A 72089-nucleotide genomic window follows, 5' to 3' on the forward strand; every position below is an offset into this window, starting at 1 on the left:
TTTTTGTAAGTGGTAAGAGAATAAGCCTTCCACCAAGATGCTCCGAGTTCGATTTCCGGCGGAATCACTCCCAGCTTTTCGCACGTGATAGTAATCGCGCTAGGGTGATGCCACAAGTAGGCGTGTTTTCTCGGGGTTCTCCTATCCCTCTCAAAAATTATTTATTTTAGTAGCAAAAACTGAATAGTTGTCAAAACTTAAAACTAAGATGAATCAGACTTCGTTGAAAATGGAAACAGTTTGATTTTTGTGCGTCGTTTTGTTATTACATAGTACATAACAATAGGTACAACATGACTTAAATTCCACCCCCCCCCCCCATAATTATTTTGTAATCACGTAAGGGACATTCCTAATAATATAGTTCTGTAAATCAGTGTTCGCTTGTAACCTATACCTGTTTATCTGTAACCGGCCCCCATAGAGTAATCGTTTAGGCGCTGGTCTGCGGTGTGAGGGGTCCGGGCTTCAAATCCTAGCTTGGACATAGTGTTCTTCACTTAAGTAATATCACACTTATCGGCTCTTAAGAATTTGCTATTAAAGGGCCGTAAAACACTCTCAACTAATACACAATACACAGTTAATTTAAAGGAGAAATGTACATCCTGGAATCTGTAATTCTTTATTTTGGCTTTCGTTACGTCTAATAAAACCCCACAGTCACATAATTATCTGATTTTCGATTTCCAAGATATTAGGCTAAGGGAAGGCTAGCCACAACTTTTCCTTGTGGCTGGGTGTAAACTTGAGGCGCGGTATGTATTATAACATCATACAAACGTTCGATATGACTGGACATAAATTTGATATTTTAATGCAGTCTGTAGTTACGTGCTGACTGTGTGTCCAATGACTGCGTATGCGCTATTTTTGTGCTAATTCAATTGTATGTCTGCGCCAGCCTGATCTACAAAGCAGATTAAAGATGATTAGGGGAGACTGTTGTACCTTGAGCATAGTGTACCTTGGAACATTGGTGGATTTGAGGAAGTGCTACCACCTAGCGGGCTCAATACATAACTTGGTTGTGAAGAATGATGCTAGGTGTCTCTGACGGCAGTTCTGTCTCGTTTTACTGGGAATTGTGCGATGTTGTAATAAAACAATTTTTGAAGTTTCGAAAGTAAATATTTCATGCGTAGTTCTTCTAATTTTTTAACGGAAACAAATATGTGTTTGAAATCATCATCACCTAGAATATTTTGCTGAACTTGTGGTGAGTAGATCCATACGTTGTAATCAAAGTTTTCATCTAACCACTGGTTTAGGGCGCCATGTTTGTTAATTTTCGCTACCTGTTGTACCTCGGCACACGCATCATCTTGTACCTTTGAACATGTTCCAAGGTACATTATGCTATCTTTATTTGTTACAGATCGCTATGCCAAGAAGTAAGTGTGGCATTAGGAGGGCCCCAGTTGATCCAGCTGCTATGAAAAAGGCTGTAGAAGCTGTTTTGGCACCTCCTGAAACGAAAATATCAGTTAGAGAAGCCTGCAAAGTATTCAATGTTAAATTGGCTACTTTGTCAAGACAAATTTCGCAATTTCGTAATTCTGAGAATGAAATTTTTCATTACAAAACTAACTTTGACATAAGAAAAATATTTTCTGATGCTGAAGAAAATGCCTTGCTAAATTACATTTAAAAAGTATCAAAAATTAACTATGGTTTATAAAAAAAAAAAAAAGTGTGCGAGAGTTAGCATACAAGTTTGCCTGTGCGAATGACATAAAATATCCTCAGAATTGGGATGAGCAGCAACTAACTGGAGAAGAATGGATGAGGGGATTCATGAAGCGTCACAGTGACCTATCTATTAGGACCCCGGGCTTCATCATTTGAAGAAGAAGACGAAGCTGTCACCTTCATTGAAACTGATAGCAGTGAAGAAGAGGCTTTCATTTTTTGTAATGGAACTTTTAAAGAGGATGCATCAGGTGAACAATGGATTCGATGCACATCTTGCAAACGATGGGCACATGAACTATGCGCTGATACCGGTACCTTTGGGTGGAAAACCTACCTTTGTGACTTTTGCAAAGGATAAAAAAAAATTTATTTTACACGAAAGAAATAAGTGACGATGGCATAACTTTACAAATTGAACCATGTAGTTTGTGTATGATATGCATGTACCTTACTACTATTGTAAATAATGCGTAATAGATATAAAATCACAACTGTATTTGTACAACTTAAAACTGTATTTTTCACTTATATTTTAAAACTATTTACCCTGTGTTTCAAGGTACAAGAGGGTGTGTTCCGTGGTACATGACCATGTTGTACCATGGAACACTTTGCATGACATTATATAGAATTTTTTTGTTCTTAAACAAAGGCGTGAAACATATAAACTCAAATAGAAAGTTGTTAAAGGATCTTCAATAGTTATAATACATATTTTTTCGGTTCAAAAAAGTGTAATAAAGAATTTAAAAAAAATAGAATCAAAAAAGTGTTCCATGGTACAACAGTCTCCCCTATATGTGCACATTTTCATGGTCATGAGAGGCCATGGCCATTGAATATCATATATATTCAATGCCATGGCTACTAGCTGTGTCCGAATTCTATGCGATGAGCCCTTGTTCAAATAACGGAAATTAATGATTAAGCCACTTTGCATGTAACATTAATGCATAACTTGTACGGTAGTATTTTACTTAAGGGCGCCGTCTGCCTCGCGCGCAAACGGTGTTGCAGAGTGTTTGTCGTACTTGTTTGTTACAAAATTTAATTCACGTGCGTCCACCTCGTACGAAAAGAAATCACACATCAGGCTATGCCGCGTTTTTTTGCAAACATTCTTCCAAAGGCCTTCAAAATGGCCAAAAATTGCTTTTTTCAGACTACTATATTTTGAAATATTATATGTAAAAACCAGTGAAACCACCAGAGCGACATGCGCACCACTTAAAAGTCCCATGGCAAGAGCGTGGGACGAAAACGCTGCACGCAAGTTCGGTGCCTTGTGTGTAGAGGTGCCGCCGGGGCACTTGAAGTGTGTGTGTTGACCCTTATCGCTCCCCGACCTATGTGGCTCAAACGAGCACAATCCTCCAGCCAGACGGCGCCCTTAACATTAAAATATAGATTAGAACATATATTGAGAATAAACATTTAGTATTTACTAACACAACATAGTAAAATTCATTTGATCTCTTGAACAAATCTCCTTAATGAGCGTAAATAGAAAAAAAAATTAACTGTCAGTGTTTGTAATCAATTGAATGCCCTACATACTCTCCATTTAATCTTAAACTCCCAACTTTCAGTAGTATTAATTTAAAGATATCAGAAATTTATTCTTGAGTTGAGTGTTGTCTGTGTCATCTAGAATTTTGATTTAATTTTTTTTTATGATTATGTATGTATTTCAAAGCAAAAAAAAATATTTTAAGAGGTTTGTTAAAGTTCTGTTGTCTGAATTTCTGTGTTTGCATTCACTAAAAAGTTCATTTCAAGGTAGATCTGGAACAAGTTATTGGAAAATTCGAGGGGGGAAAATGTGTAAGTACCCTTTGAACATTGTCTATGGAAAAAAAAAAACATATTTTCAAGATTGTTAAAATTATACGGATATAAATATTAACTAGTAAACATATCTCGTTGTTACTGCACAAAATATAAACAAGTCAATGAGTGAATGTATTTAGGCTATTTAACATTCTAAATTCAGCTTCTGATTTAAAATTTTAGCAGGGCCCCCCCTAATGGAATGTCTGGGCACGCCTATGGACTCGTAATCATACTGAAAGACTACTACTGCATTTGAAAAATCATTTCTGTGGATCGTTGCAAGAAAATGTCATTTTGAACTTAATTGCAAGTTTTTAGTGTGACGCACAAGGTTTGTGGCGATAAACATTTGATATGTTAATCAGAAATGTTGATTCTGCCACTGTACAAAATTTCAGATTTGGGATAATCTCGAGACCACAAATTTTGCTGAGGCATGTCAACGAAATTCGCTAGACAGGTGAGTGTCTAACCCCACATACATTTGTCTTCCCACTTACTTTTTTTTTTAGTGCAGTTTTTTTTTTCATGTGTAATGTTCTTAAACATGTTTTGCCAGCTTTACTAACACTATCTTAGGATCTTAGCTACGCCCATGCTTACAGAGGGTGGTTGTGATTATTCTGCAACCATCTAATATGTGTCTTAAGTATCGAATTTTCCAATTCAATCGAAAAAGCAGCAGTGTTTTGAAAACGTGTTAATACAAATAATATGAGTTATACACCACCATCTGTAATAGTAAATGTTATTTTGATGATAATGTTGCCTCGAGCTCGGTAAGTTGAACACACCGACCATCTCGAAACTATTTTTCTTGCTGAGAGTTGCAAACAAGCATTTATCAGTCTTCTTTTTAATAGACTAGCTTTTGAGCATTTAATATAAATAAGTAAATGTTAAATTAATGTTAACACTCAATCGTCGCACGAATAAAATTATTAATCTCATAACTGAGACTGTATTTATAAGTATAAAACTACTATAGCATCATGTTCCTGCTATGAATACATTGTTTGGGTCATTCCATGTTGCCAAGTATTTTTTAACACTTCAACAAACTACAAAACACTAATTTTAACAACGTAATAAATTCTGTTCTGAAAAGTAAAATATATTAAACATTCTTTGTTCTAAAAAAAAAAAAATATATATCACTGTGACAGCCTCTAACAATAAGACAGTTCGTATTGTATTAATAAAATACAAATTTTTTATACTTACATAATATTAAAGACTGTAATTGTTGACATGAATACTAAAAATATATTGTACATTGTGGTTCGAAACAGAACAATTTTTATTACCAAATTTGGGACTACTTAACATTTCAAACAAGCAATATTGCGATCTCGTGGCCTACAGCTGTAATGAAGTTTTGTTGAAAGAATTTTTAAAGATGAACAGTTTCGGCTGAACAAGATGCTACCAAAGCCAACACAATTCTACTTAAAATGCATTATACCTAAATAATAGATAGCCGCATAAAAAATGTAATGAAGAGACCCAAAATATATTTTAGAACATAAAAAATTGCATGTAAAATAACATTAAAAAGAATTAGGTTTTTATGTAAATACGTGAGCGCAAGGCCTTGCTACCAAAAGTTTATGCTATATTAGGCCAAGTACTTAAAGAAAAGAAAATAATTATTTACAGGAAAGTTTTTATAAACGGTTTTGTTACAAGTGCTATGAGCTATGGCAAAAATTGTTTTTTTTTTTTTTTTTTTTCATTTGCCGCCATGAACATTCCAGTTAAATATTTTGTCAAATAGTACATTTTAATTAGTGAAATTTATGTTTGCTTGTACATTTACATCTCCTTTTAATGAATTACGTTATTTAGAGAAAGGGTTTTCATTAATGAAAATTTTCGAAACTAGGTTTTATTTATTTTTTATTAAATAGCTTATGAATTGGCTTCCTGTTATAACATGTACGAGATGATTATCACAGGAAAGGTTTGACAAAGTGAGCATGATCTGTATCGGTATAACTATGACGACACTTGTCTCGTTTTAAGATTCATGCAGTAAACATGTAAATTAATTAAATTTTTGTGCTAAATTTACAGAAAACATTTTTGTGTCTTAGCAAAACTTAATCGACATTTATTTTATTTTGGGAACATGACTGTTTAAGCACTTATTTAAATTTCTTTCAAATATGTGCGAAGTTGTAAGGAAAGGTTACCGTTTGCTTACGAGAATATACAGATTAAGTTGAATAGTATTCCTAAGTGTTTATACTTTGTATGCGCATACACAGTAAAAATAATCGCGTGCTTTTACAAAAATGCATGTTAAATGTAGTTCATAAAAATTATTAAACATTTAATATTTTAGTACACACTTTCGTAGAATATATAAAATTCATGTTGTAAGTATACAAAATTAATATGATGTTAGAAAAAACTTTTGCTATCTCTAAATATGAAAATCCCATAAATAAGTTGAAAATGAATATAATTATGCTTGTTTATTCAAAAAATATATTTTTGACGTCTAGTTTCCAAAAAAAGTATAACGTATATAGCTAGCTGTATACATTGCAGTTTACCAAATGTATATATATGCAATGTAACAAACTGTTTTTTGTGTTATTTTAAAAAAATGGAATATACATAATTTTTTTGAAAAATATATCTATATGGCAATATTCTGAAGCAAAATTCATAATTTACACTGTTACAAGCAAACTTATGATTCTCTATCATTCTTTTGTCTAAATCATCTTTGCAGTTAATCAGTTTTCTGCGCCGGTATGTTAAAGTTAATCTGGGACTACGTTAAAAATTGTATATCTTTCTTCTTCATCGCTCTTCAGATAAATAAATCTTTTCTCAAATGAAGAACACCCAAGGAAGTTAAGATGGCACACTAACATACTTATTATTATTTTTAAAGTTTTCTTTACATTTGTTTGTCTTTGCTGTAACATAAAAACCAGGGTGACATAATTTTATTGTTTATTTACGTTACCTTTTTTCTTTAGGTACCTGCTCAATCATTTCATACTGATCGAGAATTTGTGAAAATTTGCCGCGAGTTTGTGAGTGAATAGTGATAAAGTATAGGTATGTACGCGTGGGACTGCCCAACTCAGAGTATCCAATTTTTCCCTTATCTCTTTTTCTTATGACCACGATCCTTTTCGATATATAGGAGTATTAATTCAAATTTTTAATTAATTGTCATTTAGGATTAGAAAATATATGCATTTTTAATGTTGTTCTTTTGAATTGCGGACATTGGTGATTTGATGGCCGATATAAGGTGGATGCCCTGCGCGGTGCTGTGATTCTCATGAATTTTGCAGTGGAATAGTCAATGCGAGGCTAAGGACTACTTGTCAAGTTGTCATGTGCCCTCAGTTCCTGGAAATTTTGCTGGTAGTACTCGTTTTAAAGAGGGTGTGTAACGGTCCTGTGAAGAAGAAGAAAAGTTTCAAAAGGGAGGGGGGGCGGAGGAAAGGCATTTGGAAAGAGAACATTGTAGCCGCACATATACCAGATTCACTGTCAGGTAATTTGACCCAAACGTTTCACACGACTGCAATACAGAAATAAATGAAATATTAAAGTGAAATATGTTGCAAATAAAATATCTCAACTGTAACAAGCACGGCGACAAAATCAGCAAACTATCTCAGGTTTACTCTAAAGTTTAATACATTTTTAGCTTCGGCATATCTATTCACAATAGAGCATTGTATTTGTTACACACAAAAGCTGTGGTTGGCAGATAAAAAAAAAACATATATTTGGTCTTGTGTGATTCTAAATAATTCATATTTTCTACTCAGATGTATTTTCAATTAAGTAAAACAAATTTATTTTGGTTTGTTAAAAACATTTTTTTTTTGGAAACACACAGATATTTGAGCACGTAGTGACTCGCTAAGGTTGGTTCAAGATCGTTAAAGTGGTACCGTACCTATTTTTGTTCAATAAATTCAAAACAAATTTAATAAAATGTTGAATTCATAGCATTTATCGCGTGGCCTAACACCAGTTTAAAATGCATGAAGTTGTTGCGAAAAGCATATACAGAAAATCTGTCGAACCATTTTAAAAAAGTGGACAGTACATTTTGTAGAGAAAGCTTGTAGCAATCGACTGATGTAGGTAGTATATGTGCACTTTACTTAGTTTGTGAGCTGCGAATTTTTTAAAAAATTAAAAATTTCGTGTTTCAAGGGTGATTATTAATGTAGTATTTTTATAGACCCATTCTCTAAAAAAGTAAAAAATTATAAATTTTGATAAACACAGACATTGTGTGAACAACGTTTATGCTTTCATTGGTCTAAATGAAACCAATAAAAGTTTATAAAATGTTGAATTCATAAGATTTTTCGCGTGGCCTAACTCCAGTTTTTCATGCACATAGTTGATGCGAAAAGTATATAGAGAAAATCTGTCGACCCATTTTGAAATAGTGGACACTACATTTTGTAGAGAAAGCTTGTAGCAGTTTACTGATGTAGCTGGTATATGTGCACATTACTTAGTTTGGCAGCTGCGAATTTTTAAAAATATAATAATATATGAGCTGCAAGGGTGATTATTAATGTAGTGTTTTTATAGACCTATGCTTTCAAAAATTAAATAAATATAAGTTTTGATAAGGACAGACATTGTGTGATGTGTGTTAATTCTTTCATTGGTCATAATGTAACCAATATGATATTATAAAATTTTAAATTCATAGCATTTTTCGCGCGACCCAACTCCAGTTTTTCATGCACGGAGTAATTGCGAAAAGCATATACAGAAAATCTGTCGACCCATTTTTAAAAAATTGAGAGTACATTTTGTAGAGAAAGCTTGTAAAAATCGACTGATGTAGCTGGTATATGTGCACATTACTTAGTTTGTCAGCTGCGAATTTTTTAACAAGTTATAAATTTTGAGTTTCAAGGGTGATTATTAATGTAGTATTTTTATAGACCTATGCTCTAAAAAAGTAAAAAAATATAAGATTAAAAAAGTACAGACATTGTGTGAACTACGTTTATGCTTCCATTGGTCTAAATGAAACCAACGAAATTTTATAAAGTTTTGAATTCATAGCATTTTTCGCGCGGCCTAACTCCAGTTATTCATGCACGGAGTTGTTGCGAAAAGCATATAAAGAAAATCTGTCGAACCAATTTGAAAAAGTGGAGAGTAAATTTTGTAGAGAAAGCTTGTAGCAATCGACTGATGTAGCTGTTATATCTGCACATTACTTAGTTTGTCAACTGCGAATTGTTTAAAAAGTTATAAATTTTGAGTTTCAAGGGTGATTATTAATGTAGTATTTTTAGAGACCTATGCTCTAAAAAAGTAAATAAATATAAGATTAAAAAAGTACAGACATTGTGTGAAATACGTTTATGCTTCCATTGGTCTAAATGAAACCAACGAAATTTTATAAAGTTTTGAATTCATAGCATTTTTCGCGCGGCCTAACTCCAGTTATTCATGCACGGAGTTGTTGCGAAAAGCATATAAAGAAAATCTGTCGAACCAATTTGAAAAAGTGGAGAGTACATTTTGTAGAGAAAGCTTGTAGCAATCGACTGATGTAGCTGTTATATCTGCACATTACTTAGTTTGTCAACTGCGAATTGTTTAAAAAGTTATAAATTTTGAGTTTCAAGGGTGATTATTAATGTAGTATTTTTAGAGACCTATGCTCTAAAAAAGTAAAAACATATAAGATTTGATAAGTACAGACATTGTGTGAAATACGTTTATGCTTCCTTTGGTCTAAATGAAACCAACAATATTTTATAAAGTTTTGAATTCATAGCATTTTTCGCGCGGCCTAACTTCAGTTTTTCATGCACGGAGTTGTTGCGAAAAGCATATACAGAAAATCTGTCGACCCATTTTGAAAACGTGGACAGTACATTTTGTAGAGAAAGCTTGTAGCAATCGACTGATGTAGCTGGCATATGTGCACATTACTTAGTTTGGGAGCTGCGAATTTTTTAAAATATAATAGTTATTGAGGTGCAAGGGTGATTATTAATGTAGTGCTTTTATAGACATATGCTCTCAAAAATTAAATAAATATAAATTTTTATAAGGACAGACATTGTGTGATGTGTGTTTATTCTTTCATTGGTAATAATTAAACCAATAAAATTTTATAAAATTTTATATTCGTAGCATTTTTCGCGCAGCCTAACTCCAGTTTTTCTTGCACGGAGTTGTTGCGAAAAGCATATACAGAAAATCTGACGACCCATTTTGATAAAGTGGACACTAAATTTTGTAGAGAAAGCTTGTATCAATTGACTGATGTAGCCGGTATAAGAGCACATTATTTAGTTTGTCAGCTGCGAAGTTTTTAAAATATAATAATGTTTGCGTTGCAAGGGTGATTACCAATTAATGTAGTATTTTTATAGACATATGCTCTAAAAAAGTAAATAAATATAAGTTTTGATAAGGACAGACATTGTGTGATGTGTGTCTATTCTTTCATTGGTCATAATGAAACCAATAAAATTTTATAAAATGTTGAATTCGTAGCATTTTTCGCGCGGCCTAACTCCAGTTTTTCATGCACGGTGTTGTTGCGAGAAGCATATACAGAAAATCTGTCGACCGATTTTGAAAAAGTGGACAGTAAATTTTGTACAGAAAGCTTGTAGCAATCGACTGATGTAGCTGGTATATGTGCACATTACTTAGTTTGGCAGCTGCGAATTTTTTAAAATATAATAATATATGAGTTGCAAGGGTGATTATTAATGTAATATTTTTATAGACCAATTCTCTAAAAATGTAAATAAATGTAAATTTTGATAAACACAGATATTGTGTGAACAACGTTTAGGCTTTCATTGGTCTAAATGAAACCAATAAAATATTATAAAATGTTGAATTCATAGGATTTTTCGCGTGGCCTAACTCCAGTTTTTCATGCACGTAGTTGATGCGAGAAGTATATAGAGAAAATCTGTCGACCCATTTTAAAAAAGTGGACACTACATTTTGTAGAGAAAGCTTGTAGCAATCGACCGATGTAGCTGGTATATGTGCACATTACTTAGTTTGGCAGCTGCGAATTTTTAAAAATATAATAATATATGAGTTGCAAGGGTGATTATTAATGTAGTGTTTTTATAGACCTATGCTCTCAAAAATTAAATAAATATAAGTTTTGATAAGGACTGACATTGTGTGATGTGTGTTAATTCTTTCATTGGTCATAATGATACCAATAAAATTTTATAAAGTTTTGAATTCATAGCATTTTTCGCGCGGCCGAACTCCAGTTTTTCATGCACGGAGTTGTTGCGAAAAGCATATACAGATAATTTGTCGATCCATTTTGAAAAAGTGGAGAGTACATTTTGTAGAGAAAGCTTGTAGCAATCGACTGATGTAGCTGGTATATCTGCACATTACTTAGTTTGGCAGCTGCGAATTATTTAAAATATAATAATATTTTTGAGGTGCAAGGGTGATTATTAATGTAGTATTTTTATAGATCTATGCTCTAAAAATGTAAATAAATATAATTTTTGATAAGGACAGACATTGTGTGATGTATGTTAATTCTTTCATTGGTTTAAATGAAACCAACAAAAGTTTATAAAATGTTGAATTCGTAGCATTTTACGCGCGGCCTAACTCCAGTTTTTCTTGCACTAAGTTGTTGCTAAAAGCATATACAGAAAATCTGACGACCCATTTTGAAAAAATGGACGCTAAATTGTGTACAGAAAGCTTGTAGCAATCGACTTATGTAGCTGGTATATGTGCACATTACTTAGTTTGGCAGCTGGAAATTTTTTAAAATTAAATAATTTTTGAGGTACAAGGGTGATTATTAATGTAGTGTTTATATAGACCTATGCTCTGAAAAATTAAATAAATATAATTTTTTTTAAGGACAGACATTGTGTGATGTGTGTTTATTCTTTCATTGGTCATAATGAAACCAATAAAAATTTAAAAGTTTTGAATTCATAGCATTTTTCGAGCGGCCTAACTCCAGTTTTTCTTGCACGGAGTTGTTGCGAAACGCATATACAGAAAATCTGTCGATCCATTTTGAAAAAGTGGAGAGTACATTTTGTAGAGAAAGCTTGTAGCAATCGACTGATGTAGCTGGTATATGTGCACATTACTTAGTTTGGGAGCTGCGAATTTTTTAAAATATAATAAATTTTGAGTTGCAAGGGTGATTATTAATGTAGTATTTTTATAGAACTACGCTCTAAAAAAGTAAATTTATATAACTTTTGATAAGGACAGACTTTGTGTGAACTAAGTTTATGACTTTATTGGTCTAAATGAAACCAACAAAATTTTATAAAATGTCGAATTCGTAGCATTTTTCGCGCGGCCTAACTCCAGTTTTTCATGCACGGAGTTGTTGCGAAAAGCATATACAGAAAATCTGTCGTCCCATTTTGAAAAAAGTGGATAGTACATTTTGTAGAGAAAGCTTGTAGCAATCGACTGATGTAGCTGGTATATGTGCACATTACTTAGTTTGGGAGCTGCGAATTATTTAATATATAATAATTTTTGAGTTGCAAGGGTGATTATTAATGTAGGTAGTATTTTTATAGACCTATGCTCTAAAAAAGTATTTATATATATATATATATATATATATATATAACTTTTGATAAGGACAGACATTGTGTGATGTGTTTTTATTTTCTCATTGGTCATAATGAAACCAATAAAATTTTATAAATGTTGAATTCGTAGCATTTTTCGCGCGGCCTAACTCCAGTTTTTCATGCACGGAGTTGTTGCGAAAAGCATATACAGAAAATCTGTCGTCCCATTTTGAAAAAGTGGACAGTACATTTTGTAGAGAAAGCTTGTAGCAATCGACTGATGTAGCTGGTATATGTGCACATTACTTAGTTTGGGAGCTGCGAATTATTTAATATATAATAATTTTTCAGTTGCAAGGGTGATTATTAATGTAGGTAGTATTTTTATAGACCTATGCTCTAAAAAAGTATGTATATATATATATATATATATATATATATATATATATATATATATATATATATATATATATATATAACTTTTGATAAGGACAGCCATTGTGTGATGTGTTTTTATTTTCTCATTGGTCATAATGAAACCAATAAAATTTTATAAATGTTGAATTCGTAACATTTTTCGCGCGGCCTAACTCCAGTTTTTCTTGTACGGAGTTGTTGCTAAAAGCAAATAAGAAAATCTGTCGACCCATTTAGAAAAAGTGGAAAGTAGAAAGTAGTTTAGAAATTTTTTCCTTTTTTTTTTATAAATAAATGTATATTTATAAATATCGTAGTGATAAGACTTTATTTTTATTGTTAATAAAGATCTCTGATTTTAAAATGTTTAGGGCGGACGTTTTTGTCTAGAGGTTTTGTCTTGGAAACCATCATGGCAGAATACTGTATTTATCTTGTTGCTGTTTCTCATATACATATGGAATTTGACGGAGGTGTTTTCAAGCATAGATTTTCAAGAGTAGGCGTCACTGGTTATTGCGTGTGGTTTAATGGAATTTTAGAGATGAATCAAATTAGATAATTATATTATTTGCCATGAGCCGTGTAGATATAAAAGTAGTGTTACTTGGCCATGAAAATGTTGGAAAAACTAGTTTAGTTGAACGTTATGTGCATGATCATTTTAATGATAACTCGTATCAAAATGTAAGCATACATAACCTCATTTGAATTGTGCCCAACTGCAGCAGTCTTCCTGATTTGATTTGTATAGCACTTTAGTAGACAGCCACATTAAGCACAAATTATTACATTCGCCCAAGTGGCTAGTTTTGGAGTTATAGGGCTTTTATAAGTAACAAAACAGAAGTAAGAATGAGAAAAAATTGAAATTGGTGTTTAGGTACTAATTAATGTTTGAATGTTATGCTGATTTTACTCTTCTGAGTCGCAGTGCTGCAGGTAAACGTGTGTGCAGTCGATTACTTGAAGCAGATTGGCATAAATGTTTGATTAAAACGGTATAAAATATCCTATTTGGCATAAAGAAAGCCAACTCTTGCAAGATAAACAAAAATATAAACGTAGTTTTTTTTTTTTTTTAAATAGAAAGACTGTAAACTCCACAATTAACTTAGGATGTTACTATTGTGTCACAAGCATTGTAGTAACTGTGTTTACTTGCAGACAATAGGAGCTGCGTTTGCAGCCAAGCAGGTGGAGTCCAGAGGCAAGAAAATCACTTTAGGGATATGGGACACAGCAGGCAGTGAAAGGTACGTATATTTAAAGGATATGCTACCTATCAGTGCAAACATGTTGGGGTAAATTTCTTAGCAGGGTTGGGTCAGTAGAATATACGCGTAGAATATACATATGTAATGTAAAATATTGAATTTTCTACATATTCTACATGTATAATACTCAACTTTTTACAGCCTGCTTTTAATGAGTGTCTTTGTGTAACATGATACAATTGGTTTTCAAAATTACTTATAACTTTGTAATATTAAATTGAAAGTATTCATGAAGGAACAAACACACTATGTTTCATCCAGTGATACTTAACCGAAATCACATACTATATATACATATAGATAGATGACATTATGTATAGTCTTTAGAATTTCTCAATATTCATCAGAAGCAAATCATGCAGTTTTAGCATGTGGTAGACGTGCAACAACTTCTTGGAACGTTCAAAGGTTAGTCAGTTCCTCAATGGACAGTGAACGAAAGACCAGTCACTAAATACTCTCTCCAACTGTGCTGAAGATGCACAGGAATATTTAGCAGTTTCAGAGCTAGTGTGCTTAATACTGGATGTTTACGCTTAGCAAACTCTCAAAATACAGATGGCTTATCGACTCATTTGGATTTTAGTGTTGTGAACACACTTCCTGCTGCCGAACTTTTAAAATTGGCCCAAGTCTTCTAGTCCTTTTGCATCAAGTTCATTGAAAAGGAAGTCTTCTACCTAAGAGAGAAAAGAGAATATCAAATTTAAATTCCAAACTTGTATTTCAGCAACAAAATGAGACACTACTGACTGGAAAAATAGATCTTTAGCTAAGAAAGAAGCTTATGTAGCTAGTGTAGCTTTATGTTTCTATGGAACTGAAACATGGACAATGAGAAAAATGGAAAATAAGTATCTGGAAAGGTTTGTAATGTGGTACTGAAGGAGGATGGAAAAGATTTGGTGGACAGATACTACTACTGGACGTTAAGCCCACTTCCTCCTCCTTTATCTACCTACCTCATCATGTTGTTCGGTTGATAGTCTTTTCCCTCTATATACTGGATGCAACAGGTTTGCAGCCATGCCATATGTAGTTAAAGCATATGCTCTTCTTTTGTTAACCTTTTCTTCAAGATGTGGATAACCATGTGGGAGCTTCAGTTGTAGCCATTCTTCAGCTGCATCAGCAATGCTGGACCCACTCTGCTGACACTTGTTTATAAGGGCGCACACAGGTTCAAACAGTGCAGTAGCATCATCAACTTGTTTCAAAAAGTTGTCGTTGAACATGAGGTTTACGATATGTGGGTCAATTGTTACTCCATGGGCAATTACTTTTTTCATTGCTGGTATATTTAGTCTTACGCAAAGAAAGGTATCTCTGTTACTGCACCATCGAGTATCACATGGCAGTATTACGCGGTGGCCCCCAAACTGAAGAAGACGGGCTTCTTGGTCAGCTGAAGTAAATGCTTTTAACACACTGTTTACTCTTGATGTCAATTGAATTGGTACTAGGTAGTTCTTTTGCTAAAAGATTTCCAGTGTGTGCATTGCATGTTACATGCAACAGATCAATAACTTTACCCATTTTTATAATGTTTGCTGCATTATCAGAACGTACTGCATACAACTCTGAGTTGTAGATATCTCTAGAAGACATAACTGCTTCTGAAACAATATCCTTCAAAGCTTCTCCAGTTTCTTTATCACCTGTTATATCCCAAGCATTAAGAAAACCTACTTGACCTTCAGCATTGTGGATCATAGCTGCCACATTTCTGGTATTAGTTGCTTCATTTTTCCACCCATCAATAAGTAATACAGAATGTTCACCAAAATTTAGATTACTCTTGCAATCTTCATATTCTTTATCGAGCATCGTTGTTGCAACTGTTTTTCTGCTTGGTGGTTTGTATGATGGTCTTAATGTTTTTATAAAATTTTTGAAATGTTTTGATTCCACAACGCTAAAAGGTATGTTGCAGCCAAATATTAATTTACCCAAAGCTTGATTTGCAGCTTCTTGTTCAGGTTTTTTCATCAGATCGTAAAAAGGTATTTATGAATGTGTGGTTATCAGCCCACCATGTTCCTTAGCATTCTCAATGTTGTGTAAAGTGACAGTCATTCAGATCACTAGTAGTACTTGTTGAAAGGGGTGGTGATAGCATTAGTTGTGCAGTTTATGAAGAAGCAATATGATCCAATGTCGTTGAATGTTCACCTAAGATGTCTTCTCCATTAGTCTCATCAAAAGGTGAAGTTGAAGCAGGGAAGTCACAGTTAATACTGCATTGAGCATTTTCCATTGTTGAGAATTTTCGCTTTAGTTGAGAAGTTGATATGTCCATGCTGGGACCTGGATCATCAATGTCTTCCTCATGTGATTTTGTAGCTTTAATCGGCTTTGCATTGTTGGAGTGTAATAATTTACCTTGCTGAGTAGAAGTAGGAGTCAAATGACATACATTTCTAGAAAAAATAGAAAACAAACTGCTGTAGAACCAAAAACTAACACCATTCCATTATGAATCTACAGATGACAGTACAAATCCATTGAAGTGGAAAAAAAATTGTACAGCTACACGTACACCTGTAATTGTTGAAAATGTGTTCTTACATTACAGACAGTGAGTGAACATCAATTTATTTTAGAGAAAGAAATTAGTAAATCTATATATGCACAGTGCCACACTCTTATTATTTTCTTTGGCATACTTAAATCCTTGCTGACTCCATAAACTATGTTTAGGTCTACCTGCCATCTTGTATTTACTGTTTTTGTGTTGGTGAAAAAAAAGCACAAGTATGTTGACAGTAGTACCAAACTAACTGAACAGAATTCACTTAACTTATACTGAAGTCTAACTTTGTGTTTGGAAACAAATATAATTAATAATAATAATACTAATAAGGATTGGCAATTAAAAATTTAACTTGGTTAGTTTGATTAACTAGAGAGTTCCAAAAAAATAAAATAAATTGTTACATACATTTTTGTGTTGTTTATTCTGTGTAATAGACCTGAAAGTCTGATACACTACTTTGAAGGTATGTCCTACGTAACAATGTCTTTTACTATGTATTTTATGAATACTTTTAGCTGCAGAAACACTTGCACTGCTCAGGGTTGTCTAGGCTGCTTAGAGGAGCACAGAGATTAAGTGGACAATGAGTGTCTTACTAGGCCCAATTGCGAAAACAAAACCATTTTTAACAGATCTGGAAATGGCAGATTGACAGTTCAAGAGCACCATTATTAATAAATTTATAATTCAGATACTGGGAATAACCTTAAAGAATATTCCAACTAGTTCCTGAAAGGTAGATTTTCATTTATTTCTGAATATTCTACATATTCTGCGTATATTCTACATAGTCTACATTTTCTACACTATTTTCTACACGTATGTAGAATATTAATATTCTACACGTCATTACCCAACCCTGTTTCTTAAGTCACAAATTTTCGGTAAATAATAAAATTACAGATTTAGGCCCATTTTTTTTTAACATGACAGGTGTACTTCTATTTACTCTGACAAAATTGTTTCAAAATTTGTACTTTTTTCTGAGAAATTAGAATTTATAGGTTATATCGGTAGCCCCTGCAATGATGCAGACATTGCCATTTTGTGCTTTGTTATTAGCATAGCTGAGACTTTCCATGAGAGATTGGCCTTAGCGCCTGTGCTTTCTGTAGTGACGTAAATTTATTTATTTATTTTGCATGAGCAGGATATACTACAGAGGGGCATGTTTGTGCATCAGGTACAAGGGCATGGGCATGAAATATTAGAGAGGGGCATGTTTGTGTATCAGGTACGAAGCCATGAGCAGGATATACTATAGAGGGGCGAAGGCAGCTGTAGTGTGCTTCGACGTCTCCAACCGGGCCTCCTGGGACCGCGCCAAGTTTTGGGTTGGCGAGCTGCGCAGGCACGAAGAGGCAAGTGGCGTTCAAGCGTCAGTTGTGTGGTGCGAGTGTTGCATGCTGATTTTTTACCTAAAGATTTGCACATTTTGATTAGGAAATAAATCTTTCTGTAAGGTTACAACCAACTCTGAATTGTGTTATACATAATATTTGCCCTTGCAGCTGCCCAATTTTGTGGTATTTCCAGGGGTAAATATGTAGGTTAGTGGTATTTCTGAAAAATGTTAAAAATCCGAAAATACTTTTATTCTATGCTCTTTAACGGTAAATATGTAGAGTCGCGGTATATGCGGAAAAAAATGCTAAAAATCCGAAAATACTTTTATTCTATGCTCTTTCACTTCCTCTTTTTAAATCAACCGGCGGAGATAAGAAATTCCAAATACTTTAGGAGATATCGAATTATTTAATTTTCATCACAATATCTGTGTGTTCATGCGGCGATCACCATTGTTTCTTGTTTACGAGTATCTATTATGTTTCTTATTGGACAATTTTGTCACGTGACAGTTCCGTGATTGGCCAGTATTCAAATGAACCAATACGTGATTATTTATTTATTTATTAATGTTCCATCGGAGGTATCGCGACGTAGGTGAACGACTACATCATTTCCTTCTAATGGCAAAGGAAATGTACCCGCCTCCAACTTAGGTGGGTTTTTAACGTTTCTAATTTTAAAGTCTTACTTTTTATTTGGATATTGTTGCGCAAGTAATAAGTAATAAAAAAATTTAAGTGATTTGGCTGTATGACCCAAAAATATTTATTCCTGATTGTAATGTGAAAATAATATTTACATATAAAGGAGTTTTGGGGAGTGACGAATTGTCTCTAAATCTGATGGTTTATGAGCTATGTGAGCTCAAAGTTTAGTTTGGTAGCACGTCTGGTAGTACAAAACTATAAAAGTATTTGATAGATTTTGCCAATTTTTTGTATATTGCAACACACATAAGTGAACAACTAAGTAATGGTATTCAAAAGTTTCAAAAAATGACTGGTAGTATTTGTGCACGGTCATAAAATCAGACAATTTCACTTTAACATAAAAATGGCAACAATTCACTTAAAATAAAAACCAATATATTTATACAATACCTACAACCATATAGTTTTGTAAGAAACAATAAAAAGTGTGATATTCGTAATAGTACTTCAGATGTGTGCTACCAATTGAATGCGTGTTTTCTTGGCGCCTGGAATTCCAAAATATCTCGGACGCAACCCGCTGCTCTCTTGGCGCCGGGAAGTCTGGGACAGCCCCCGAGCGAGCAGGTATACAGCCCGGCTCCCCGCCGCGAGGTTGCCAGACCTCGGCTACCCTCCACCTAGGCTTAGCTTCCCGTCCCATACCTGCTCGTCGCGTGGTGCCCGTGTGTCAATATGTGGGTCGTTAGTTTATCACAAGTACTGGTTGTTGATGGAGGTTATGTCAGCGTATCAACATATAACTAAAGTCGAGCGCAGTACTGTTGGTCAGCACAATAATAGCAAGTGGCGGGAAATGCGTATGAATCGCCTCACCACATCTGTATTTGGTCATGTAATGTGTCGACGAGAAACCACACCATGTACCAACTTAGTAAAGGATATTCTTTATAAGAAGGAAATCAATACACCTGCAATACAGTACGGGAGGGTACACGAGACTGAAGCTATTGATATGTATGTGACTCAGACAGGGTGTAATGTGAAGAAGTGTGGTTTGTTTATCGATGAGAAGCATCCATTCCTTGGTGCTAGTCCTGATGGTCTTTTAGGAAATGATGGTTTACTTGAAGTTAAATGTTTGTTTTCACTTAAGAATGTTCAACTGGCCCAAGCACTTTCTTCAACTGACCGAAAGATATGTATGGAAATAGTTAGAGATGTACCAAGACTGCGCAGAACACATAAGTACTATTATCAAGTACAAGGTCAACTTAATATTTGCAACCGCGACTATTGAGACTTTGTTGTGTATGCAGGCGGTGCTATCACAGTTGATAGGATTCAAAAAGACGAGCTCTTATGGAATAATATCATGGTTCCTAAATTGAAACAATTTTTCATGGAATGCATATTACCCGAGCTAGCAGATGCTCGCATACCCAGAGGTATGAGAGTCAAAGACCCACCTTACATAACAGAAGCTCGACAGGCGAAAAAACGAAAAGCCTCGACATAAAATCATGTATGTACTGCTAAAGCAGATCGTTAAATCTAAAAAAAACTGTTTCTTACCAACTCCTATTGATTTTGAAATGAGTTTTGCAGGTTCATATGCGAGTGAATATTGTTATATTCCTTTTATATCAAACAATATATAATTCAAACTTACGTGAATTTTGGACCATGATCAAATGCGAGTGAATATTCTTATTTTCTTTATATATCTACCAATTATATTCCTTATATATGGGCCTATATATAACTTACATGAATTTCGGACCATGATCAAATGCAAGCGAATATTGTTATTTTCTTTTTATATCTACCAATATATAAAAAAATACTTATGTGAATTTTAGACCACATCAGTTACTATCGCAATAGTATTATTTTTCTGCAATGTAATTACTTTGTTTAATACACTGTTAACAAATAACTAGAAAATAGAAGTGACATTATCAATTATGATCTATTAATTTTTACATGGAAAAGTAGTATTTTTGTACCATAAGTTAAGAGTGAATTTTATAATTTGCAATTTTAAGGTTTCTGATACAACAAATGATGAAATCTTGAGACACACACACAGTGTATGACACATACGTATGACCTGTACAATTATTTTTACCATACTGACTTTCCTTTTAACATGGGTAAACAAACAACAATATTTTTCTCCTTCAGTGCCGCCATGATACTTAAATAAATAGAGTCCTATTGTGTCAAACTCTGCCTGAACTATATTTCCTTAATTAAGCTCGGTGAGAACATGGTTTGATTGAAGAGTGATCATGTACTATTGAAGTGAAAAAAAACACTTGTTTACTTTTTCTTCTGGTTGGATGTGACTGTTATTGTTTGTTAATTGATTAGGGTATTTTATTTGACTTTTTTATTTTTCAAGACAAGTTAAAAAAAACTTTTTTGCCTGCATTTTAGAATCTTACATCTATGTTGTAATATAAGGCAGATTTCTTGGATAATTTGATCATTGAGGGGTATTTTAGTTGCTAATTATGTTGCTTTGATACTTTCACACTCTTGCTAACGACATATCACGCCACGTGTTTTATTGATTTATATTGATTTGAGTTCATTAGGGGACTGTCAACAAACCGAAAATCAAAATATCAATTACAGGTACGACTTTTTACCACTTAGCAACTATTTATTTTTATTTATTAATTTATTTATTTGGTTGCCTCCTGTTTTCTCCAGTACATACTAGAAGGGAGATGTCAATATACAAAATACAAACAAAAAATTAAAACATATAGACAAACACAAATCTTAAATACAAAACATAACCACACTCCTGGATACTACAATCTTTGTCTTGGCAATATTATTTAGGTTGCTGATACATCCTAACCACCATACTTGCTGAAATACAAAAACCAACATATTAATATGCTACACCCTAAGGTATTCTTCAACTGAATAAAAGGATTTTTTTACCAAATATTTCTTTAGTTCTTGTTTAAACCTATTTAAATGGACAATTTCCTTAATTTCAATTGGTAATTTATTGATTAGTTTGATACTACTGTAGTAGGTTCCTTGTGAAAATAGTTTTGTTCTATGTGTGATGAAATGTAAATCACATCTATTTCTAGTTTGATAACTGTGTATATTACTATGTATTTGATATTACTGTGGAGTTACGCATTGTGTAAAGTATAGTATGAAAAATGTACAGGCAAGGAAAAGTCATAATATTTAATTGTTTAAACAATGGTTTGCAGTGAGTCCTTTGTGTCTTACCATTTATTATTCTAACTATCTTTTTTTGAATTTTAAACACTTTTTTGAACAGTGATGCGTTTCCCCAAAAAATAATTCCATATGTTAATATAGACTGTACATTTGCAAAGTATAATGCCATTACAACTTCTAAAGAGCAGATTTTTTTGATAGTATGTATAACATAGCACATTGAACACAATTTTTTGTATATGGCATTTATATACGTATATGCCAATTTAAATTTTTATCTATCTGTAGCCCTAAAAATTTAATATGGTCAGTCATGTTAATTTGTTTACCATTTACAGTAGCAAAATCATGTTTACTGGCTAGACTATTTACTCTTGTAAATTGTAATATAGTGGATTTTGATAAATTTAGTACTAGTTTATTTTTTTATAAACCAATTATTTGCTTCCTCTAGTATAGAATTTACTTTAGTTATTAGTTCTTTTTTATTTTCTACTATTGCTAATATATTTGTGTCATCTGCAAACATGATAGCGTCTCCATTTATTACTGATGTTGGAAGATCATTTATAAAAATTATAAATAATATGGGACCTAAGATCGAGCCTTGCGGTACTCCTATTGAAATAGTCATAGGTTTTGATATAGCATTTGTATATGTACCTTTATCATCACATTGACGTATTAATGTTACTTGTTTCTGATCTTGTAGATATGATTTAAATAATTTTAAATGTTTATCTTTTATGCCATAACTCTCAAGTTTTTTTAATAGTAAATAGTGGTCCACACAGTCAAATGCTTTGGAAAGATCTGCAAATATGCCCATAATATGGTTTTTCTTATCAATAGCTTTTAAAATATTTCCTATGAATTTGTAAACTGCTTGTTCTGTAGATTTCCCTTTTTGGAACCCAAATTGACTCTGAGATATAATGTTATTTTTATCTAGATATAATATAAGTTGTTTTGAGATTATTTTTTCAAATATTTTTGAAAAAGATGATAGAAGTGCTATTGGTCTGTAATTGTTCATATCAGTTATTGCACCTATTTTATATACAGGAATTATTTTTGTCCATTTAAGTCTGTCTGGGAAAACACCTTCAGTTAAGCACAGATTGAATATATATGTCAAAGGAAGTTTTATAAAATGAGAACACTTTTTTAGTAGTGAGGTTGGTATTTCGTCAAGACCATAAGAGTTTTTGTTTTTTTAATTTTGCAATAGTCTCTAAAATATCTTTTTCTGTTATTGGGGTGAAATATAAGGAATTTGTATTCATTTCTAAATTTAATTCTTCACATAATTTTTGCTGATTAACAGGGGTATTCACTCCTTTTATTAATTTATTTGGTATGGTAATAAAAAAATTATTAAATTCATTAGCTATTTGGTTACCATTACGAATTTCCATGCCATCCACATTTATAGTTATATTTTTATGTATTAATCTTTGTTTAGTTTCCTTATTGATTAATTTCCACATTTCTTTATTTTTATTAGAGGAATACAGTAGCTTTTTACTATTGTACTGTTTTTTAGCTTCCAATATAAGTTTATGGTAAATTTTCTCATATTTCTTTGTATATAACTTTAATAAGTCACTGTTTGTAGATCTTTTTTCTATATGAAGAGTCTTTAGTTTATTGTATGAGATTTGCAATCCTTTAGTCATCCATTTATTTGTTTTTGTTATGTTCTCTCTTACCAATTGTTTAGGGAATACATTATTAAAAAGTAAAAAGAAAATATTTGAGAATTTATTCCAAGCTATATTTGGATCAAACTGTGTATACACATCAAACCATGTCTCATCATTTAATAGTGAATTAAAGAGAGTTACATTTTCCTTGCTAAATATTCTTTTCTGTTCTACTTTTGCTAAAACGTGATAATAAACTCCTTGCTTTGGTTTATCCACCTTTATCACTTGGGCATCATGGTCTGAGATTGCAGTTACACAATTGAAGGAAAAATATAATTTTTTATCTATATTTGTTATGATATTATCAAGTACTTTTTTACTAGTACAAGTTATTCTTGTTGGGTCTCTAATGGTATAGTGTAAGTTAAATTTATGTAGAGTATTTTTTAAATTGTTCAGTTAAATTAGTGCCTCCATTTAAGTCTATATTAAAGTTTCCACATAAAATCAAATAGTTTTTTAACTTATTTGTCTTCATTAACAACTTGTCAAGTGACTTAAAAAACTGTCCTACATTTGAACTGATAGGTGATCTGTACACAACAATTATACAGAAGTTTAAATTTGGTATTGTAACACAGCATACTTCAATAATTTTTTCTTGACATATGTTGTCTACACTAATTCCTTTGAAAGTTAAATTATTCTTCACATATATACACACACCTCCACCACTAGCTGTGTTTCTAGAGTATTGAGAAGCTAGCGCATAGTTTATAAATTGACAATTTAATATCTCATCTTTTTTCAACCAGTGCTGTGTTAAGCAGATAATATCTGGATGGTTTATTTCAATAACATTTTCAAGTAATACTTTTTTATTTTTTAAGCTACGCATATTTTGATGTAATACTGTAAATGTTTTTTTTTATTATTATTTAGAGTTATATGTTTTACATCTTGAGTAGGCTTTATAACTTCATGATATCTACTTCTAGAAGTACAGCTATTGGCTTTGCTGGAGTTTACAATAAAAAATTTCTTTCATTTACATTCACCTTTTTCCTTATAACCCATTTATCAAGCATTGTCTCTTTACTCACAGCCTTCTCACATTTGGACACTTCCTTATGTACAATATCATTTCCCTTCCTGACCAGCCATTTGTCTAAGAAAGTGGGTTTTGCTACTTTACTTCTGCTTTGATCAATGTTATTACCTAATAATTCACAAATTTTTTTAGCAATAAACGGAACACTTAACAATTCCAGAGAAGTAATTTTGATTCTGGCTATTAAAATATTTGCCAATGAAGTAAAAAAAAACATTATTGTAATACAATATTATAATTTATTTTGAATAATCTTTGATAAAACTTCACAAACTCCTAACCTCTTAGACATACTGTGAGCGTTCTGTTCCTAAGTAAAATCAATATAATTACCAATAAATGTTAATTTATTAATTTTTTATAACAGTTATACGATTGTACATTTTTTTAAGTAATGCTTTTACAGTAGTGAGTTGTATAATTATTGTTGTGTGCTTGGAATATTTTTTTTGTATTTTTCTGCAGCTAGTTAATGTGTAAGAAATCTTACTTTTGGTGTTTAAAACTATATTAATTTACCTTAGGAACCCAATCTCATTATCATCCAGCCTCTCTTCTTTAATAAAGCCATTACAGATACGCATACCCTTCACAAAATAACAGTGACTCACCATTACTCTGATAAGTGATCATATACAGTAGTCGTACTCGTTCCATCTCCCTCTGGTGCAAAAGAAGGTGGCAGTTTATATGAAGGATTCTAAAGATAACGCTCACTCATCTTCTAGTTAGTAATTATTAGGATTCATACCTGAAACTGAGAATTAGGATGACATTATTATTATTATTAAAAAGTTTGATTTTATTTAGCAGTTAAAATTTTAGCACTCGTTCATTTACTGTGAAAATCATAACATATATTTTGAAATAGTATATGCATACCTACTACCAAAAATTTAGTTAAGAGACCATAAAATAAATGAAATGTGGTTATCACAAGGTAATCTATTACCGGATAAATTTCGTGATTACTACAATCTTTTTTTATGATTTTGAGATGTCAAAAATAATTTTGTCGGCTTGCTTTTTAAACTCCTACAGAATAATTTTCTCGAAATGTTATACTGCGAATTTAAATGGATGTATTTTATGGGTCTTATAATTATTGCTTGTAAATATGTCTATTTTCACTTTGAAATGTATTAAACAAACGTTCCAATTATGTTAATATCATTTTCTAGGGCTGATATATTTTTATGACTATTGTTGAACATAGATAGCCCTATGTTGCCGAATTGAATCATATTAAAAATAACATTTTTGTTCTCATAATTAAAAACAGCTGACCCGCGTTTCGAAGTTAAATATATGTCATCAATGAATTTTAAAGCTGATTATATGCCCGGAGTAAATAATATTTAAAATAGTTTATTTGACATTTGTGTTTTTTTTTACTATATGCCATACGTTACCACTCAGCGCTGCACAATAGAGCGAAAACATTTGTGTCCGACACTCCGGTGTGCATTTCTATTTTTTTTGTGGGGTGGTGTTAATTTTTACATTCATGAAGATTTATTGCAATGTACTGTAATATCAGTGCTGGAGATACACTGAACCAATCAATTACTGGTGTGCAGTGTTTAATATGAAAACATTTTTATATACAAGAATGCGAAAAAACTGCCAAAGTAAATGTTATCCTAAAACTTATTTCCCAAAACGTTTATAAACCTTGCATTGAAAAACACTGAAGAAAAAAAAGTAATGCCATATTTTAATTACAAGTTAGAGACAAAAACTTTCAAATTATCATTACAGGACATTCGTTTATTCTTTATGGAACTGGCTATTCTGTACATAAAGTTAACAACCACACATAGTACAAAATATTTTTCTGGAGAACTTCATTTGCATAACTTAATAAACATTTAATTATAAGGCTCCCAGCTAAGCTTAGAGGTTTAAATTACACCTAACACATAAAAAAATACCTTTCGGCAAAGCCTACAGGCATAATGTAGATTTGGATACTTTAATAAACTCCTGGAACATTTTTAAATCTCAATGTACATAACACTCTATTATAAGTTTACCAATATTCGAAAATTATCGATTAAACATTTTCTTGTATTCCATACACCAAAAATGTTTCTGTTTTTCCTCAACTCAATGCATTCAGCACTGAATGTCTAAACAAATTTAATATTGTATCTACTAAGTAGTTATGTAATTGTTTTTAACCTTCAAACTCTACTTCTCATCCTTGGCACTAATGCATGTTCGTATAAAAATATAAAACCTTTGGACCATGGTTTAAGATAATATTAAGATAGTTAAAAAAAAAATCGGATAAACTGATACTGTTTTAAGTTATTCTTTTTTAAAAATTGCAAACCCTGTTTTTATTGGTTATTTTATCAAAAATTCTTTCAGCCTCAAGTTGTAGAAAAATGTTTTTGAAGTTTAATAAAAATATGTGTTAAAAAGTATTAACTGTGTTATTTATCTTTCTGTCCTTGTTATTTTACCTCCCTGCAGTACAAACATTAAATCCATAGAGTACATGGTAAAGATGTTTTAGTTAATCTTCACGTTTCAAACCATAGTTTTTTTTTTTAATTCCTTGCAGCAATGGTTTGTATTATCAAGGATTTTTGTACAAACGTTTTGGATAAATATGATAAGATTTACACACGATTTGAACGGATGTGATAGTGTTTTGTATTAATCTCATAATTTTTATCTAAAACCTTTGTCTAGAACTTTTTTGATCAGACGAATATGTCTTTTTTTAAAGACATATTCGTCTGATCAAAAAAGTTCTAGACAAAGGTTTTAGATAAAAATGATGAGATTAATACAAAATTCGCACGGATCCGAATATGTGATTACAATGATGGGAGCTGTGATTTTTTTTTGTCCTTCAACCCTTGTTTTTCAACCTCTTGCAATATTGGTTCGTCCCATAAAAAATTGTTTTGCACAAAAGTTTTAGTTAAAAATTATAAGCGTTACAAGAATATTCAAACGGATTTGATAGTGTTCTTACTGAGGGAGTTATGAATTGTTTCATAATTCTTCCCTATGTTTTTAAATCCTCCCAAAAGCAGTTATTCTAATCAAATATGTTTCAGTCAAAAATTTTAGATAAAAATTATAAGATTAATAAAATATTCGCCCAGATCCAAAGTTGTGCATATAATGGGAGCTATGATTTTTTTAGTCTTCAAACCCTTGTTTTTTCAACCCTCAAAATTATGTTATTCAGTATAAAATTGCCCTGGTAGTCAAATCTGAGATTAAACTTACCTTTATCGAGTTGCCTCAAAGAATAAGCATAGCCTGTTCTTACAGCAACTACGTATTACAAAATACAAATACGGTAAGTTATTATAATTTATGACTTTGCAATTGATTTTGGGTGTTTTGACTCGGGATATTAAGTCTTTGAAACTAGTTTTTTTCTTGCAAAGTATGTCAAATGTAAGATATCCACAATATGGTTTGGGTTAAAATACTCAATGTAATATGAGTTATATTGAGAACACACAATACTTTCACAGTGTGTCAGTTTGCGTATTTTGTAGTGCTTATTTAGTAATAAGTTACAAAATTTAAAATTGTGTGTTCAGGTTTACCAGAACCCTTTTGAAAGTCTTGCTTACTATCTTCTTTATCTTGTTTTGTATCATTCTTCTCTGTAGCAAAACTGACTATGTACTTCGCGTAGCGACTTGTTTTCATACATCTATCACGAGAAAAGTTAAAATATTTTACAAACTTGAAATACTTCTAATTTGGTTACTCTAGTTCACATAAAGCAAAAACAAACCAATTACAGGAGCAGGCAAATTAAATATTAGTCTACACCTGTGAAAGAGCATGTAATAAAAGTAATTTCAGATGTTTAGAATTTTTTTTCGCAAATACAGCTACTCTACATGTTCAAAATTAAAAAATAAAAAATAAATAAAAGTATTTTCGGTTTTTAGCATTTTTTTCGCATATACTGCTACTCTACATATTTACCTCTTTAACTTCTTTTCATTAAACCCGGCTGAGATAAGAAATTCTAAATACACTTTAGGATATATCGCAGTTCTTATTTTGCAATAAAAGACCTGTGCAATCATTCGACCGGTGAAATTATTTTTTATTACCATGTGTTCGTGAATGCGTAATTAATTAAAATGGTCGATTAGGTCAGGTCAGTTACATTATAAATACTTTCAAACTAAGCTGTCATTAAAATTAATGTGAATAGTTTTAAAGTATTTATAATGTAAAACTAAGCTGTCATTAAAATTAATGTGAATAGTTTTAAAGTATTTATAATGTAACTGACCTGACCTAACAAATCGGGACAAAGGATAAACAGTAACAACTCACATAATATTTTTTTTTTTTTAATTATTACTTGCGCAAAAATATCCAAATAACAAATAAAACAATAAAATTTGAAATGTTATAAACTCACCTAAGTTAGAGGCGGGTACAATTCCTTTGCCATTAGTAGAAAATGATGTCGTTCACCTACGTCGCGAAAAAAAAAATTCATACTCGTAAACAATAAACAATTATGATGCCGCATGAATGCATTGGTATTGTGATGGAAATTAAAAAATTTGATATCTCCTAAAGTATTTGGAATTTCTTATCTCCGCCGGGTTTAATGAAAACAGGAAGTTAAAGAGCATAGAATAAAAGTATTTTTGGAATTTTAAAATTGTTTTTAACAAATATCGCCCAAATATGAAAATTAAAAAATTTAATATCTCCTAAAGTATTTGGAATTTCTTATCTCTGCCGGGTTTAATGAAAAGAGGAAGTTAAAGAGCATATAATAAAATTATTTTCGAATTTTTAACATTTTTTTTTCACAAATACCGCTAAACCACATATTTACCTTTCCAGGATTGTGGTAGAAACGACTTAAAAACGTAAGATTATTACTTAAAAAATAACCGTTATCTACCATTATGTACGGAGAATGGTTAAAAAAAAACCACCAGTAGAATATGCACATGTGTACCCATGCAACCTGACCTTGGAGACTGTGTGAGGTAGCAGGGATGCATGGCTGCCACCACGAGAACAGCTCTTGCCACTGCAGAACTGCCGCCCGTGCTGTGGTGTGTGGCTCGTACTGACTTGTGTACAGGTGTCTGTCATGCTTGACTTCACAATGCTGGTAGCTGTGGCAGCATGTCGTGGAAGAGGTAGATGTAGGTTTTACTCAGGTGTGGTGGCTCATTCACAATTCATAGTAGTTACATTCTGGAGGAGCTAGGTTTAATAGTGGGGCCTGTGCTGGAGTAACGTGGTATTATCTTGACTGGAACCATTTGAGTCGTGTTGTGTGCAACTAAAGCATTAGTAGTGCAAGTGGACAGGTTCGCACTGTAAGGTTACGGTTAGGCATTTCGCCTGCTTAATACTGTAAGAACGCAGCAATAGAGAGGGTGTCTTACAGTTCAGTGGAGAATGCATAAATAAGCCTATGTCAGAACAATAATAAATTTCTCTTTTTTTAAAAGAGTGTTTTTAGATTAGATAATTACTATTGGTAAAAATATTTAGATTCAATAATGATTATTTTGACATATATTTTGGCATTTCCTTAATGTCTTATGTGATAAATTTATTTTCTCTCTTTTAATAAGTTTTTAATATTTTGGTGGTAGTAAGAAAAATATGTGTAATTCAGCATATCTTTATTTCTTTTAATAATTTATGGAATTTTTTTTATTATTTTTTTAATTTTAGTTCAAAGCTTGAATAATGTCCTTGGAGAACCAGTGGGGGAATTTGGAAGCTAGAGCAGTCGACATTGGGGTGAAAGTATTGAAATTATTGCACAAACACTTTATTAATTGATCAGCCAAGGGGGTTAACATCTATGATCTTAAAAACCAAACCAGTAATGATCCTGTATGTCATTATAGTATAAATATAAATAATCACAATTTTTATAATTTCTATTTGTGGTTGAATAAATTTTCATGATAATTTTAATATCGTGAGTAGGATGTGGCAGATCTTCTTTAACTAATGCATCTTCTGCTTTTGAGACCACAATGTTCAGGTAGATTAGTGAAACACTAGTCACTTAGAGAATTGATAGCTTGTGTATTATTACACAGATTTAGGTTCATACTGCGCATCGCCTAGTGCAGTGTTGATGCAGGGAGTGGACTCCCTGCTGTTACTCACCAGTTGCTGTTAGTGAAAAATGTTAATAGCGTACTTTCTCTTATTTTGAATGTTTGAGAGGTAAACTCGTGTAATACATAGGATATCTATTTCTTTGTAATGTTATTTATTGTAACAGTCTAGTAAGTTCTTACGTGTCTTAATGAAATATATAATTAAACTTTAATCAAAAATTTTTTGTGTGTTTTGGGTAACTTAGATATTGTAAATTTTTTTGCCAATGACTTAAGGTTTTCTCAGAATAAAATTTAATTATTTTCTTTAATCTGGCCTATGTGTGCTTATTGTGTAGCAGCAGTATAGGAGCAGGTTTTATACACAGATCAGGCTTGCTATCTTAACCAGAGAAGACTCCCCCTAGTGTTTCATGTTTGTTTGCAGGTACTTACTGTACCATTTAAAAATCACAAACATTCTAGTGTTTGTAGATTCTATAGAAGATATATCACTAATTGAGTGTCTTTCATTATACCCGTACCAGAATGGGTTCGCTTGTTAATATAATAATACATTTTCTATGCCAGCTGTAAGTCACTAGTCAACAGTTTGATGTATGTGACGTGTGCTGTTGTGCATTTGTATGTTCAGTGGAATATTCAATTAAAGATTTTAAAGTATGGCTAATTTGGTAATGAATGTCTGTGTTTGTGTGTGGTCAGAAATGGTTTGTTGTTGAAATTACAGTGTACAGACAGCTCAGTCAGCTGCTGTGATGACTGTTCGACTGCTGTAGTGACCTGAAGCAACGGTAAAACCCTCTTGAGAAGTTGCCTATACTACACGGATATTTAAGATATTAACAGTAAAAACTGGCAAAAAGGGTAATAATGTATGTATTTATTGGTCAATTGCTAAGTTTTTTTTAAAACTTATGATGCAGAAAATATTCTTAAGTGGGTTTTTCATAATAGGGTTTTACCATTAATGAGGTATTAGTCTTTCTGAATGTGTGTTAACGTACCTACTTGGTCAGTACAACTGCACCATGGGGTGTGCGAGTAGTTGTTAGAAGGGCGCTACGTTGGACTGACTTAGGAGGTGTATGTTGGCAGGCCTGCAAGGTGTATTTGTGTGGCACAAAACGAGACCTGAGCTCCAGCGGGCAGCGCCGGGTGACTTGTGAGCATGCAGCCAAGTATGCGGAGGGCATCCAGGCCACTTACCTGGAGACTTCCAGCAAGACGGGCGAGAACGTGGGTGGGTGTTGTCCTGATCTTGGTCACAGTCACAATCATGTCAGACACGAGACTGCTTGTCGCGGTTTGTTACACAAGCACCGTGCACCGGGCTCCAGGCGCGGATCCAAGGGGGGGCGATAGGGGCGATCGCCCCCCCCCCCTTCTCCCAGGGAAGCAAAATCAATGATGTAGCCAAATACATAAATACCCGCGCAATGTCTTACATGAAACCGAAATATTGATAGCTGTGAGCCACATTGACACAGAGTACCTTCACTCTGGGCATGTTTCCTTCATCCTTCAACTTTTCAGCTGTCCTGAGCTCAAGGGAAAAACGTGGCTTGGAATGTTGGAAGGGGGTTGCGGGCGACAAGCTGGGCCGTTGCTGGAGTGGAGGGTGGAGTGAGGAGAGTTGCAGTGCGACCACAACCAACCCAAGGTTAATAGAGAGAGGTTGCCTCGATCGCTTGCGCATCGTTCTGCGTATAGCGTCACTTGCAGCCCCGGCTGGGCTTGCCAGCCCGTCCGCTCCTATCAGTTACTTTGTTTACAAGCACATCTGCTCGTAATAACGAGTCAAACTACAGCGTAATGCAGGGAGAGGTATTGTTGTGAGGAGATTAATTGAGAGTGCGTGTGTGATAAAATGTTAGTGTTGCTTATAACATAAGTGCATAGGTGCTTCGTTAATTATAACTAGCAGGCAAAATGTTAAGAACACGAATTTAAAGTGAATTTGTTTTGGTAGGCTAAACGCTGTTAAAAAGTTGTATTTAAACATTACAATGCCAGGTACGCGGTGTACAGTGGCTGTGTGTACAAATAGTTTGGTAAAAACAAAATCTTTACCTGAAACAAATAATATAAAATATCATCGATTCCCACGTGATGATCATCTGTTGAAAGTGTGGGTTCAGAAATGCTGACGTGATGGTGAGTGGAATCCAAAAACAACTTACATATGTTCAGAGCACTTTACAGATGATGATTACGAGCGCGACTTGAAAGCTGAGATGTTAAATACATACGCTAAAAGAAGTCTTAAACCAAATGCTGTACCTTCATTAAAACTTCGAATTACACCACCTGTAGAAACATAAGTTAAACGCAGGGAAAACAAAAAAAAATGTTATGTAAATTAATCGTAGATTCAAATGAAAATGTGAGGAAGAAACATGTTCTTGTAGTCAGTTAAAGCATTCAAAGTCTTGTTCTAACAATGACTTGGTTGAAATGCTTTGGAAGGAAATCCAAATTCTTAAAGAAAATTTGTTTCTTGCCGAAAGAAAGTCACTTTTCAATTTGGAAGTCATGAAAAAACTCAAAAAAGAAAACGTAAATCTTAAAAACAAACAAAAAACCGTTCTTCGTTAGAGTTCCGCATGCGGAATATTCTTTCAAGTGTTTTTTTTTCTTCAAAAAATCAAATTAACTTATTACTTTCGTTGAAAAAAAGAGTAAACTGGACCAATGAGGAAAAAGATCTCGCTTTCACTTTGCGTTATTTCAGTAAGCGATGTTATTTATTTTTAAAACAGAAACTTAACTTCCCATTGCCTAGACTTTCAACTTATGAACGATGGGCATCTTTATTTGACACGAGAAAAGGTATCCTAGTAAAAATGTTCGAATTTTTGAATGTAGCACGTTCTTCGTTGCTAGACTTCGAACGCATTGTTGTTCTTTGAAGAAGTAAAAGTGAAGAAAACGCTCGAGTATGATGCAAAAGAGGATGAAACGATTACACGAAAAACTGCTGTATTCATGTTAGAAATTTATTTTTAAATCAGTTTATTTATATTGCAAACATTCCCAAAACGTTTTAATGAGCTATGGCTACTTTTATTAAACACTAATAAATTGATATGCAATTATTTTAAATATTATAATCTTGCTGAGAAATAAATACAAATAAACCATTTTGTTTACTAGTTACATGTTACTTATATTAATTTTTAAAAATTCATGGATACATCATTGATATTTTGAAAATTTTTACTGTCACTAAAAAAATATGTTGAAATAATATTTCATCCTTGTTTTCAGTCACAGCATGTTGTCATTTGAAAAGCATATCAAAGCGATTATAATTAACAGTAATCTACAAAGCATAAATGAAATACTATAAGTATTGAGTATCAGACATGTGAAACGAGCCGAGCTGATAAGAGAAAGCCGTCAGTCAGCAGGTGTAGTATTACGGCTGGGAACGGCGGGGCTGCAGATGACGTCAGAGCGGAGTGTCGGGCTGTCTACATTGTTCTTATGGGATCAAGACAACCTCTCTCTACTAACCTTGCAACCAACCCACCCTCCTCAACTATACGCCATGCCAACAGACGACTGCCTTGCCTTCTCGTCAGTAACCTACTGTATAGTCAGTGACAGGACAGTGTTCAGTGGAAGTGGTCAGTGGTGTAAGTGTCGCCGTCGGTTATTCATTATACGTGTATCTGTCTGATCATAATACTTTTATGAGAAGTTATTTGCCAACAATACATTATGGTAACTCTTCCCTCCCACGTTTATTTGCTCAAATGTTTTTTTTTATGTGCCAAAGAATTTGGAACTGTCGTTAATTTATTACAAGGACTCTGCTTCATGTTGCTTCGCAGCACAAAAACTGTGCGCGCACCTGGCAAGCTTGCTCCATGCATGCAATATCCCTCACATCATGTGTGTGAACGAAGCACAGAAACAAACAGTGTGTGCATGCTCTGTTTGATAAACAAATATAATCCTTCGTAGATTTTAAATACGTAAACTCCCCAACATTCGTGTTTCGCTTAAGGCCGTGATCTTATTTTTGAAAGGCTAAACTAGAACAGATTTCAAAATTCTGTATGGCAGTTTATCTTTCAAATGTTTTCTTGTATTTAATGTATTTTTCAAAATATAAATCTGTATGTTTTCTCCTTGATTATGTAATTAATATTTAGTTAATAACAAATACCTAAAACTGTAATATTTCATGTCTTGAGAAAAAAAATTAAGCACATGTGAAAACGGTTTTAACAATACAGCCAAACGGCTTTTTAATATCTGCTGTTGTATATTATTTAATACATAATTATTGCAAAACATTTTAAATGTGTTATTTCTTGTTTTGACGTAAGTTAATATGTTCTGCATTTGTAGGGACACCTGTTTTTCGCGAGGCGCGAAATAATTACGAAATTCACTTTTTCTCACGAAAAATGATACACTTCACGAAACAACAAAGATCTTGCGAAATACGCGAAAAAATAACGTTTTTCTGGACTCATTCTTTTATTTACGTTGTTATTTTGATGTATCGATCCTGAAAGTCGAAACCGGTGCGTACTCGATAAATCGGCGCTCGGCGTGAGTGCTCTTTTGTTCGGTTACACTTGCACTCAGTTGCTCTGGCCCCGTGCGCATCACTTCTAAGCTGCGCGACCATGAAATTTGACGGTAAAACAATTTTTGGCGCTGTACAGAGCACATACCCAGTGTAGTCCGATACGTTAACGCAAATAACTCAACAATTTAAAATTATCACATGCGATACTACGCACAACTTTTATTTCGTCAAGTTGGCTAAAGCGACAAAAGACTTCAATACACTTATTTTTTTCGCGGGATTGTTAGTCAACAAACGGCGAGGTACTGAAGTCAGATACGTATTTGCAGAGGTTCTTTGAAAATGGTTGTAACGATATATGACCGTGAAAGAGAATTTACATTTTTGATAAGGCAAAGAAAATACTGTAATGTACGAATCGAGTAGGAAAGAAAAGACACGTGTCTCAAACACATTAAGAATAGTGTCGCGCACAAAAAAAAATAAGGATAGGTTAACCGCATCTTCATCTACTGGCATCAAACGACAAGTTTCATCAGCACAGGTAGTTGGTGTTAAAAAGGCAAAACACGATAAACGTGAATTTGTTTTATCTACGACGCGAGCATTCATGGAGGCTAATATTCCGCTCGAAAAAATTGATCATCCTAGTCTCAGAGAGTGGATGAATAAGTACATTGAAGGTAGGTCGACGTGATTTTTAAAAATATTTTTAAATAACTTTTTTTGTGTTTGGCAGTAATTTGTGGAGCATCTGTAAATAGCTGATCAAAGGGTTAAGAAAATTATATTGTGCAACATTATTGCCTCTATTTATACCAGTAGCTATTTGCAGTAGCGATATTTACTTTTAAAAAAAAGTGTTTAACCTTTTAAAGTTGAGATTTTTCCCTACAGTTGTATTGCTCATTTTGACATTGTGTTGGTACTATAGTGGTTGGGCTTCTAGTTATTTCATTTATACAAGTCACTAAAAAAAAGTTGCACAATATGTACAATATTTTAAAATATGATGTAGGTGCCGGAGATCTACCAACAGCAACGCGACTGAGAGAGGGCTATGTCCCCGAAATAATAAAAGAAGAAGAAGATCGAATCAAGGCAGCTGTAAAAGACCAGAGGGTTTCCATTCTGTGTGATGAAACCACAGACAAGAAAGGGCAGTGTGTTTTCATGGTGCTTATTAAAGTGTTAGGGTGTGGAGATGCTTCAGCTCAAAAATTTTAAATAATGCTAATTCTACTGAATGTTCACAAGCCATTGTTGATGTTGTGCAAAAACTGGAAATCAGGTATTGCAACATCGTTTCAATAACATAAGATTCGGCACGCTACATGACCAAGTGTATTGGGGCAATCAGATTTCTGGTTTCTGAGAAGTTGGTGCACACACAGTGCTGGGCACATAAACTGAATTTGGTGGGGAATATTTGGTCTGTGGTACTGGTTGAGTTGAATACCTGTGTCTGTCAAGCAAAGCATGCCTTTCTGAACACACGTAAAAGGAAGCATGCCTACTTGGAGTTTTTAAGAAATAAGTATGAAGATCAGCCACAGAAAGCCAAACTTTTTCCTATCCCTGTTATTACGCGGTGGAATTCCTGGTTTCTGAGTGTGGAGTATCTAAGTGATTATCTGCATGATCTGGTAGAGCTTCTGCAATCACTGGAAGAAGAAAGTGCTAATGTTCTGTACTTCAAAAATCTGACGGCATGTGAAGTTGGAAAGATACATTGTCAAGCAGTTGCTCTTGTCGAACATTGCCGTAAAAGTTGCAAGTTACTTGAGTATCTCGAAAGTTCTAGTGTTCCAATGGCACCAACCCTTTCCTCTCATTATTGTGACCTCAGAAAAATGTTTAAGTTACTGAAATATGGGTTCTTTTTCGTAAAAACATCAGATTTACTTACAAAGTTATCCAAACACAGTCAGTCTCAATTACATCTCAGTTAAAGTTAGTAGGAGAAAAGTGTCTTAAAAAATTGGATGATTTGATTGTGTCCGATAGTGCCAAGGAGTTTGTTTCATGTCTTGGTAAACTTTTTGATCCCAGAAATATTTTGAAATTGGCTTTGAAAAATCATGAAATTCACGAAGCCATGAAAAATATACCCATCTTGTGTGAACTTCCACCAACTGAGTGTTTACTGCCGTACTTACAGTTTAGGGATTCTGTTGTAAATGCATGCCAAACAGATGATGTAGATGTTGATATAGTTAAAATGTTGCTTTCACTCAAGTGTGATTTTCCTGACTTTGTTAATGCTGCACTAAAATCAATGTGGGTTCCTATCAGTAACGTAGATACTGAAAGGAGTTTCTCAATGTATGGGAACATAATGAGTTACAAGAGAGTAAACCTAAAGCCCTGTAACATGGAATTAATGATAACGTTAGCATTTTCTGACTAAGAAACTGGTGTTTAATTTTTTTGTTGCATCATTTATGGTTTTTTTGATGAGAAAATTGTACAGTATGTGTATTATTATATTAAAAAAGCCTTGTTATGTTTTAGTACTCTCGCTAACAATTTTTTCCTCAACCTAAAATTTAGCGAAATTTGTGACGAAATGGGACAAAAATTGATGAAAAAAACACTGAAATCAGCAAAAAAAAAACTGACGAAATCAACCAAGAATTTTCACCACAAACAGGTGTCCCTATGCATTTGTAATACAAATAGTAATGTTAATTCAGGTTGTGCTACGTTTACCGGGTTGTCTCGTTTAAAGTCCCATCTTAACTTCATTGCATTCAACGAATCAGCAGATATGCATAGGCGTGCCTACAGGGGGGGCCAGGTGGGCCATGGCCCCCCCCCTAATGTAATCACTCAGATCGGCATTTTCTCTAATGCGTTCGTTAATATTCGTATATTCCTGGCACTGTGACACTCAAACTGTGTTTCAGTGTTGCAGCATGCTAATTAACAATATTTTTAAACATTTTATCGTTCTGGAAATACAGCCGCCTTAGTTTATTTAAAACATGAGGTCCCTTAAAATGGCCAAGCAAAAAAAAAAAAAAAATAAGAGGTTTGTTAAAGTTCTGTTGTCTGAATTGCTGTGTTTGCATTCACTAAAAAGAAGTTCATTTCGCGGTAGATCTGGACCAAGCTATTGGAAATTCGAGGGGGTAAAATGTGTAAGTACACTTTAAACATTGTCTATGGAAAAAAAAAAACATATTTTCAAGATTTTTAAAATTATACGGATATAAATATTAACTAGTAAACATATCTCGTTGATACTGCACAAAAATATCAACAAGTCAATGTGTGAATGTATTTCAGCTATTTAACATTCTAAATTCAGCTTCTGATTTAAAAATTTAGCAGGGCCCCCCCTAATGGAAATGTCTGGGCACACCTATGCAGATATGCTCACCTCTCCGAACGTGACACGACTGCCGCCTAGCGTGCGCCTTATTCGTGTGTGGCTGGCAGTGTGTGTGTGAGCTCTACGGTAGACAAACTCCCACAGCTTGCGCGCCGCCGTGTTGCCATACATACGCGCTGTTGGACAAATAATTTAAAAAAAACGTAGTGCATGGCACAAAGTTGTTTACAGTAGACTATTCTTTACATGTTATTGTCTTATTTCCTCAATTTTGGCTCTGCAAATACTCTTGTTTAATCTTAATAGTAATGTGTAATATCATGAGTTTGGGTGCCAATATCACTGTTCCATTGACAGTAAAACTTTATATATTCGTTTATCCATGTTTTCACATCCAAATTCGCTTATTCGTGTTTTCCCTGCTCCCAATTAACATAGCTAATCGGGAGTGATGTATTGTCTGTTGCATTGTACGGCAAAAGTAATAAATTACTTAGATTACTTACTGTTCTATACACATGGCATGATAATTTTTATATGTTTGGTTGTCTAGACTCTAGCCTGTACTGTTTATCGCTAGCAAGTTGTTTAATATGCCAAACAATTTGGTGTTCAGGATTGTTTGCTTTGTTCTTTTCTATTATAAATAGCACAAAGACTGTTACCTATGTTTTCAGGCTAGTTTGTCTGCTGGATCTAAGAAAAGAATTGGAGCCACAAAAACTATCGACCTTTTTTTGGACCCCCTAAGCCTAAGAACCACTTGGTCCATCGGCTTTACCATCAGAATCAGCTACAATCTTTAAATGCTTCGTTGACGATGCTAAAGCTACCAACCTTCTAAAGCTATCAGATGTATCTACAGAGCCTTTTTTTCATCTAGTAGTCTCGAAGTCGAAGGCACCGATAGTTCTGACTGCTGCCCAACTTCATATCCTGTTCCCAGTGGAAGTTTTCCTAAATCTATTTATTGTACATCTGTACCTACAGGAAGCAAAGTAGATGATGGCATGGTAAACTATGACATTGGTAATTATGTTGGTGTTAAAATTGATGACTTTAAGAAAAGACAACTTCTACTTAATCATTGGACACTTCCCAAAAATTACATTTTTCCTTTCTCGGAGCACAACAAAATGGGAAAACTTGAGAGAAGATTTGCAGGGCAGAAACACCTCGACAACAATCTCTGGCTTGTATTTTCTGATGTCCAAAAATGTTATTACTGCAAATTTTGTCCTTTGTTTATCACGAGCAATATAGGTGGTTTCGACAAAACTGTTCAACTAAAAACCATGGTGACTCAGCCTCTCAAGAACTTTGCCAAAATCTTAGGAAAGGATGGTGTTCTGGAGTCCCACAAAATAAATGAATACCACATTTTGGCTGTTGAGTCTGGAAAGCAATTCCTCCAGTGTATGGAAAATCCTGAAAAAAATGTGGCAAGTCAGATCAACAGTCACCGTCTCAAAAAAAATTGAAGAAAACCGTCGTAGATTATTACCTATAATTGACACTATTATCTTTCTTGGAAGGCAAAATATTGCATTCAGAGGACATCGTGATGAAGGTTTACTAACAAAGAGTATTACTGCAAATGAAGGTAACTTCCGCGCGCCCTTCTTCGATACCGTATCCAGTGTGGTGACAATGAACTAAAAGACCATCTACAAACAGCATCATCTAGAGTTACTTTTATCAGCAAAACCACGCAGAATGAGTTGATTGGCAGTTGTGGGGAAGAGATTATTTCACAAATTATCAAACGTGTGCAGGATTCCAAATTTTATAGCATCATGTTCGACGAAACTACTGATGCTTCACTTGAGTCCAAGTTAACACTTGTTTTGAGGTATGTACACAAAGATTCAGTGCACAAAGATTTTTTACAATTTTTAAATGTTCGACAATTTGTGAACAGTGAGGACTAGGACCAAGATGAAGTATATGAACCAACTGTAGTGGCAAAGATATTGGGCAAGTAGTACTTTCTGCTCTAAAGCATCACTGTCTTGACCTAAGCCATTGTATGACGTGGTTGAGATCTACCACAAAGGAAGACAGACTGACCGGGCTCGCATTATTGCATATCCATTATGGCTGCGAGATTGATAAAGAAAAAGTCATTGATCGCTTTGCAAGCAAGAGAACCCGCAGGATGGAATTCATTCTATGATGGAGAAAAACTGTTGTTTTGCAACTTCTAGTTATGCACAATGGACAAGACATTTTCATTTTAGTTATTACTATAAATGTTATGCCCATTCATTAATTATTATATTTTATTTATTATTTTCTGATAACTTTATCATTTACCAAAACTAATTTTCTGTGAAAATTTTTACCGACTATACCAAAAGTGTATTTGACATTTTAAGCACAAAATGTCTATAAAAAACACCATTTGCGTGTGAAAATCTATAATTTTTCCGTGGGGTGAACCCCCGGACTCTCCCATTTTAAATACTTTTGAAACCCCCCCCCCCCCCCCCCCGACATTAAACGATGGAAACGATGGATCCGCCCCTGCCGGGCTCTCATGAGGGCAAATGCGCAAAGCTGGTTTTTCTTTGTGTCATTACCATCTCTGCCCAGGTTCATTGTAATTTTCTGTGGAAGGTAAATCTGACCACGAGAGGTAGCGACAGCTGTGTGTTGCAGGGTTGCTGTTCCAGCAGATAGCAGACGACTTCCTGGCTGTCCCTGAGAACGTGAGGCAGGTAGAGGAGACGCTGACTCTCGAGTGCCCGAGCACCAAGAAGAGTCACTGCTGCTACAGCAGCTCGTAGCGACATGCTGGTGCCTTCTGCTCGCTGTACTTCTTATAACAGCCATTGTACATACCTGCAGATGTTTATACTGTGTTTTTATATAGGTTATCTTCATGAATAATAAAACAAAGCAGTTAAAGTATCGTTGCTATTTATTTTGTTGTAACAGGTGTGCTGACAGCAGGCTGTGATAGAGGGTATGTAGTTGGTGGGATCTGGGTATAAGAAAGCTTATCATTTCGCTCGTCTCATTGCCGCTTTAATTTAGCCACTTTATGCGATGCTCGCGTCTTGCTAAGAAGACCCATCTGAGTTCGTCAACCTGCAGAGACCACTGTGGTAGTGCGTAGGACTTGCATTGGAGAATTGGACTGTTGAGGAGTTGTGACACTGATTTGCTCTTCACCATTTAACATAAGTGCAGTTATTACATTTGCCCTTAGCCTTGGAGGATTACATTTGCCTGATAAATTGCAGTATAAAATATGCATCCACAAACTGACATAGAAACATATCTAATAGAGGAATAGGTCAGAGATTCAACTGAAGGGGCCATGTTTGACATCAAGCAAATGAGAACAGGTGTACCACAGGCCAGTATTATAGGCCCTGTTCTATTCAACATGTCAGCGAAATGCTGTGCCCAGCACATCGCTTGGTGAAGCGTGGATTTTATGCAGATGATACCGTACTGTATAGGAGATCCCATTATCTTCAGCTATCAGCAAATAGATTACAAGTTACATTCACTGACTTTGATCAGTTGTGTGCAACTTGGCAAATTAAAAAAATACTAATTCAGAAACTATTGTGCTGCAAAAATCTCCCGCCTGTCAATAACAGGCCATAACTATTGAGGGCTGTGCGCACGTTCCCGGTGACTTTAAGGTGTTATGAATGGGCGCCACCACGTGTAAGGGCACGTGGACCCGGCCGAGTCTCGCTCTCAGGGCGTGACGTAGCCCAAGTGGGGATGAGTTACCAGCCCTTTCTACCCTATCTAGATCCAGACCTGGCCCGCTCTAGGCGTCGGGCACGCCACACTCCTAGGCTAAGCAGACTCACTCACCACGTGGTTAAATAAAGTACTCAGGTTTTACTTATACCCCGATTTAATTCCACGAACACGCTTCCCTCTACGCACGTTACCCTTTACACGGTTAAAAAGCCTGAGGCACGAATCGACTTAAGTGAATGCATGGTCCACACACGTGGCCATGCTATAAAGTATGCTTAGTACATGACGCCGCCGTCAGTGCTCCCTCTGAGAGCACAGGCCGTTATGTGTCCTCAACACCTGATAAGTGCCGCGCCCCGAACGCGCCCGCGCGCGCAACGTAGTGCAGTGCCCCGAACGGCGTGACGTCAGTCACGGCCTCCTACGTGTGCAAAGCGCCCGGCTGGGTGTGGCACTGCGCAAGGGTATTGTTTCTCAGGCATTTTATAATATAAACAAAAACTAAGAAATCTAAACCATTCAATAATTAATGTTAATTAAATGATCATATGTTACAAGGGTATAATTCACAAAACTGGCCGAAGTCATCTTCCCGCGCTCCGCAGTTTTCCCGCGGAATTTTCCCCCTCCCTGGCCCCGGCGGCCAGGGAGGTTAGTCAGTCGCCATCCAGCACTCGCCCGGGCCGGCAGCCCACGCACGGGGAGCCTTCAATTTTCGCGCCAACACCATATAACTGCAATAGGTAAATATAGTCCAAACGTTTTATATCAGCTCCCCGGTCGGCCCAAATCGGCCGTTAGCAACCACGCGCGGTCTTTTAATAATATGTGTATCCCATCAGGGATTTTTATAGTTTACGTAAGCAATTAGGTGACCTGTCGTGGCACCTGCGCCTCACGCTTTAACGTCCCACCACGGGACATAGTTCTTTGCCCACGCAGGGCGGCACTGCGCCGAACGCGACCAGAACTTTCGGACGAGTATTCACCTGGGGCGTGCCACGGCCACGTGTGTGATATCGCTCCAGATTCCACCGTGTCCGTGCCCAGCTTAACGTGGCCCAGCCACCCCGTGGACTATCCGCGCATGCATATTCTCCTGTGCGGGACTAATCGCAGTAATTCAGTGTAACGTGTTTTAATAAGTAAATCATTCTCCTGTGCGGACTAACCACAGTAATCTAGTGTCATGTATTGCCTTAATTAATTTGCGGGACCGATCGTCCACACACGTCACGCCACGTCCGTGTACTCTTGCAGAGACCCTAGCAGGTTCAGGTGCGCGGAGCTTAGGTCGACGGTGAAGCGGCCAGTCACGTGAACGTGTGACCTGTAGAGTGTGCTACGTAATAAATCACCAAAAGAACTCGTGTGTTTCATTAATAAGGCGTCCTGGGAGGCCATAACAGCCCGGGGAGTCCTTTGTCGCCGCATCCCTGCCTACCGCCACGAGGCCAGGAACCCCCCCTTGAGATTCAAAATTAACCTACCAGCTTAAATTTACGTAAATTCAGTTTAGGCAACGGGGACGGCGTCATACACAATGGTTAAAAAACTCGACTGAGACAATTAATTATTAATACAGCCCGCCGACCGAGAGCTGCCCCGAGGAATAACGGACGAAAGAGATTTAAAAAAATAATTAAAGATACAGAATTACTTGATCAGTGGTTCACAACGGTTGAGGTCCCCGGGGTGCTGGCGCGTCTGCTCTCGGTCAGTGATGAAGATGGACTGGGGCGAGAGCTCTGCTCGTCTCGACTAACATGGCGCCTCCGCGCCATCACAATTACCGTTATTACATTCTGTGATTCCGTGCCCCGGCGAAAGTTAAGTAAATTATAGATGAACATTGAAAAATATATAAAAGCTACTGGCAATTTAAAGTACAATAATATTTACTTAGTTATTGAGAGTTTATATAAAAACATTCCTACCCTCGTCCAAGTCCGTGCCTATTCGGGTCCGCCCGGGCAACGTCTGTGGTTCTTTCAAGTACATGATATTTAAATTAAAGAATACATGAGTAAACTGCACAAACACTGGGGCAAAAATGAATGAAAACAAAAGGTTTACAATTAACATTAAACGTAGCAATTTAGGGGGTCGCCGCACTGCTTCTAAGTTCGTGGCGCGCAATTCAAACACACGACTACGTACATGGCGGTACAAATGCCAGGGAAGGGGAGGAGGGTGTTGGGGAAACGGAGACTGACTAGGCTCATGGGGCGAAGCCCCGGCTGACGTCACTATGTTTGTTTGATAACGTATCCCACACAAAGACGTAGTGAAATACCTAGGCATCCACATGGACAGAAAATTGCTCTGGCATCATATTGATGCCAAGCAAAGCCAAGTTCATGGTAGAATGAGCATACTGTATCTTGTCATAAGTATGCAATGTGGAGGTACAGTAAACATTTCCTTACTGCTTTACAAAGTCCTCATACACCCTATTATAACATATGCAGCCCCTGTCTGGGCAACTGCAATCAAAACCCACTTATTGGAATGTATTTGAATTGCTACAGACACCCCAGTGTTCTGTAGAGTCGAAATATTGTATCGAGAAACTTTGTATGGCTTCTACATTAAGATCACACAATTTTTTTTATGATAAATACATAAATAGTTTAAATCCACATGTTTCCTCTCTCGAGAATTACGACCCAGACATGGGACAAAAATTCAAATGCCCGAAAGCCATGTTGGCACACAGATCACCATAGTCCCCAGTTATTGGCTGGAGTCACCAGCCAATCACTGGCAATTTTTTTTTCTAGCCTAAGTTAATCTAAGTTCCAGGTTAGGGGAGGACCTAAATGTGTGTCAGGTCGAAGCCTATACACTATAACACTATACCATGCGGGGTTTTAACCATGCATAACAAGGGCGCATGCATCGTGAGTTTATTGGCCAGTCATGTCTACAATTTGTGCCATGGTTGGCACCCCTTTGGTTGCCTAGCCTAAAAGCTAACTAAAGTGACCCAGGTAAAACCTGCATAGACACAGGGAAAACCCTGGGCTGGGGCATGCGTGGATCAATTAATCATGCATCAAAGTAAGCAAGAAATCTATCGGACGAGAGGGAAAAAGGTCGAGGTAAGAAGTGTATTCAACCATGCAAAGGGTTGAGCCTTGCGGCCCGCATTATTGTGTTGGGCACACCTGGGTTATGTTTACGAAGCGCGCAAGCACCCCCAGGGGTGGGCGACTTCACTTTTCAGCCCAGCCCTGCTGCCCAGGCAGCCACCTGTAAAAAGAAATGAACTGCTGTGAATATTCCCTTTCCTTAACGTCAGAGCCGCGGCTCGGCCAGTGGGACAGCCTCGGTTCTAGCAATATTCATAGCGGCAGAAGGCGGCAAGGTAAGCCCTGCAAGTGGGTAAACCCACTGATTCGCCGGCAGCTAAGGCCTGGCTCAATGGACGGGCCAGTAAACCGGCTCGAACTGCAGGCGCACGAGGTGCCAGGCAGCCTGGCGATGCTCCATCTTCATCTTCCTTCTTCCAGTCAACAGCCAATGACCTTTCAAGCTAGGGTAGCAGTAAGTTTTTCGGGTAAATGAAGTATTTTGCCATTTCGGACCCTCTTGTCCGAATTCCTCAGGACGGTTTCTGGTCGCGCCGCCCATGGCTACAGATGGCTCCAACAGGGACCCAACTTGAAGGCACTACCATCTCTTCCTTCGAAGTTCCAATGCTGTTCAGTTTATTTGCGCGCACAGCATTCCACAGCTCCGCCAGTTCCGGCCCGCAGTTCGACTACACTTCAAATTTTTTCAGCACATAGAGCTACCCTGCGGTGACTTCGCCTACAGAACTGCTCCCAGCCGTGCGCCGATCAGCATCAGGGCTACCTTTCACCCCGATAGCCATGAAAACGATTCCACCATGCTGGCCAGTGGTCTGCGGACTGCTATTGGTTATTCACAGTCACTCCAGCGAGATTGCAACCATCGGGCTGTAATTCCCGTATCTGCCACCCACGTGACGCGGTCGATAGCAGATGGCACTGCCAAGTCGCCTTCAGACGGCCCACAAATCCCCCAACAAGGGCGCCCATATGATAATTTGTAGGGGGGGGCCAGACTTAGGGGTATGAAGTATTTTTAATATTTTGGAAGACTTAACTGCGGCTTGTTACTAGCCATAAAATAGTTCCAGTTCTGATCCTGTTAAAATTTTTTGTCCTGTTACTAAAATAATAGACCACAGTACTCATTCGCCATAAAAAAATCTTTATTGGCTACTTTATTAATTAAATATTAACTATTTTATTGAAACAAATGAATTTTTAGAAACACAAATGCAGGAATACAGTCCTTATACTTTTGCAGCGTCTCGGGTACACGGATATCAAGAATACAGTCCTTCAACTAATTGCTCTCTTTACCCCTAAATAAATGTCGCGTACAAATTAAATTAAAATAATTATAAAGTTTAAAACGTGTTGATAAAAAGATTCAACTTTGGGAGAGAAACGATTTGAGTATGTTATCACAGTCAGAAAACAGTTGTTTTTAAATGTAACACCTGAACTACGCTTATAATTACAGTCAAAAATTGTTTCACAATTAAATGAATATTACTATGTTTCGATATTAATCATAATTGCTTATCATTTAAAATTAGCACAGATGGATTCAGTAGTCGAGGACTATAAGTTTATTTAATGATAGTAAAGCGCAGAAAAAATTAGTTTATTATTAAACTAGACAATTTAACCAAACAGTATTTAGATGTTAAGGAATTAAGTGACACCAAAACCAATGAAAATAATCGAAAATTTCTAAATGCTGACATAACTCATATATCAGCTTTCCACAGAAGAGTTTAGTTCTGCGCAATTAATCCACACAAAACAACTGGACATACTATGTCGACGCGTATTTTAAGAATATAAGAAGATCCACATCGCAGTATATATTTTTTTTTTCGTGTCGTGTGGTGCGGGCCCCCATTTGTGGTGCGGGCCCATAGGCTACAGCCTAGATAGCCTGCGCGTAAATACGGCTGATAAACCCTTAAATAACATGTTCAGTACTTAACTTCAGAATTAAGAGTACATTAGAACCTCGATTTTACGGAGCCCGGACTCAACGAAGCCGCGATTTTACGAATACATTTTTTTCAGGAACCATCTAAAATTCGGAAAATTTGACACCAAAATATATTTTTAAAAAAATTTAAAAAACACTATGAAAACACATAAAAATATTAATTTTTAATGCACAGCGTATTCATATTTTAAAGCTAATACAACAGCCATTTACCGTTAGTGAATATTGTATAAGTTATTGCGGCATCAAACTCAAAATCGAAAAGAAAAAATGGATTAGGTACACTTTATTTGTCGCAAAGTTCGAAATTTCTTAGATTCAAAAATTATGCCAAGGCTGTAAAAAGATTTATTTTACCGCAAATGAACTATACTTAACATTCCTTACCCATTCCATTTCCAGCTCGTGAGCATAGCAACTGAACTTGAAACCTTGTGAAGCGTGAGAGAAAGAAACAATATTGAGTAGCTACTTCCTCTCCTTTCCGCTAATATCCAGCAACCCACGCCATTAATTACCTTCGCTGCATCGGTTTCCCAGTAAAAAACGCTCAAAAATGGTATAAGTGACGCAGCAAGTAGACGTGACGAGCGGATTTTCAACTAAGCTTTTTTTTAACTTACTATACAAACAAATAATTCCCTATGGCTATCACAAATTCAAGGGCTTCTCGCACTAAAATGTACTGTGTTTTTAATGAATGTCTGTCGTTAAAGAGCAGCGTTTTTCTTCACCAAATAAGCCTATGATTAGAGACCGTAAAAATTCGCGGATTCCTTTCGAGACAGGCTGGAATCCAAACTCGTTTAGCTTAATGCTGCGTCAGTGATTGGACCGCAATTTACCTGAAGGACTCTGAGCCAATGGCAAACACTCAACAAAAGAAGTATCTAATCATAAGAATCGCAGTAAACAGTTTCCCCGAGTCGGTAGCCAATGACCAGGTGATAGTTGCGAGAGTACATAGGAGAATCGTTTAGTCTATCCTAGTGGTCATTGAAACCGCGAATTTTTCCAGTCCCTACCTATGATCACTTTTATGAAACAGTACAGGTGTACACTGAACTGTGTGCTTGTTCTCCTCGATTATGTTACTAAAAGTGCGTTCATTAATATTTTTCAAGCTGATCTGTTAAAGATTAACTGATAAATATGATAAGGTGAAGTCCATAAAAATGCAAGGCAGGGAATTCTTCCAGCTCATCAACCCGACCCTGGAAAGTCTCGTCTGTGTTCAGTCGTCTCTGGCAAGGAGTGGACAAGTTTGCAAACTCAAATATAAATTTATTTTAGTAACACGCGTCTTACGAAAAGGAAAGATATCCAAGAAAGGCATGTCGGACAACCTTCTGTCACCACACAAAAGTTAACATGATGCAATGCGTGGTGCAACTGTGTTTAGTCGCTGTGATGTCGCTTTTATATCACTCGTGCAATGAAGCAAGTTGTGGAATGTTAAAAAAAATAAGGGGAACGCAGGGGAGGGCAGAGGGCAGACAGCAGCCATTGTTTTTACTATTTAATATTATATATACTCCGTTCAATAAATTATAACATGTATCTTCACGGGGTGGGGTGTTTAAAATTGTATGAAGATAACGATTTTACTAATGCAATCCAAGCGACTGTGAGCGTACGTAAAATCGAGATTCCAGTGTAAATTGCTTCCGAGTCTACTGAAGGTAGCGGAATCCTTATCCCTTTAAACACTTTTGAAGGGAAAAAGTGGTTTTCCTCTAAATTAAAAATTCCAACATAAATTTTACGTTGTAGACTTTTCTGAACAATAATTCTTATTTGAGTAGCTTTAAAGGTGTTAGCTTACCTTAAAAATTGTGAATATTCTGAGCGGATGTGACGAATGAGGAAAACTAAGAAACACACATAATAACAATGGTTTTTATCTTTACACTTTTAACTTATTTATTTACACTTAAGTTATTTATACTGACTGAATACACTAAACGAAATCTAGACCAGATGCATAAAACTGTAGGTAGACCTAAAGACTATTGAAAAATCTCTGTTTTGAGATGTTATTTGTGAACATACACATTATTATGACGAAAAAGTAGCAAAACATTTCGCAGTCTACAAGCACATGTCAACTGTCGCGTCGTCTAACTCTGACTGTTCTAAATCTGTTGTGTTGTGTTATCGCGTGAGCTTGGGTAGGAATACGAAGGGGAATGACTCGCCACGGGCGTTGCGCTTGAACAGCGTTTTCTCCCTGTACACAACACCTTATATCGCAGCAGCAGAAACTAATGCTTGAACTAACATAAAAAATGAAATAGACATGTAAAAAACGATATACAATAATATCTTCGTGTTGAACCACTTCTACATAATACCGAATTTAAATAATTTTCTTTAAAGTAAAACACCTGACTACACTATATATTTTTTTCCTTCCCTGAAAGCTACGGGGGGGCCACGGCCCCCCCCCCCTGCCCCCGGGTATGGGCGCCCTTGCCCCCACACACTGCCAGCCTTCGGTAACCGAATAGGTCGCAAGGCACTCCCGGCCAACAGCCCGCAGGTGAGATGCGTGAGCCCCGAGAGACGACCGCCGACTCACCAGCAAGGCCGAGGCCAGACTTCAACCCAGCAGTTGCGGGCTTGTGTGAAAATTCTGTCCTATGCTGTAGCATTGGATTGGGCAGGAGTAGTATGTAAATGTATGTCCAGGGACAGGGTTCAAGACAAGGCGCTGAGGTGCCGACTGCCATATTGGATGACCTTGACCTTTGACCTTTAAAATGGCCAAAATTTAGCAAAAAATCGCCAAAATTTCAACTTTTTTTAAATTCTGAAAAAAAAATTTGGAAAAAAAAATTCTCTTTTCGAGAGAATAATTTCTTTTTCGAGGGAAAATTTCCTGTTTTTAGTCCATAAAAATACCAGCTGCTAAAAATGTCCATATATAGGGTTCAGCATACATGTCTACAGCCTCTGACTTCATGGATAATGTCACCGTTGCAATTTCCGTTATGGCCGCCATCTTGAAAATCTATATTTATTATCGGATTTCAATGAAAAGATTTATTAAATTTATAAAAAATCAATAAAATTTAATAAAAAATATTTAAAAACAAATGTTTCAATTTCCGTTATGGCTGCCATCTTGAAAATTCGTAATTTTTATGTTAGAAAATCGGGAAAAAACTTTAAAATAATTTTAAAAAATTTAAATAATTGAATTTAATAATAAAAATTGATAGAAAACTATTCAAAAAATTAAATGAACAATTACGTCATGGAGCTTGGAGTCATTGGTTCAAACCCGGCGAGGTCAAAAAAAGATGGCGACAGGACTTTCATCCACGGAAGCCGCTGGCACACTGACCTCCCACCACATATGTCAAGTTACACATCGTCAGCGAGTATAATGTCATGTCCACCAACTTGGAAATCTTTTATTTATTATCCGATTTTAATGAAAAATTTAAAATTTATATAAATAATACATTTTTATAATTTTTTTTAAAACATCGTTGCACATATCGTTACGACCACCATCTATAAATTCTAGAAATTTGGCATTTTTCGTAATTCCTGCCATCTTGGATGACTTACATCATCGTTACACTTTACATTATATCCGCCATATTGGATTCTAGAATGTTGCACTTTTTGTTACGACCACCATCTTGAAAAACTGCAATTTTTATGCTAGAAATTTGGAAAAAATTTCAAAAAACATAAATAAAAATGTATTTATGAAATTTAATAAAAATTTGGAAAAAATTAAAAAAAACAAACATTAAATATTTATTAATCAAATTTAATAAAATATTATTTAAAAAATGCACTTGCGCCTTTCAGTCCTCGGTTCGAACCTGGTAAGACCATTATAAATAAAAAAATCGTTGACAGATACTTCCTCCATGGTAGCCGCAGGCAGACTAACCTCTCACCACCAATACCAAGGTATATATCGTCAGCTGGTGTGATGTCATGTCCACCATATTGTCTACATCCGCCGGAGGCCACCATCTCGTTTTCATCTGCTAGAGTGCGCTGATGTCATTTTAGTTTAATTCCTACCTGCTAGAGTGCAGTAATCATTTATTATTACTGTGACACCTGTTGTGTATCAAAACATTGGTGTAGTGTGAGACCTGCACCGGCCAGTTATAATATCTTTGAGCGGATGCTCGGTAAATAAAAAGCTCGCAACATGGCGACACAACAGCTTGTTCGTTGGTTATTTATTGGATCCTAAATCCCTGCACATCGCAATCATAACATGGCGCTGAGGACAAATTCGTCAAGTTTTCGGTGCGTGGTTATAATGTAGTACGACGGAAAATAAGTCGCGACGTTGGCTGTGATTATAGTCGGGGCAAGATTTTACAAGCGGCATCCACGCGATGGATAACCTGAAGCCACCACGACCGCTCAGCCTGGAGGGCCTTTTGGCTACAAACTGGAGAAGATGGAAGCAGCAATTCAATATTTATTTAATTGCCACGGGAGGAACAGTTAAGGAAGACAACATCAAGATAGCGACGCTTCTGCACGTGTTGGGAGAGGAAGCACAAGAGTTATATTTTACTATGGATGTTCCAGATGAGGAAGCAAAAAAATTTGAGGCAGTGATGGCATGCTTAGATGCGTATTTTCTTCCTAAAACAAACCAGAGCGTTGAACGACACATATCCAATAATCGTGTCCGGGAAGACTGTGAAACAATGGATTCGTTCGTGACGGCGCTGCGTCGCCTTAGTGCAAACTGTGGGTATGATACACTTCGGGACGACCTCATAAAGGACAGAATTGTATGCGGTGTTAAAGACACGCATCTTAAAAGGACAGATTGCTTCGTGAGCCAGTGCTCACTCTCACAAAGGCAATACAAATATGTAAAGCGGCGGAGCAAACTCGGGTATTAATGAAGACCATTGAAAATGAAGTTGTACATACAGTGAGACGAGATTACAAAGGAGTGGACCGTCAAGACACAGCCGGGAAGCCTGGAGAATGCGCAGGAACTACGTATCCACGCTAAAACAACCGAGGAGGCCAAGGAGGGAGGTTCCACCAATCTTCTCGACCAACTGCAAAGTTCCGGAATCCAGGGATGGAGCAACGGGATACGGTGTAGGAGTTCCAGAAACAGTCTGCATGCAAGATGAGTCGAAGGGAGTATCAAACACCGAGAGAAGGTATGCCTAGATACAATAAGTTGTCGGATCAGTCGTGCTACAGATGCAGACTTAATCACAACAGTTCACACTGCCCAGCATATAATGCAGTTTGTCACCATTGCCAAAAAAGGGGACATTTTTTATGTGTGTGTAGATCAAAGGCACAGGGGAAAGACAGTGCTGTTAATGTTCTTATTGACACTACCAATGATTTAGTTCTATGATGTATATCCTCAAAGGGACAAGTAAATGAGAGTTGTGTAGACAATAGCGTAAATGTCCAGCAACAAGCACAGAGTGATAAATTATGTTGTAAAGCAAACAGTATCGCTAAAGTAAGTGTTGTAGATGAGGGATCCAAATGCATAACCAGCTCTGTAAATGGAAACGAGTGGTTTTGTAAACTTAAAATTAAAGAACCTAACAGCTTTGTTAATTTTAAGGTGGATACTGGAGCACAGGTCAATGTTATTCCAGAGAGTATATTTTGTAAACTTAAGCTAAGAGAGGGTGCACTCTCGATATCGGAAGTGAAACTAAAAACGTATACTGGTTCTGATATACCCGTTATTTGTAAATGCTTTTTACATTGTAAAACCAAACATGACAAATCTCATGTGATAGAATTTCAGGTAACTAAGGTGAAAAATTCTCCACCAATATTGGGGCTGTTAGCCATACAACAGTTAGGCATTTTGCAAAGAAACAGTCGTTTCACAAACAAACACAAGGGCTCCTGCACACTTGATGACGAGGTATAAGAGTGTTTTTGAGGGATTAGGTGACATAGATGTGGCACCATATACATTTGTGTTGAAGCCAGAGAGTTGTGTACCAGTAGCCACATTCCAAAGGATACCATTTTCCTTGCATGACAAACTACAGGAAGAATTAGATAGAATGATAGCCCTTAAGGTGGTTGAAAAGGTCACAGAGCCAACAGAATGGTTGAACCCTATAGTAGTAGTTCGCAAACCCAGCGGGGAGATTAAGGTGTGTCTGGACCCACAACCTTTAAATGCAGAAATCCTGAGGGATCATTATAGGTTACCTACTTTGGAAGAGGTCACAGTGAAAATGAAAGGGGCTCAGTTTTTTAGTACGCTCGATGCAAATAAGGGATTTTGGCAAATTAAATTGTCTGAGGAAAGTGCGAAGTTGACAACTTTCGAGTCCCCGTCCCATGGGCATCTTAGGTTCACACGGTTGCCTTATGGGTTGTCGTGTGCACCAGAGATTTTTCACAGGGTATTCAGTTCTTTGTTCTCTGATCTAGAAGGGGTAGAGATTTACATTGACGATATTATTGTATTTGGCAAAGACAAGGTTGAACATCATGACAGGTTAGATAAAGTCCTACAGAGGGCTGCGGCAAAGCATGTGACTTTTAACAGGGACAAATGTAGATTTGGCTTAACTGAAGTAAAATACATTGGCCATATATCATTAGTAAGGATGGACTCAAAGTTGATTCTGATAAGGTACAGGGCATACAGGAGTTGCCTGAACCCAAAAACAAAGTTGAACTACAGAGGGTTTTAGGCATGATTAATTATTTAGGAAAATTCATCCCAAACTTGTCAGAGCACACAGCAGGGTTGAGGGAACTGTGTAAACAAGGAGTTGTGTGGCAGTAGACAGACAACCATAGTTGTCCTTCCTGAAGTTGAAGGCAATGTTAGGGGCCACACCAGTACTGCAATACTTTGATCCACACGAGGCCGTTGTAGTTTCAGTCAGTGCCTCAAAGAAAGGGCTGGGAGCTGTTTTGATGCAAGCAAAGGGGCCAGTTGCATTAGCGTCCAAAATACTTACACAAACACAACAAAACTATGCTCAGATTGAGAAGGAACTTTTGGCTATAGTGTATGGGTGTGAGCGTTTCCACCAGTATATTTATGGATGTAAGGTTGTCGTGGAAACAGACCATATAAGACCTTAGAGGCCATATTTAGTAAACCACTAGATAAGTGTCCCTTACGACTCCAGCGAATGCGTATCAAACTGCAAAACTATGACCTAACCTTAGAGTACAGACCGGGGAAGGAATTAATTGTAGCTGACACGTTGTCAAGGGCAAGTGGTCCCGATGAGGGTTTCAATCTACATGAGCAGGAGATAGCAGCTCAACAGGGACTAGTCATTCACCACTTGCAGGCGTCACAGGATATGGTATTAAAGCTTGAAAAGGAAACTAGTAGTGATGTTACATTGGGACTGCTTAGAGAAATTATCTTAAAGGGGTGGCCTCTACACAACAAGCAAGTTCCACATGCTGCAAAACCATTCTGGACATACAGGGAGGAATTAACAATACACAGGGAGTTGATATATAAAGGCACAAAGGTTGTTGTTCCACAATCCATGAGACAAGAAATTCTAGATACAATTCATTATAATCATATGGGAATACAGAAATGCAAGTTGAGGGCACGGGAATGTGTTTTTTGGCCAGGGATGTCAAAAGACATTGAAACTCTGGTGAACAACTCTGATGCATACAGATCAGTTCAAAATCTTAATGGTAGAGAGCCACACATGAACAAAGAAATCCCTGATAGACCATGGCAAGTAGTAGCTGCGGATATTTTCCATTTTCAGGGTAATGATTACCTTTTAGTTGTCGATGCCTATTCAAAGTTTCCAGTGTTTTGTCACTTAAGGAATCTTTCCTCTAGTCATGTAGTCACATGCTGCAAAACAATAATGGCCAGACATGGAATACCAGAGGTCCTATATAGTGATAATAGTCCACAATTTTATTCACGGAAATTCAAGGAATTTGCTAAGCAGTGGAATTTTCAACACAAGACATCAAGTCCTACATATGCACAATCAAATGGTCTAGTAGAACGACATGTTCAAACTATAAAAAAAATGCTTAAGAAGGCGGTAATTGATCGTAAAGATCTATCTTAGAGTATAGAAATACTCCCATTAATGACACCCTACCATCTCCAGCACAGTTACTTTATGGCAAGCGTGTGCGTGGTTTGATGCCTCACTCTAGGGATTCGCTCCAGCCTCAGTCCCAACCTAATATACAACATAACCTAGTGTCAAGGCAAGAGAGACAGAAGCAGCATTATGACAGGCAGTCAAAAGAATTACAACCAATGTCGGAAGGTAGTCGGGTAAGGGTTAGGAATGGAAAGCCTTCTTGGCAGAGAGAACAGGTTGTTAGAGTTCTGGATAGTCCCAGATCATATCGAGTTAGATTGGACACAGGCTCTGAAGTGGATAGAAATCGCAGACACTTAATACATGATAGTAACAAGGAGCCTCTAATATTTGAGAATTGGGACCTAGAAGTAGATACACAGGAAAGTTCAATATCTAGCCCAGACGCGAATATACAAGCAAAGGGTAAACGAAATGAGTCTGAAAACAATAGATGTAGTGAAGGTGAGGATGAGATAGGATTCAGAGGGTTTGAGGAATGTGAGGTAAGAAGCCAGGGCAGACATAAAACACAAGTTACGGAGGGTGAAGTTACTAGGTCTAGATCAGGCCGTATAGTGAAGCCTTCAAGATACCTAGAGAATTATATTGCATAGTCCTAAAAGGAGCAACTTGGCAGTAATGTGTGTAAAATGTTGTAAATAGATTTAAGTGCCAGAAACTAAACATTAGCATATTGTGCCCAAGCATTTGTTGTGTATTGAAACTTGTAAGGTGTCCATGAGGCACTATATGTTTTGTTGAGTATTGAAACATCCTTATGTATTGTGCAAGCACTATGTGTTTACAGTTGGTGCAAAAAAATTTATTTTTAAAAGCTTTGTAAGAAGGGGAGATGTTGTGTATCAATACATTGGTGTAGTGTGAGACCTGCACCGGCCAGTTATAATATCTATGAGCAGATGCTCGGTAAATAAAATGCTTCCAACATGGCGACACAACAGCTTCTTCGTTGGTTATTTATTGGATCCTAAATCCCTGCACATCGCAATCATAACAACACCCACCATCTTGTCATTTGGGCACCATCTTGGAATTGTGTAATTATTTAGCTACAAAACCAGGAAATATTCCAAAATTCACCAAAAAAAATTACAATCAATTTACAAATTGTTTCGATCAGTTCCTTTCTTTGGTTCGATACTTTATCGATGTAGTAATGTTTAATTTTATGTAAAAATAATAATTTCAATAAACCATGTTCAAATTCTTAAAGAGACTTTAAATCCTCTACTATCATCATCCTATAAGCTATCAAGATCACCATCTTGGAAATTCGTAATAATTAACCTAGAAATTCAGGAAAAGTTCAAAATTCATTAAATAAATTTGTAATCAATATACTGATTAATTAGATCGACAATGGTCCTTGGTACGATCCTGGATGATGCAAAAAAATTAAATATAACAACAATTTAACATAATAGTGACAGATTCGAGAAATATAACAAGTTCTTTCAAAAAATAAATTTTATTACTTAATTTCTATTCTACAACAGGATCACCTGCGAAGGTTAGCAATCTTACAAACATTTAGGTCAGTATAGGCGTGAAATGACTAATTATTAGCTCCAATCGGTTTATACTAGACAGAGACCAGCCAGAACCTTTACTGACATAGTCCTCCTCTTCTTGGCAGAGTTTCTGGACACCGTGTTTAATAGTTTGCTTCACATCGTTAGAACTGTAAATTACTGCAGCCGATGTCTTAAATGCGCACTTCTTTACTTTGTCATCGAACGGATACAGCTATCCATATATACAATCCAACCACAAGTTATATTTTAATGGTCCGTTTGTTGCTACATCATCAGTAAGCTGATTGATTATGTTCTGTATGATATCATCAAGAAAAGTACAAATGTCCTTCGACTCACTTAACAATCGGTTGCTGCACATCTGTGTTTTTTTTTTTTTTTTTTTGCTTGTATGCTCACGAGTCATCAATCTAAACCGAGGAGTCGAACTTTCTACAGGTAGTTCAACAGTAGGCACACGTACTTCACCTTGACGTCGTCCGACCGAAGGCCACCCTAAAGCCCGACCTGCAACCGCCAGTATTCACCCCACTAACGGAACGAGCCCCTAGCCATGGCCCACCCGAGTCAGGCGAGCCACCAACAACTAAGGTAGAACCCGGCCTTCCCCAAATAAACAGACCGTCATTTCAATCAACCACGTATAAAAACAAACACTAATTATTAAACTATATTACGTAGTAATTTAAAGTCGGTTGACAGAAGTGCGACGTAGGAGTGCCCGGGCACTCACGTGTGCAACTACATAAATACGCGTGTGAGTGTTCCCCTGGCGGCCTTCTGCCTGAATCAATCAATCAGACCTTATGACATAATTATTCAAACCTTGTGTTGCGTCATTAACCACACCAAAACAATCTGACAAGAAACGAACAGTCGCTGATGTGACGTAAAAATTCAAACACAATAATTCTTAAATATAATAACTTTCAATTCATAGAAGGGGCAAATGACCTTAATTCAGCCTTTATAATTTATATAAGAATTTAACATCATTAAATTCTCTTATTAACTTATCAGATCAGAAATTAACGTAATGAGGTCAACCCTGGCGCGAGGGCCACCGAGCCTCGGCCGGACGCCATGACATGACGCCAGTACAGCGCGACTCGTGGACCGGGGCGGACGCACGTCCCACGGAGAGACATCATCCTTTGTCCACACCGAGTTCACTTCTGGTAACTATAGTCATTCTTCAAAACCTTTTTAATAATCTCTCCGTGTGTACCCGGTCCAGCTTTTCGGTCCAGGACCTAATCCGGCCGCATAAATATCACACCCCCCCCTGCACCACACTTGGTCCGCGGGGTAGGTGCATTATCCGGTACGGGCCGACTCCCGAGGACAGAACTTTTGTTAATCTCAGTCGCTCCGGCGCTGACACTCCCCGTAAGGGAACTCTTGAGCGAATTTAGCTGCGGTCCGCGCTCCACTGCCATGGACGCGAGCACCGCCTCAATACGCAGATTTACGGGATTGGCCGCCTCCAATCACCCTCATCCCTTGTTGAGCAGCCAGGCTCAGAAACGCCTAGGGACACGATAATACGCAATAATTAGTGACTTTGTAACATTTCTTTGTAACTTTGTGCAACGCACCCTCGTGTAACATTTTCTTTTGTAAACTTGTGCAACGCAACCTCGTGTAACATTTCGTTTGTAAACTTGTGCAACGCAACCTCGTGTAACTTTTCTTTTGTAAACTTGTGCAACGCAACCTCGTGTAACGTAACATTCGTAAACTTGTATAACGCAACCTCGTGTAACATTCCCTTTGTAAACTTGTGCTACGGTAATTCAGTAACTCTCAGACTCAGTTGCGTGTAATTGTGTAATTTGTATCTTGTAACGTCACCTATTGTACGACGTGGCGTGTAACCAGCAACGTTACACCAGAGCCACTGTTGACTGAATAAATGACGCACGTCATTTATTACCTCACTTCAGCGTACGCTTCTTTAAACCTGCTATTCCCAACCACCGCCGAGTAGGGAAATCCTCAAACCCACGCAACACCGCCGACGGTCCTAGTGGGCCACGCAGGGCAATCGACCCCACGACCCAACTACCGACTAGCACCAGAACTAGTCTGGCGCCCACCCGGACTCATTACATTTGCAACAGCCACTCCCGCTAGGAACCGCACCGGGACTCGAGCCCGAGACCCCGGACGACGGCAACCTTTACAGTTTTTCGTATGTCGGCGCAAATTATCAATTCGAGTAAACCATTTATGGCACTCATCAAAGTGAAACTTCATGCCAGAAGAATTCTTCGTACATTTACTCCTCTCATGTCTCCGTACATCATGTGCAAATGCAAACTTTATATCGCAGTAGCCACAAGGATGCCTAGTTGAAGACAAACCGAACCAGATGTTTGATGTAACTGTGGGTGTACCATTTCCAAGCATACTCTTATGCACATAAATCATTCGCTGTTGCACCGAAACCTGTACTTTCTGCCGCACTGCAGGGCCTTAACATGTCTCCAAGTGATGCTTTAAATTAGCATTTCTTGTAAATTGCTTGTGTCAAAACATTTTACGATAAAGGTTCTTAGCACATTCTCTCTTCTCGTGTCGACGAGCATTGCTGATGTTTGAGAAAATATTGTCTTAGTAACGACATCGATGTTCGTTAGTTGTTGACGATTCGCCATCCATTGAAGTCTCCGTCGAGGGCGAAACAGCATTCGTCGAGGTTTCCTGTACAGCCAGCACTACCAGCATAAAAGTCTCTTCTGCTGGTGGTATTACGTCTGTTGAAGTCTCCTCCAGTCGCCATTGCCAACGGGATCTGCTCCACCATGGTCGTCGCTGAAATCATGGTTCCTGTAGTCGATGGTAAAACCTCCATCGAGTTCGACGTTAAAGACGGTAAAGATGCCATCGAGTTCTCAAGAACAGGTAATTTACACGACTTATGCACCAGATGAATCAAACTAGGTGATCCTTACACCGTCGACGACAGTAACATACTGAGTGACCTTTTCTTCTTCCTAACCTAACTAATAACAGTGTTTTTGGGAGGGGTCTGGGTGGTGAAGACTCTAAGTGCGTCTCAGGCCGAAGCCTATACGCTCTAAGAATGCAGGTTATGAACCATGCAGGAGAGGAAGCATGCATCATGTGCTAGGAGGGCATTGGCTAACCATGGCAATGTTTTAGCCATGACCTGCTCGGCTGTCTAGAACTTGCTTATACACATGCACCCATGGAATAATTTGCTAGTTAAATCAAGAACCATTTACTATAATACTCGAGTCAAAACAACATTTAAAAAAGAAGCACACAAAAATAAAGTAACTCAATTGACGCGCAGTACAAGCATTATAATGCAATGTACACAATGTACACACAGTACACACAGTGACAACAGTCGTCGTGCCCTCCTAGGCTTAGAGGCTGTTTCTGCCCATCGCCGGGTACCTGAGGGGGGCACGCCCTTCCCCCCCCCAGTACAGTGCAGTGCTACGTACCAGGGACGCACCCGCGTGCGCCGTTACGTCTCTTATAGGACCGCTCAAAGACGGTCATTTCCTGTATATATTGTAAATATTTCTTAAATAATAATTATATGTTCAATAGGGATTATGTGTAGTTATGTAGGGGCCGCACCTGGCTCGCAGCGAACACGCTGTCTCTCCGCACCGACTTTCCCCTCCTCCTCTCACCCCTGCGCAGTGCAGGGCGCATGCGTGGCGGGAGGGGAGTAAGTCGCCGCTTGGCTGTCGAGCAGTGTGGACCTGCGACTCCGCGCTCCGCGAGTTCCGAGGTCCACAACCACACACGCGCTTATGTGTCCGTCTCATAGTTTTCGCCAATCTTTAGTACTCATCCATCTTATCGACGAACGGGAGTATCGGAAGAAGATTCATTTCACGGTGCGACGGGAAGCGTGTGATTTCGTTACTACGGGACGGGTGCGGTCAGGGCTAAGGCGGACTAGCAGCGAAATAAATCAGTGTGCGATCAATTAGCGGACGTTTCCTAATTTTCAACCCGGCATCCAACTTCTTCCAGTCCATCTAAATCCCATTTCCCCAGCTCCCGGTCCCGGCCACAGTAGGCCTGAACTCCAATGCTCTTGCTGGATTAGTCGGGCAAATCATTAATAATCCAAATTTCAGACGTGAATCGGGGACCGGAAAGGTGCTAAGGGTCCTGGGGATGACATATGGTGCCCAACTAGAGTGGCCACTGGACATTACGAACAGGACGCGGGACGCCGGGCATGGACCTCCACGCGGCAATAGGGGTTGGGGCGCGCCATGGTGTCATGACAGGAAGCAGCTGCGTCTGTGCGTCGTGGGAACGACGCGAACTGGAGACGGTGGCGTGTCGGGATCCGTCTGCGCGCAATAACGCCGCGAGTCGAGCATGGGTTGTGTTACCGATCGGCGAGGAACAGTTGCGCTACCGACAAACATGACAGGAAGAAGAGCGATGTTGGCGACACAGGTAAATACATCGTGCGGGACACGATAAAGAGTGACATTGGCGACGCAGTGAAACACACCGTGCGGGACATGATAACGAGTGATGTTGGCGACACAGTGAAACACGCCGTGCATGGCACAACGAAGGGCGACGGTGATGGCACTGAGAACAGTGACGTAGAAAACATGTGGAAGGGAGCGGGTGGCTCCTCAGCATGTGATCACGTAGGGGCCCCGACAGGTCACTGCCATGTGTGTGGTGGAGGGGACAGGCGCATCGAGGGCGAGGTGACAGTGATTCAGTACATGAGTGCGCCACTCACATTGCCGACATTTTCGGGTCACGACAATGAGGATCCATGGGAGTTTGTGCGGGAGTGCGAACATCTCCTAGAACTATACAAGGTGCGGCCGGCTGAATGGGCCTCGCGGGCAAGTGGGCAGCTCCGTGAAGATGCGAGGGACTGGTGGTCCATGGCGGGGAGTTTTAGCACAGGATAGGGTGATTTTGTACGTCAGACCGAGGCCTGTTATGACAACGACCTTGGTGCGTGCGAGATGCCAGAGGGTTTTCTACTGCCGGCCACAAAGGACGGAGGAGGGTGCGGAACGCTTCGTTTACGAGAAGCTGCGTCTTCACAGGTGGATGGCGGAAGGAAGGGACCCGCGCGCAGCGTAACCTACAGTCATCGAACTAATGCTACCGGAGTTTCGGCCCTTCATGAGTGCGGTGGTTGTGCGGAGACCAGAAGAGTTTGAGGCCCTCGCCCCCGAAATCGAACGGGACCTGCTACAGTGGAGAGCGGAGCCAAGGACCGCGCACGGGCTCCAGGACCAGTTGGGGACAAGTGGCCCGACCCTAACCGAAGTACCGGATAGCGACCGAGCGGTAGTGAGGTTCCACGACAAATCAGGCTACCGTCAGGGAGGAGCCAGCAGCCGGCCATGGCAGTACCAGGTGGAGGACAGCAGGACGAGTGAGGACAGGGACGATAGTCCGCCGCGTTGCCGTTTCTGTCCGGAGGTTTACCACTGGCACCGCGTGTACCCCACGAGGGCCGCGCCAGAGGAAATGCATTTGTCAAGCACACAGTCAGTGGAAAACGTGGAGCCAGAGGTGGCCACGATGATCACGGCCCCGATGACTGACATGTTGTCGCCGAAGGCTATGTTCTGGTAGATGCTTGCCGTGGACGAGGCCCTGCGTCAGGTCAAAGACCATTTCCGGAAATGTCACACGCTGTCGCGGCTGACACCCGACCAACCCATCTTCATACAGACGGATGCGAGTCAGGAGGGGATGGGCATGGTCCTGTACCAGGTGGATGGCGACGGTGTTAAGCATGTGATTGAGTACGCCAGCGCGAAGTTTGGCCCGACTGAGAGAAGGTATCACGTGAACGAGCAGGAGTGCCTTGTGGTGGTCTGGCCCCTGCAGCATTACCGGCACCATCTCGAGGGCTGCTCGATCACATTGAAGACCGACAGTCAGTGCCTTTGCTGGTTGGACTCCGCTCAGGGCCTGAAGTCCAAGTTCACTCGCTGGGCCATGCTGATTCAGGTGTTCTTGTTCTCGGTAGAACACGTCCCAGGACGGGAAAATCAGCTGGCCGACGAGCTGTCCCGGAATCTGGATCCTACGAGTGTGTTCCGCGACGACAAGGGCTGGTAGGAGGTGCTTCCCGCAATGAATGAGCCCATTGTCGAGAACCCGGGGCTGTGGCCATGCGAGTTATGTGCTGACCGGCCCTGCTGTCCCTGAACCAGACAATCCGCAGGAGACACTAGCAGAACTTCCTTTGCGGGTGCGTGTGGAGCAGCTCCGGGACCCAGACACCCAGTCCCAGCTGACAGAGTGCGGGGACAAGGAGGTACCAGGCCACCGGAAACTTGACGGTGTGCTCCAGACCAGCGGGCCACACAGGTCGAGCAGGTGGCGGACACACGTGTCACCAAGGGCCAGGCATTGGGTGCTGGGGTACCTGCACGATCACTCCCTGGCTGGATACCCCGGCGCAGAGCAGATGCTTCGGGAGATCCGGCAGACATTTCACTGGCCAGGTGATGCGACAGAGGTGCGACATTATGTCAGAGCCTGCTAGTGTTTCCAGGAGCATAAGGCCCGGAGACCCGACGGCGAGGAGCAACAGGTCCCGCGACGGCCCTGGGATCCCTTCCACACAGTGGCGGTGGACATCATGGGGCCAAACCCTCGCACGTCCTGCGACCGGCGTTTTATCATCGTGGTCACGAACATCTTCACCCGTTGAGCGGAGGCATTCGCTGTGCCGTATGTGAAGGCTGGCACCGTGATTGCCCTGCTTGAGCGCGAGTTATTCCCATGATACGGGTACCCCAGGGTCCTCTTGACGGACAACGGGGTGCAGTTCACAGGGAGGCAATGGCGAATGTGCTGTGCGTGGTGGGGGGTGGAGCATCACACTACGCCCACCTACCACCCGCGCGCGAATCCGACCAAGAGATGGAACCAGGACATCAAAACTCAGCTTCGCATCCGGTTGGACGAGGACCACACCAAGTGGGACCTGCACCTGCCTACATTGCTGTTCTGCCTACGCCGCCGGACGAACGTGGTCACGGCGCACTCTCTAGCCGAACTGGTACAGGGCCGCAATCTCGCCCTTCCCGGGGAGGTGCAAGCACTTGCCGACACTAACACGACAACCACTGACGAGCTACGTGACGATACCCGACGGCGCCAGGAGCTGTTTCTGGCACGACGAACACCCTAGACGACCCAGCCTCCTGGCCTGCTCGAGCCAGGAGAGTGGGTATACATTCGGTGCCACCACCTGTCGTCAGGCGACAGGGGTTTTTGCACCGGCCTGGCCCCCAAGTGGGTGGGCCCGCAGGAGGTGGTCGCCCGTCTGGGTAGTGCTACTTACCTCGTCTGTCGCGCTGACGGACGCACAACGAGGGTACACAGGGACGATGTTCTTCAGAATCCCGTGCCTACTGATGACCCTGTGGAGGGGCCTGATCAGGCCGGGCAGGACCAGACGACCCCGGGGGGACCAGGTGGTGAACGGCCACCACACTTAAGGAACTCAGGGGAGAGTGATGACATCTGACGCATATAATGGAGGGAGACCACGGGGTTCAAGCCTGGACGAGCTGGAGCTCCTCGTGGACGCGATTCTCCCCACCGATGATGATGGACAGCACGAGACAGACGTCACCATTGAGGATGTGTCCGCCGATGACACTGTCCTCGGGGACCTGGTAGACCTGAGCGACCCGACGGTGACTTTTCCGGACCACGGTGTGAGGCACCACCGGGGGCCCACTTGCCCATGGAAACGATGGGTGGGGGCGCGCCGGCGATTTGAGACAACGCGATTACCAACGGAGTGATGGTGAAGCTCCTCAGCGGGGAGAGCGATGTGGACCGGGCACAGCCCGTGGATCTGGACATGCCCTCCGAGGGGACGACGATGGTAACGTATGTGGGGGACGGGCCTGAGGTACGCCAGTCCATACACCACATGACAGCCCCTCGCTACCTCCAAGATTATGAGTGGGAGGGGCGATACAAGTACCGTGATCTACTACGGACGGACACGGGTGGACTGCGCTGCAGGATAATGCAGCTGCTACCACGGTTCGCTTAGCCTCTGACGGATGACGGGAGTCTGCTGGACCGACCCAACGAAAGGACTCGACCGCGTCTGCCGGTCTGAGCCGACGTCGGTGGGCAGAACGTCTTCGGGAAGAGGGGGGCATATGGTGACAGTAGTCGTGTCCTCCTAGGCTTAGAGGCCGTTTATGCCCATCGCCAGGTACCTGAGGGGGGCATGCCCTTTTCTCCCCTAGTGCAGTGCAGTGCAGTGCTACGTACCAGGGACGCAACCGCGTGCGCTGTAATGTTTCTTATAGGACCACTCAAAGACAGTCATTTCCTGTATATATTGTAAATATTTCTTAAATAATAATTATAGGTTCAATAGGGTTTATGTGTAGTTATGTAGGGGCCGCACCTGGCTCGCAGCGAACACGTAGTCTCTCCACACCAACTTTCCCGCTCCTCCTCTCTCCCCTCGCGCAGCGCAGGGCGCGCACCGCGCACGTGGCGGGAGGGGAGTCAGTCGCCGCTTGGCTGACGAGCAGTGTGGACCTGCGACTCCGTACTCCGTAAGTTCCGAGGTCCGCAAACCACGCACGTGCTTATCCTATAATAAATATAGATTTTCAAGATGGCGGCCGTAACGGAAATTGCAACGGTGACGTCATTATCAATGATGATATCAGAGGCTTATCGGAGGCTGTAGACATGGACATTTTTATCCGCTGGTATTTTTGTGGAATAAAAACGGGAAATTATCCTTCGAAACGGGAATATTTCTCTCGAAAAGAGAGTTTTTTAATTTTTCAAATTTTTGGAGGTTTTTCGGCTGAATTTTTTTTTCCAAAAAATGGAAATGTTGGAGATCTTTTGCTAATTTTGGGCTAATTTTGGCTCATTTTGAAGGTCAAAGGTCAAGGTCAAAGTTTAAGGTCATCCAAGATGGCTGCCGTGATGTCAGAATCCAAGATGGTGGTAGGCACCTCAGCACCTCACCTTGAACCCTGTCCCCGGACATACATTTACATACTACTGGCAGGGTATGCTTATATTTAATCATTAATATACCGGCTTAATTAAAACTAGATAAGTTGGGCCCAGGTTAAACCTACACAGACACAGGGAAAAACACTGGGCTCATTCATGTGGGATGGGAAAAATCATGCATTAAAATCAAGAAGGTTCAGTACAGGACAAAGGATGGTCCAGGAAGAAAAGTTTGTCGGGTAGAAAGAATCCATTAAGCAAGTCTAATGTTGGCGACAGGCGACATGATGTTTGATCCCTTTTGGGGTTATACCCGAGGCAACAACTCACGATTAATTCACGTATTTTACATTTTTTAATGGTTACACATGCATCATACACAATTCTTTAGTTTTAGGTACACAAGCTGGCTGGCAGTCTGGTGGGAAACGATAAATGTCGTCTCTCTAAAGTTAAAAGTGATTATATAGGAAATATTTTGTCTAATTTTTTACTGTGCATTTAGTTTACAATTTTGTTTCTTGGAAATTCTATTTCACAGCACTTTTACCATTTTTTTTAAAGCAGTAGTCATATATTTAGCACAGATTAATTTTTTTTTTTTAATGTTGAGAATTTTTTAACAGTAGTCTTATGAATTTGGAATAATATGCCTCTCATGCCTATTAATCAAATGGTAAATAAGAGATATAATTGTAATATATTATGATGATTGGTTTGTACTTAAATTATTTGTTTCACCTTGGCTTGCAGATGTGGATGTGCAGCGATTGAAATATGGGAAAGTGCAAGTTGCATCTCGAGTGGTTTGACAGAAAAGATGGAAATGGCTTTTTAATTAAGGAATGGGAAAGAAAACACAGTGACAATGAAGTTTTCTGTGCATGGTGTTGTACGACTTTTACTGTAGACAAAGGTTTTCAGGCCATTTCTCAGCATGCCAGTGCAGTGCGTCATAAAAAATTGTCACAAACTAACTTGCATCCAAATCAGCTGAGGCTCATTACTGGGAGGCCTAGCTGTTCAGGATCACCCATTATCAGAGCAGATTCAGATAATGCAATTGCCACAGCAAACTCGGTTCAACTGTAGGTACAGTGTGCGCGAAATTTATAAAGCAGCAGAACTTTATTGGGTTTTGAAGTGTGTTTCATCCAATTACCCATTTTCATCTTGTGGCAATATTGCCGAATTATTTGATTGCATGTTTGAATCGCATAGTGGTGTGAAAAAATCAGAGATTTTCAGTTTATCAAGTACAAAAGCAAGGTACTTGCTCACAGATGCTTTAGCACCTTATTTAAAAATATTATTTTGGATGATTTGACTGCAGCATATTATAGTATTTGCTATGACGAAACTACAAATAATGCTAACAGGGAGGAATTGCAGGTTGCTGTTAGGTATTGGTCTGAAAGAAAAAAAATTGAATGTCAACATTACATACCTATTTCATTGGTTCAGCCACTAGTGAAGTTATTGCTGAAAAGCCAAATGCTGCATTGGATGATGCTTCTTTGTCGCATCACAAAATAGTCGTGCTTGGCAGTGATGGCCCTAATGCTAATAAAAAGGTGGAGCGGCTAATCAATGAGCAGTTGATTGATGTTAGGGATAAAGGTGTGGTAAACTTAGGGACATGTAATATTCACATATTACATAATGCATTTCTGAGAGGCATTGGGAAATTTGGTGAGGATGCATCAGATTTGGTGATTGCTGTCCATGATTTCTTCAGCGGCTGGCCAGCTAGGTGTGAGGACTACAGCACTTGCAAAGTGAGCTGAATATTCCCCACCACAACTTCATGAAACATGTTTCTTCGAGGTGGCTTACACTTGAAAGTGCAGCAATGCGATTGGTAGAACAGTGGGATGCTGTGATGAAATACTTATTGTCGTTCGTCCCAAAGAAAAGGAATGACCTTATCAAAAGTATGAAGTACAGAAAAATAACGGAGCTTCTCAAGAAGAAAACTATGAAGGCCAAAGTTTTGTTTGTTTGCTCAAGTGCACGTGTATTCACGCGTTTCACTGGTGTTTTTCAAAAAGAAGAACCAATGATTCATGTAATGTATGATCAACTTTACACATTGACAACAAGTTTAATGGGAAAAGTGTTGAAACCTGCTACTATTAAAGGATTTGGTGTTAATGAAGAAGTTCTTTAATTAGAAAATCTTCTTCGTGCCGGTAAAATTCAGGTGTACGATGATGTTTCACTGGAAATATCTAAGGTGAGTGCATTTATGAATAAGCTTATGTTCCTCTTACTTTGTTTCAATTTTTTTTGTGTGCAGTTATGTATCTTATACTGTCCTTTCACCTATTATACTATGTTTGTCATTCAACTTAAGTTCAAATGTATTAAGACCAATATTTATTTTCTTCATACTCATTCTTTGGAACTAATAGAACAATATTTTTTTTTTTTTTTGCAGTTGGATGAAAGAGATCGTCTAGAATTCCTCAGCATGGGTCAGAAACACATTGTACTAGCCTGTTCGTACATAATTACTACATCCTCTTTACGGACAAAACCTTTGCTGAGACACTTGCGCTTCCTGCAACCACAGGAAAGAACTTCTCAGCAAAGTTGCATGAACATTGTTGCTGTTGCAAAGTGTCTGCCCATGGATGTTGACACAGATGTGCTTTTAGATGAGTGGAAGTTGCTTCAGCAAACAGCGAAGATCGCATTGATAGTTATTGGAGGCAATTTTTTGATATCAAAAGTAGCTTTGGGGTTCTGAAGTATCCGAATGTGTGTGCAGTAGTCAAAGCAGTATTAACTCTTTCCCACGGTAATGCAGATGTAGAGCGTGGTTTCTCTGTTTCCTGTAAATTTTTAACTGAAGATAAGGGATCTACGTCTGACAGGACATTAAATGCGGCTTTAACTATTAAAAGTGGTATGAAGATGTTTCACATGAAACTACAGTTGATACCTATAACGAAAAAGCTCCTGCCAATGGCCCGCAGTGCTCATGCGAGTTATCAGTCATATTTGGAAAGGAAAAGGATGGCCTCAGAAGAGGAAGCAAAAAAAAGCAGAGTCTCAGGAAAAAAGAATTGCAGAGGAACTTAAGGCAAAAAACCAACTTGAAGGGTACTTGTTGCAGATCAGCAAATAACCTCCAACCCACGCATGGATAAACTAAAAAAAAAGTACCCTCACAAAATATGTACCTGAAAACAAATGGCAATGTCCTAAGCTGGATTAGGAATGGCTACTAGAGGTGTGTTATTGTAGGTATAAGCAAAGTTAAATTTTATCTTTACGTCATCTTTAATTACTATCCTTTCAACTGCAAATAGGTACATTATAAACAGGTACAAAATCGTTTCACAAAATACATAGTTGAATAATTCTGATATAATACTGATAATACTGTATAATACTGATCCCTGTAACTGTAACATTCGTAACTTGCACAAATTTATAAGCATAACATTAGAAATGTCCTGATAGAGGCTTAAGCAAAATAAAAATAAATTAATAAAAAATTAAAAAAAAAATTAAAAAAAAAAATACATAAAATTCTGCTAGCTTGTGAACTTCTCATTGTTGAACAAAGATAGAGTTCTAGTACAAGCCAGAATTTTATGTATTTTTTTATTTTATTTTTTTTTTAATTTTTTATTAATTTTTTTTTTTTTAGTATTATTTTTTTCCTGAAATTTTATGATATCAAAGAAAACTTGCGGTGGTTTTCTCCGTGTGCTCCTGATTATTCTTGTCAATATTATGGTGGATTTCTCCGTGTGCTCCCGTTTATTCTTGACAATATTATGGTAGTTTTCTCCGTGTGCTCCTGATTATTCTTGACAATATTTTGATGGTTTTCTCTGGGTGCTTCTGATTATTCCTGACTAGACATCTGATGGTTTTCTCCGAGTGCTTCTGGTTACTGATGAGGAATTGATCTCTGCATGAAGAATTTTTTTTACTTAATGAGTCATGTCATTTTTTATTCAAGGTCGCATTTAATTATTGAAATTCTGCCAATAAATCAGCACTTGTAATATTTTTATCAGGTGGAAATTTAAAAAAAAAAAAATATCATTACTCAGTCAAATAATCTCTGAGAAATCTAAGAAGCACTAACAGGATGGACGAACTTCCTTCTCCTTGGAGTCTAGCGAAGCCATCCTTCTTTTGCGATCGTTAGTGAGCATCCCGCATCCCGCATAAAATAACTAAATATTATTTACCTGCAAGTAACATGTGGCGACATCTGTTGTTGAAAAGCAGAACTACTTGCAACAAGTACCTTTGAATGAGATAAATTAATTCTCGCTGATGAAATAATTAAAAAATTCTATTTAAGTAATATATCTAATTTAAAACTCTTAGTTTGCATCTGGCATTAGTCTCAATAACTAATATGAATCCTGAAACGGGATTTGTTGCTGTATCAAAACGTCATCACTGTAGATACTGTAGCAAGGTGTTTACCTTGAGAAAGAATGCTAAACGACATGAGAGAAGCGAGTGTAATTTGGGTCCTTGTCAGAAATCCTTTGGTAGAAGATATTACTTGGATAGACATTACAAGACCTGTACAATTAAGATGAATAAAGATAACGAAGACTGGGCTACAACATCGCGGAAGAGGAACGAAGGCGAAAAAGCTAATGCTAAAATTACTGATCTAGATCAAGATAATAATTTAAAATTTAAAACAAACGAAGGAAGTTGTAACCACATTAGAAATGAAAATATATTTACTCCAATATCTAGTCGTCTCCATGAAAATGTGAAAGATGGAGAACCACCTGAAGCTTACAAGGTCGAAGACTTTGATGAATCATCTGAGGCTGGCATGATTGAAGATTGTGGTGACACATCTGAGGCTGACATGATTGAGTACTGTACTGAAACACCTAAAGCAGGCAAGATCGAAGACTGTGATGGCAGTCTGAGACCAAAACGATGGAAACGACGTAATAAAATAAATTATCCTGATCAAGTTTGTGGTGCTGACATGATTGAAGACTGTGGTGACACATCAGAAGCTGGCATGATTGAAGATTGTGGTGACACATCTGAGGCTGACATGATTGAGTACTGTACTGAAGCACCAAAAGCATGCAAGAGCGAAGACTGTGATGGTGGTTTGAGACCAAAACGATGGAAACGGCGTAATAAAATAAATTATCCTGATCAAGCTTGTGATAATCACTGGCAAGATGACGAAAGTGACCTTGTGGTTGGTGTTAAAACGATAAACACCAGAGATAATATTTATTATAAACATGCAAGGATGATGAAGGCAGCAGAAGAGATTGATTATACCTCATGGGAAGATCCTAACATATTGGTTAACAGGCTACGACTACTACATGGATCGCTTTGTGCAGGAAACTATTCGAACATTAAAGAAATATCCTTCATACTCAAAGAACTGAGGGAAGCTGGCTACATACAATAATGGATTAAATTAAATGTATGTGTATAAACTTGAAGATAAATTAATATATTTTCTTTCCAGATGGAAGCTATCATTTATCGAAATCTGATTTCTAAATAAAACTTATAACTTAAAGGTGTAAAAAAACGTTACCACTGCCAGTCAAAATGTATACTGATAAAGACATGTTAGTAATCATGCCAAGTTCGATAAAAGTAATAGGAATCAGTTGGAACCAATTGGAGATGGAGCTCTTGGAGCAATTGGAGCCTTTTGAAGCATTTGGAGTCTTTTGGAGCTGTTGGAGCCATTTAGAGCTGTGTTAAGCATTTGGAGGCTGTTGGAGCCATTTGGAGCATTTGGAGCTGCTGGAAACATTTGGAGCTGTCAAGCATTTGGAGGCTGTTGGAGCTGTTGGAGCCATTTGGAGGCCGTTTGGAGCATTTGGAGCATTTGGAGCCTTTTGAAGCATTTGGAGCTGTCAAGCATTTGGAGCATTTGGAGCTGCTGGAAACATTTGGAGCTGTCAAGCATTTGGAGGCCGTTTGGAGCATTTGGAGCCATTTGGAACTGTGTTAAGCATTTGGAGGCTGTTGGAGCTTTTGGAGCCTTTTTTTTTTTGGAGCTGTTGGAGCATTTGGAGCTGCTGGAGACATTTGGAGCTGTCAAGCATTTGGAGGCCGTTTGGAGCATTTGGAGCCATTTGGAGCTGTGTTATGCATTTGGAGCTGTCAAGCATTTGGAGCCATTTGGAGCTCCGTTAAGCTATTGGAGGCTGTTGGAGCATTTGGAGCCTTTTTTTTGGAGCTGTTGGAGCATTTGGAGCTGCTGGAGACATTTGGAGCTGTCAAGCATTTGGAGGCCGTTTGGAGCATTTGGAGCCATTTAGAGCTGTGTTAAGCATTTGGAG

The 72089-nt window shown here is 38.0% G+C and overlaps 1 protein-coding gene across 3 annotated transcripts; it reads left to right on the plus strand.

Moving 5' to 3' along the window:
* The first annotated feature begins 12909 nt into the window (after nt 1–12909).
* Nucleotides 12910–41225, plus strand: LOC134541747 (ras-related protein Rab-24-like). Of its 3 annotated transcripts, none has more exons than XM_063385404.1 (5): nt 12910–13211; nt 13692–13780; nt 17572–17698; nt 31525–31669; nt 40974–41225. In XM_063385404.1, exons 1-5 carry the CDS (start codon nt 13101–13103, stop codon nt 41099–41101), a joined length of 600 nt encoding a protein of 199 aa, XP_063241474.1. In that variant the 5' UTR covers nt 12910–13100; the 3' UTR covers nt 41102–41225. The 3 variants fall into 3 exon arrangements, with proteins under 3 accessions (XP_063241474.1, XP_063241475.1, XP_063241476.1); XM_063385405.1 differs by having other exon boundaries at nt 12928–13023; XM_063385406.1 differs by having other exon boundaries at nt 12934–13211; nt 40991–41225.
* The last annotated feature ends 30864 nt before the right edge of the window (nt 41226–72089 follow it).

The sequence above is a fragment of the Bacillus rossius genome (assembly GCF_032445375.1).
Source record: "Bacillus rossius redtenbacheri isolate Brsri chromosome 4 unlocalized genomic scaffold, Brsri_v3 Brsri_v3_scf4_1, whole genome shotgun sequence".
In the NCBI taxonomy this organism is placed as follows: domain Eukaryota; kingdom Metazoa; phylum Arthropoda; class Insecta; order Phasmatodea; family Bacillidae; genus Bacillus; species Bacillus rossius.

Coding starts and splice junctions, on each gene's coding strand:
- LOC134541747 (XM_063385404.1), top strand. CDS start 13,101: ATGAGCCGTGTAGATATAAAAGTAGTGTTACTTGGCCATGAAAATGTT. Junction 17,699..31,524: donor AGCTGCGCAGGCACGAAGAG/GCAAGTGGCGTT, acceptor GTATGTTGGCAG/GCCTGCAAGGTGTATTTGTG. Junction 31,670..40,973: donor CAAGACGGGCGAGAACGTGG/GTGGGTGTTGTC, acceptor TGTGTGTTGCAG/GGTTGCTGTTCCAGCAGATA.